General features: G+C 39.2%; 2 protein-coding genes across 5 annotated transcripts; both read right to left on the bottom strand.

Annotated features, from left to right (window-relative positions):
- Nucleotides 1-3,027: 3,027 nt before the first annotated feature.
- Nucleotides 3,028-35,195, bottom strand: BVES (blood vessel epicardial substance). 4 transcript variants are annotated; one of them, XM_063311631.1, is made up of 8 exons: nt 34,980-35,189; nt 31,316-31,549; nt 30,753-30,877; nt 22,920-23,107; nt 17,602-17,710; nt 14,257-14,424; nt 8,958-9,099; nt 3,028-4,507 (listed from the first exon to the last, which is right to left on the bottom strand). In XM_063311631.1, exons 2-8 carry the CDS (start codon nt 31,536-31,538, stop codon nt 4,395-4,397), a joined length of 1,068 nt encoding a protein of 355 aa, XP_063167701.1. In that variant the 5' UTR covers nt 31,539-31,549; nt 34,980-35,189; the 3' UTR covers nt 3,028-4,394. The 4 variants fall into 4 exon arrangements, with proteins under 4 accessions (XP_063167701.1, XP_063167710.1, XP_063167719.1 ...); XM_063311640.1 differs by lacking the exon at nt 3,028-4,507 and adding an exon at nt 6,683-7,266 and having other exon boundaries at nt 34,980-35,195; XM_063311649.1 differs by lacking the exon at nt 3,028-4,507 and adding an exon at nt 7,277-7,870 and having other exon boundaries at nt 34,980-35,194.
- An 8,784-nt stretch (nt 35,196-43,979) lies between these two features.
- On the bottom strand, nt 43,980-50,183 carry POPDC3 (popeye domain containing 3). Its single transcript, XM_063311662.1, has 3 exons — nt 49,536-50,183; nt 47,208-47,316; nt 43,980-44,394 (listed from the first exon to the last, which is right to left on the bottom strand). Exons 1-3 carry the CDS (start codon nt 50,024-50,026, stop codon nt 44,089-44,091), a joined length of 906 nt encoding a protein of 301 aa, XP_063167732.1. The 5' UTR covers nt 50,027-50,183; the 3' UTR covers nt 43,980-44,088.
- Between the last annotated feature and the right edge of the window lie 4,053 nt (nt 50,184-54,236).

Below are 54,236 nucleotides of genomic sequence, written 5' to 3'. Positions count from 1 at the left end.
AGGCGAAGTGAGAACTTGATGAGAACATCCAATCAAAATGATAAAAAATCATTAAGAACAAAAGATTTAAGAAAGATATATCTACAGATACCCAGAGACGTAAAAATGCACTAAGTCTATATGTGCTCCAAAAGTTCTTCTAAATTATATTAATAAACTATGTATTTCAGGACTTGGTAATAATCCAGAAAAGAGAGCTGTGGGGATTAAATTACCTAACAAATTAAAACAGCTGTAGCTGGCTCTTCTATGTTTTAAAACAGGGTAGCCCCCGATTTTGACTGAACAGGCTAGCTAGTAATATTCCAAGCATCCCCCATCTCATATCTGCTGGGTAATGCCCCTGTTCACAGGAAGCAGAAAGGCACCAGACGAGAAACCAGGAGACGGTGAGTTCTAGTCCCGCTTTAGGCATGAAAGCCGGCTGGATGACCTTGGGCCAGTCACTCCCTCAGCCCAACTCACCTCACAGGGTTGCTGTTGTGGGGAAAAGAGGAGGGAGTAGTATTAGGTATGTTCCTTGCCTTGAGTTATTTATTAAAAAAAATAATAAAGGTGGGATAAAAAAAATCTAAAAAAAAATGGGAAACAGTTATGACAAACATTGCAATAAATAAAAAGATTTGATTCAACAGATGCCTCTTATAAGCATCAGTTTTGAGGCTGACTTACTGTAGGTGATCATTATTCAGTTACCTTTTTTTCTTAAAAGAAACCAAAAACACACACAGCTCAAATGAAGATCCGCTTTATTAATGAAACCGTTGTCACCAAGAAATGCAGATATTCCAATCCTTTTTGGAATCTGCAACTGATAACTTATTAAACTAGAAGACTGGTTTTACTATTTGTGCTAAATGAAAATGTGGATGACTGATTTGTGATTCAGTGGTTGTGTGATTCCAGCCCATGTGATTGGGCATCCTGTGTGGTTTAAGAAAACTGAGAAAAACCATGGGTAACTTACCCATGGTTACATGTTGTATGCAAACACAGCTACTGAATTTTAGGGACAAGTTTTTTGTTTGTTTGTTTTTTTGGCAGTTGCTTATGGGAGAGAAATTTCCAACTGTGAAAATGAAGACTATAAAGCTGGTAGAAGTTGCTTGGTTTATACTGGTATCAGGCAGACAAAAAAATGCACTTTGGAAAAGTCAGCATAATTGCTTGACCACTGAAAGTTCAGTTACCATTAGAAAGGGCCTTGCAAGAGGTTGGCCCACGTTCTACCAGGAGAGAAACAACATTCAGTTGCCAGCAGTCATTGAAGTATGGTAGAAAGAAGATCTGAAGATCATGGGAACTTGTTAAAAGCCATTAGCAGGAAGGAAACTTGAGGCACAGGGAAGCTGCTGTAAAGCACTGTTTCTGCTGTGATTGATTGGTTAGGATGAAGATTCAGAAAATTTGGTCCGAGAGAAATACTATTATTTGGGATGTAGTCATGAACTGTAACTACATAGGCTAACTAAAGCAGTATGAGTAAGAGATGCGTGCAACACAGAGGTTGCATTAGTACTGCGTGATAAGCCAAAGTATAATTTGTAAACCAGGTTTTATGGCTTAGTGTCTTGTATGAGCCCAAACCTTGGTTAAGCAAACAATGATTTTGTATGCTATAGAAATACAACCGTAGTTAAAACATAGACTTTACTAAAAGGTAATGCTAGCCATCAACTAGAATGGCTTTAAAAAGAGATTAAATGAATTCAGGAAGGATGGCACCAGCAGTAACTACTAGAGTTGTTGCAAACTTATTTTTATGGATTTCGGCTGATTGGTCCTGGTCTGAACAGAATCAGGAATAGGCTTTTGATCTGCACTAAAAGGGCTTTTCTTAAATTCTAAACTTATCTTTAAGCAATTTTGTCCCATCTTTTGAAAAATACCACCTTATGCCACACAAATATTTCCCTGAAGGAGGACCAAATTTTCAACATAAATTAACACAACACAAAATAAATTTGTCTCTAACATCAGTATCATTTCCATGACTTTGGTACAAGAACTCAGCTACAATAAGATTGATTTTAAGATTCATTTTGATGACAACAGTTGAAAGTTTTACAATTAATGAAGTAATCAGTATGAGGCTTATTGAAAAACTTTATTACACACTGTTGCAGGGAAATCCACAGATTCAGCCACCAAAATTTAAAAAGGAAGTAGGCAAAATAGCTATATTGTTACTTTATAACTAGCAAAATAGCTATGTTGTTACTTTATAACTAATCAATTATGTGCAGGACTTAACATTTAATTTGGTAATGTTAATGGAAAACCTGTCAACAACAGAATGTAACTTCTAGTGTTGGATTGAATTCGCTGAAAAAATCCATGATTGCCACAAAGGTTTCTTCCACTGGATGGTTAAAAATATGGCTGGGGCACCATGAGAATCATACTTGCTGGCCATGATGTGTGTTGCTTGGCTATTAAAAGAGAAGCTTATATAGAGAAATGCTTTCTTTTGAAATCACATGCTTATGTCTTAGTTTTATTGTACCGAAAAGTTAAATGCATCTTTCTCCTATCTCCAGGTTTAAAAAATCCAATCCAGTTCAGGCTGATTAGAAGTGATGCAACATAAAAGTGAATTATAATGGCACCATAATAAATTCACAGTTGTTTTTAGAAACTGCTTTGGTTCATCCAGTCTAGCACAATCACTTATTAAATCTGAATTGTATAATTGTATAGTTTTTCCATAAATAATTATTCTATTAGAGATGCAACTCTGGCAGCATCTTATAAAAAGAGTTAGATACCTAGAAAAATAAACTTGCTCCTGAAGTCCATGTCACAACCTGACCACTGAATTTTTAACACTAAACTTCAGTTTTCAAAAGCTGTGCAGTATACAAAGATCTTCAAAGATGCCTATCATATAAATTAGTAATTGCTGATTTTAGAGCCGTCAGTAATGACAAATGTATTTCCTTTCATCTTACAGCTTGTCAGTACAAGCCCCATAGATGACAATTTCCAGTTATTTCAGATCAGTTACAATCACAGTTACAATAAAATTAAAAACTGTTGTCTGTCACCAATTTCAGTGAGAAAATTAAGCAGAAGCATAACATTGTCCAGTTTTAAAAAAATGGGAACAGAAGTATTTATCACTGCTCACAGTATTCCTTTAATCATCTTCCCAATATGTTGCAGATGAACTGGGACCATCTCAATCTATTAGTTTTATGCCATGTAACTCAATTTATCTTGGTTGCCAATACTCCTACATTAATCTAAACTTTAAAAGAACAGTAAGCCTGTTTTTAGGAAGGATGCTTGCTTGTTTATATATAAGCTAAGTTTAGTCTATATCTCAGTGATGACAGTGTCAAATTTCCACTGATTTAATAAATAGAAATAATCCCCAATAAATTCAGTAAATAGATGACACTGAAAGTTGCCTACTGCAAAGTTACTAATAATTTAGGCTTCAAATTTAATTACAGTAGACACCTTTTATTTGAATATCCACACAACTGTGCCACTCCTAAAGGCTATATATACATGAATTGACCAAAAAGAACTATAGTCAATGCTCACTGTAAAATTCCAGTCCACCAAGAGAGAGTTATGTGTAAAAGATGCCTTGAATCAATCCTACTGACACCATAATAAGGAATTGAGGTGGGATGAGAACTGCTCAATTGCACACATGCCAGAATGTGAGTGGCATACTACACAATACCTAATCAGAACTTTTGTCTTTGACAGTAGTAATCATTTTCCAATTCAAGATGGGGAGAGATGCTAGAAACTACCCTCTCCATTACCAATTTAACAAGTGACTTAGCGCTGCCAGAATTTTGATATTCAGGACATACCTGTCAATACTGCAGTGAACCTACATTTTTCATATTGTGCAGATGGAATACTGTATCACTGCTAAGTCTCTTTATGAATCACATGCTACTTATTGCCTAAAAACCTAAATTAAACATATATTTTAATGGGAATACTTTCCATATAATCCATGTGGTTCATTACAATGTAATTGAATGCCAAGGTCATTATGTGTATATGCTAATGCAGATGTGGAACTCCAGATGCTATGGAAGCTGCCATTTACTTTAGAACAGGGGCCAAATATGTGCACAAATGCCGTATGCATATAAAGTTCCTCCATTCCTCATATTGACATAGATGGGATATTTCATTCATCCAGCATGAAAAGGCCCCAAATGGGTCTTTTAGTTCTACTGAAACAAACAAGATCTTTATGGATGGGGGTTAATACAGTTTGAGTGATCAGTAAAGGTTTGCTCATAGATATTTTAAGATCCAAAAGACAGACAAAATTAAAACACAAATAACAATGCCACCATTTTGAAAATCTCATCTACAGTTGCAATTCTTCGGTGCAATTCAGTGCATTTCCTGTGAAGTCACTCATGGCCTTTAAATGGTGTGGCAGATGGAGCTTCAAAGACATCGTCTTCCACACTTTCTTCAATAGGTTTCATTTTTGGTGAAGTTCTTAAATAAGGAGATGGTTGGCCTGCCAACATTTTCAAAAGGCAATATTTAAAAACAACATGATATTTCAAACAGTGTACAGCAGTAATGAGATATTCCAAATATTTTTTAAGAATCCTGAAGTAATTGAATGATTTGGGCTTGACAGTATATTGAATGCCAGAAATAGAAAAATAAAATTAAAAAATAAAATTAATTTCACCTATAATAGATTTTGAACAGCTTTTCTTGTGTTCCAGAGTATTATATAGACCATCCTTCCACAATCTAGTGACATCCAGATGTACTGGAACTACAGAATTCCAACCCAACATGACATCAAGCTGAGGAAGGTTGAAAACTGATGTTCTAAATTATTTTTGAACTTATTTAAAATGTATGAAGTAGAAGATTTAATTTAAACAATGGTATTCTGCTACATGGCCTAGGGCTAGCTTGGGAGTGTTAATTGTTAACATTTAATTTTATTTTATAAAATAAAAAGCATCATAAAAAGGCAAATCTATAGCAAACATCCCAACTCCCATTCCCCTTGGCATTTAAAAGAAAAATACTGTTTTCAACATTTCCTGCACAGATCAGCATTTGGTAATTGTTACAAATACATATCAAGAAGCAGTAAAATAGAATAAGATATTGCCCTGGATTAGTAAACAAAATGGTGCACTGTACTTTCTGATACATTTTTCAGAAGCAAAGATTCATGCAAAACAGATAGGAAATGTAGTAGATTAACTTTTATTTTCATTTAAACTGCTTGCACAATACATGCTCAGAATCAGTTGTTATTAACTCTTTTTTCTTTTGTAACTTTGAACTTTAGTTGTTAGTTACTGGAAACATTCAATATTAATAGAAACACAGGATATAAAATTGAATGAATGAATGAATGAATGAATGAATGAATGAATAAATAAATAAATAAATAAATACATCATTTGATAAAATACTGTCCCATCATAATCCTATGCCTGTTTACTCAAAAGTAAATTCAACTGAGTTCAGCTGAACTTACTCTCAGGTAAACGCATATAGGATTGCAGCTTTAGACATAATATTGTTAGAACATTATGTGTTATTGGTTAATCATTGAAAAGTTCCATGACAAATTGAAACAATTCACTCTGTTATTTAAATTGCACTTCTAAAGCCATTTACCTTAAAGCAAACTCGAATGAGATTACTGGAATGAGTTTTAAAATTATAGACACAGTTTGGTCACTTCCTTCAGATTTGGGTACTGTATGGATCTACTGATGTCAGAAAAAAACATTTTTTTTGTCAAAGAGTCCCCCGATGGGAGGAAATGGGCGGGGACTAAATGAATGAATGAATGAATGTTGAAATGCCTCCTCAGTTTGTAGTGGAAGAAAGCCTTGCCTACTCTCCTTGTGGAGTCCTAGTTCCTCTAGGCTTTCTGCACACAATTGCCTTCCACAGTGCTTGCAAAGAGCATGCAATGTCTGGGCATTGTGACCCTGGAGCCGCATAGGGTTGAGAAGGAACACACGTTCACAGTAATTATACAAAGTGCATCTGTTTGATGGAAGGGAAGGTTCAACCGTTCCCCCATGGGGATAACTTCACATGCAGATAACTGCATAGCTGTGCATGAAGAAGGTCTGTACATGATGCACTTCCTTGCTTCCTGCAAAAACTGGAGTCAGCCACATTAAGATGTTTCCTGCCTTGCTAGCCAGATACGACCCTTCGTTAATATTGTCTGAAGCACCACCGTCTGGAAAAAAAATTCTCCCCCTCCCTCCCATGAGGAGGTCATGAAGCACACAATGAGGAAAGTACAATGAGCAGATAGATTATACCATATGGAGTGGATGCAGTAAGTAACAGGAGTGGCTTGGCGGTTATGTGTAAAAGATACAAGCGCAGGACTCTATGTGCCTCCACAGCACGCAAAACAAAATACCGTATTCTGCTTCTTTCTAGCCTCAACTAGAGCAGGGCTGCCCAGCTTCTTCTTGGGTGCTGATCCAGCCTTTGCATGTTATGCCAAAGACCTCACTCACAAAATCAGCTGGGTCACTTTTTCTTGTAATTTTTTTTAATGTTTGCTATTTTAATATTTTAAGCTTCATTTTTTTCCCATCATCATAAGAGTTAGCAAAAACCTGGCAACCTTGAGTGTTGCAGGTCCTTCCACTAACATGTCTATCTACTAACTCTGGATGTATAAGTAGATATGGGATAACTTTTTTTAAACGGAAGATGGAAGATGCCAGAGTAGATTAAGCCAAGTAATAAAAAGTGAAGAAAATTGGCCCAATTTTTTGGAGAAGCTAGATTTTTTTCAAGGAGTATAATTTGGGGATGTGCTGCAGTTTCAATTTATGCTCAAAGGGTGCTTTGGAGTGGGCGTGTGTGTCACACCTATCAGTGCTTCCTTAAGGAAGCTGCATATTTTCCTAGTCTGGCACAGAGTAGCTATATGATCCCAGAAAAAATATACATGTCTTGAGTTCAGGAAGTGCCAGCAAAGTGTGACAAGCTGCAGGAGGCACCAACAGTTGCAGAGTTTGTGCCCATACCCCCTCTGAAGCAGCTTTTCAGCCTTGAATCAAAACTTCAGCATGTTTGCAGTGCAATGGGTGGGTTCCTCAAGCTTCATTTCACCCCTTAAAATCCTTCAAAATTCCAAAAATGGAAAAATTTTTTCAAAAGCTTAAAAATCAGTCATCCTGTGAAACACCAGCTGCCACCAAAGGGGTGCTAGTGGGCTACATGCCACCCATGGGTCACAGTTTTGGGGCCTCTGAAGTACAGCTTAAGCAGCAGCAGAAAAAAAAAGCGTTCTATTTTAGGTGGTCTAGTAAGGCATGGACAACATGTTCTAAGATACTTCTCCAATACTTTCCTGTCTGGAAATTTTGGGACTTGCAGTCCCCAGATGGGAAAAAAACTGCTGTAAGTAGTTACATCATTCCTACTAATCTAGAATTAACATTGCGAATGAACATGACATTGTGACCATGAAACCATGTATGGAAACAGCATAAATTATTCTATGAACCTCTACAGTTGAACACAAGTATACATATAGCTTTTGTATACTGATATAGTCTTTAAGTCTGCAAAACCAAAACCATTATTTCTCTCAAGTATGTGACCTTAAGTCCATTTCATACCATTTTTGAAAATGTTGGTGAACATGTCATGCTGTTGACAGAAAACATACTGTAAATTCAGTTCATAAGGATTCACTCCATAAGCATGATAGAATCCTTGTTGGTTTATTTTTTTAAAACAAGAGTCAGATTTGCATCAATAAATATTAAATATACACATGCTTTTATTAATAGTAGTTTTCGTCCTATGCACTTTTAGTGTAGAATTAGCTCCTTAGTGCAGAAAATAGTGAAACCAACTTCTGAAAAAAAAAACTTGCATAAGATCATATTGTATATAATAACTATACTTTGCTTCTTTTGCAAAGTATAGTTATTATACCACTATAACCACTGACTGGTTTGAAGAAAAGTGGTCTAATTTCCCTAAGAGAGGGGCCCAACTTTTTTCTGGTCAAAGACCATCCTAGCTTTTCAGAGATTTGCTAGGGATTGCACTCCAGAACAACCCAGGTGGGATCTCATTTTATCTCATTGGCTGTTACATTTAATTAAAACTGAACAGAGTTATGGTTGTCCTCCATTTATATATTTAGTCTCCTCTCTTCTGTCACATTAAAAATTGGTAACAAATTTGGAGCTTTCTAGGAGCCCTCCCCAAGGCTTTGTGGGGGAGGGGGGGAGGTGTTTCAGGCTCATCCCCAACGCCTAAGATTATGCACTTCTGATTTACAATGAGAATATTGGATGAGGTTTAATTTCCATAAAAATCTATGAAGTACTGAAACTCACACTCTCATAGATGAATGCAGAGAGCAATTCTTGCTTCATAAGCAGGTCCCAGCGTTTAGCAGATATCCAAACTCTCAGATCTTACTAGTGCAAAACACTCACACCTGCTATAGTTTTTCTTGATAGAAAATTTCCAAATAATCTGATAGTATATTCATTCTCTCTTACCATGAAAAGGCTGGTTTCTCTGAACTAGCATTTTCAGTAGAAAGGGGACACAAAGGCTTGAGCACCATCTTTGAAAACTAACAGCTAAGTGCAGAAACTACCTCACATTAAGATAGATAGATAGACAGACAGACAGACAGACAGACAGATATATGAGAAGAGATATATAAATGAGAAATTGGTCTGTAATGTTTGGTTTATGATAATTAGTCACACATGGAAAAGTAATTGTTTGGCTGCAGCCACTGAGTGATAGTTAGGAATGTAAATACTGGCCCTAATATAAGCTGCAGTGCATTCAGATGAACGTTGTTACATAATTCCCTTTCCTCCTTCCCAACTCTTCTCCCCAAAGGCAACATGATTTTGGCCACTGACTACAATGTTCAGTGATGCTTGGAAATGTTGACTGGCTGGTTAATGACTCACGAAGGGAGGATGCAGTAGAAGTCCCACGGAGAAAATGTTGTAAACCATCTTCACCATCACTTGAACTAGCCATGCTGTTTCTCATTTGCATCACAGACAGTTGAGAACACAGACTGGGCTGGCGATCTATTTTTTGGGATGTCTGTACAGAAAAAAAAAAAATACACTGAATTCTCCATCAATCATACACACTAACAGATATTCATCTCTATGTTTATATCCTGCTGTCATTTCTTCCAAGTTGCTCAGAGCATGTTTCCTCAGCTACCATTTTATCACAACAACCCCATGAGAGGTAGAACAGGATGAAATAATGTCTGCAAAGTATAACTTAGACAACTAAATTATAAGGAAAAAAAGAGCTGTGTGGCAACTTACATGTAGCAGGGTGGAAATGTGTGGGTCTCCAAATGAACTACAACTGACAGCTTCCCTCACTATTGGTCATGCTCAGCAAAAACTAGAAAGACGGATATTGATGCTGTGCATCAGAGGTGAAAAAACTAGCTTTATTCATAAAGGCTCCTTTGCCTGATTAGGATGCTTTCAACCACGAGAAAGCACTTCCAGGAATAAGGGGTTTCTCCCAATGGAGCTTATGCTCCTCTACCAATATGGGAGAGATCAGCAAAAATCAGGATCCATTAATTTGTATAGATGTATATATTTATTAATATTAATTCATAACTCAAGAGTCCTGGGCATCAATCAATCAATGTTTGGAAGGTTTTTTTTTTTTAATGAAAAAGTAGATTTTAGCAATCCAACAGTTCCTGTTCCCTACTGTGATCTTATTTATTTATTTATTTATTTATTTATCAAATTTGTCACCACCCATCTCCTCTCACCAGAGGAACTCTGGGTGGTTTACAATAAAATAATCAATAAAACAATAAACATACTATATAATTAGAATATATAAAAATACAGTATATAAACAAACAATAAATATAGGTAAGAAAAAAATACAGATGGCAAATGATCTAATTCAGTCCTTGTGTGTGACAAGTGACTTAGGGCACTAGCCACCCCCAAGCGTGACTATTCCCCTCCCTGCCCCAGGCCAAGTGGCAAAGCCAGGTCTTCAGATTCCTCCAGAAGGCCAGGAATGATGGGGCTAACCTCATCTCTGGTGGTAGGATGTTCCAGAGGGACGGAGCTACTGCAGAGAAGGCCTGCCTCCTGGACCCTGCCAGATGGAATTCTCTTACTGACGAGGTCCATAACATGCCCTCTCTGCATGATCGGGTGGGACGGGTTGATGTAACGGGGGTGAGACTGTCCCTCAGGTAGCCTGGCCCCATGCCATGTAAAGCTTTAAAGGTGATGACCAACACCTTGAATTGGACCCAGAAGCAAACTGGTACCCAGTGCAGCTCACGTAGTAGAGGTGTTATGTGCGCCCTTCTTGGGGTGCCAAAGATAGCCTGTGCGGCCACATTCTGAACCAGCTGTAGCTTCTGGATACTCTTCAAGGGTAGCCCCATGTAGAGCGCATTGCAATAGTCTATACGGGAGATGACCAGGGCATGAGTGACTGACCGGAGAGCCTCTCGATCCAGGAAAGGGCATAACTGGTGCACAACACGAAGTTGAGCAAAGGCCCTCCTGGCCACAACTGCCACCTGCTCTTCAAGCAGGAGTCATGAGCCCAGGAGGATCCCCAGATTCCACACCAGGTCTGTCTAGGGCAGTGCGACCCCATCCAGAACCAAAGATGGTAAGCTCCTGGATACAGAGAAGCTTCCAACCCACAGCCACTCCATCTTACCAGGGTTCAGCTGAAACCTGTTGTTTCCCATTCAGACCCCCACAGCCTCTAGGCACTGAGAGAGGGCAGTCACAGCATCACTTACCTCACCCAGGACAGAGATGTATAATTGGGTATCACCAACATACTGATGATACCTCATCCCATGGTGACGGATGATCTCACCCAGAGGTTTCATGTAGATGTTGAAAAGGAGTGGAGAGAGAACCGAACCCTGCGGCACCCTACAAAGGAGGGGTCGAGGATCGGATCTCTCGCTCCGTATCACCATCGATTGGGAGCAGCCCTGGAGGAAGGAGGTGAACCAGCACAGAAGCACGCTGCCCACCCCCAACTCCCTGAGCTGACCCAAAAGGATACCATGATCGATGGTATTGAAAGCCTCTGAGAGGTCAAGAAGAGCAAGGATGGATGCACTGTCCCCATCCCACTCCCACCAGAGATCATCCATAAGCATAAGCATTCTTATTTTAGGCTGTGTGCAGAATTATTTTCAAATCAAACCAATTTAAAGGATGAATAACAAGCTATAGACTTGTTTATCTAGCAAGCAGGAAATGAAGCATGGAGTAGATCTCTTCCATCCCCATCTTTCATTCCACCAGGAGGTACCCCAGAATTTGATGAATGAAAGAAAATGCAAGCACTATCAAGACAGCCCGATTAGCTGATGGCACTTCTACTACTAACTCATGCCTCTACTTCAAGTAGAGCTAGTATAGTAAAGGTAAAGGTTTCCCTTGACATTAAGTCCAGTAGTGTCCGACTCTAGGGGGCGGTGCTCATCTCCATTTCAAAGCCGAAGAGCCGGCGTTTGTCCATAGACACTTCCGTGGTCATGACTACACAGAACGCCATTACCTGCCCACTGAAGCAGTACCTATTAAACTACTCACATTTGCATGTTTTCAAACCGCTAGGTTGGCGGAAGCTGGGACTAGCAACAGGAGCTCACCCTGTCATGCGGATTTGAACCACCGACCTTCCGATCGGCAAGCTCAGTGGTTTAACCCGCAGCACCACCATGTCCCTTAGGCTACTATATCTGGCTGCAAAAATCAGGATGATCACTGGGTGACAGCAAAGAGTTGGAACTTTACTTTTCTTTTTGCAGACGTTAGATGACTGTCTGGATTTTTGCAACCCAGATATGGTAGCCCTAGTCAAGTCCACATGCAGGCACAATCAGCAGCAAACCTCGAAATTGTTTCCCACAATGCTGCTTGTGCTTCTGTTGGCAATCAGCCAGGACAGGCTCCTGGAAACTAGGACATATTGCTGATTTTGGGGCCTGCACCCAGTAGCTAAGATGCCTCACAAACCAGGACTGTCTGAACAAACCCAATGCCTGGACACACCTGGTCCCACTATCGTTTAATTGAATAGACCCTTTCACATGGACTAATGCCAGCAGATGTTGATATATTTACAAAAGCCTGCAATGGAGCCTATAAAATTCATGACTTTGTTCCCAAGTCTTTATGTCTGAAATGTATTAAAGATGAAATGGTAGATTACTTGCATTCTAATAAAGCAAGCAGTCAATAATTGGACATAATAAAAAAAGGAAAAGGAAAAAGAAAAAGAAAGAAAAGAATGAGTATATATAAGAAAGGCAAAATAGGCTGCTAGTCATTATGGCAATCATTCTGAAATTACTGTAAATCTCTGGAGGAATTTTATTGAATTATCTCTAAATACAAAAATGTATTTTTCATACTGGATATACATATAAAGTTTTTGTTAAAGTTTTAATAGTTCATAATCAACTGATATTTTGAGTAAATGAGAGATTATATAACCCCTCATGGCTAAGATACATCACTGGAAGAAGAATCAAAAAGTCAGGAAATCTTCAATAGAAGAACTCTACTTTTACCATTTTGAGGTGCTGGCAGTTGGAGTTTAATCACACTAATTATTGTACACTAATGACATCTGTGAAAATACCAGGATTTTAAAAAATCTTAAAAAGAAATTATGCCACTTCTAGTCAAATAATTCCAGTTTTGCCATAGACGTATAGGCCACAATAGGGGCATTTAGAGCAGGGAAGCCCTGTGAGCTGGATGTGACTGGATAAGGGCTCATCCTCATGTCTCTTGATGTGCAGCACAGAAGCGGTCCACTAACCATTGTCTCTGTCTTATCCCCAGACCCCTACCTGGTGGGGAACTTACATGCACAAGCAAGTGTTTGGGCATGTCACTACTGGGGAAAAAGAGAGAGAGAAAAAAAGTAGCTAATTAAATGGTGCTCAAGGAAAAATCTATGGGCAGGATCATTCCAATGGATAGTATTAAAAAAATCATATCAGAGGGAGAAGACTTAAAATATGCATCTTAAGTTTAGCCAGCCCATTAGCCTGTTTTATTCTTTAGGTAGCCTGCTGCCCTCTATTTAATTTTCTCCCCTTCATGCATAAATCAGGAATAGAAAACAAAAACAGCAAGTAGGCACTTATGTTAACAGAGTAGTTTAGAATGAGAAAAATTGCATATGGAGAGCCACAGAGTTTGATTAATTGTAACATTTATTTATTTTTTTATTTATTATTCCAATTTATATCACCGCCCATCTCCCCCTAAAAAGGGGGACTCTGGGCAGTTATATATAAATCTATATAAACATTATATATTTTATATATAATATATGTTTATATATTTATATTTATATAAATATCTATATAAATAAATCTATATAAACATTGTGTATCTTTGTATGGCCCAGTCAAGTATGACAAATCTGTCCCAGTGGAATGTTAATGGAGCTATAAAAGTAAAGAGCTTGGTTCCCTGTGACTTCAGGGATGTGCCCATGTAGCTTTCTTCACAATCATACAGGAGAGGTTTCTTTATACCTTTCCTTTGAAACATTGCTTAAAACTCCAGTTCCTGAATTCTCTGATCGCAAAGAAAGCCTTTATTTTCAAAACAGCATTATGCCTAAACAGAAATCCAAATGGAAGTATGGTGAAACTCATTCAATTCAGATTATGGAAAGGTAGTTCCAGTGCCATCCAGAACAGGAAATATATTCTGTATCTCTAAATTTCCTATGATGGAAAGGGCCATATAGATATTAATGAGCACAAGACAAAGGTGAAATGTCAAAACACTTGAAAATCCTCCAGAGTTTTGGTGAGTTCTTGAGCCAATCCCTGAAACCAAATGATACATGATAATTAAAGAGTTTTAATAATATGATAAGCGTTAAGTGTTGTTCTGCATGACAATAGAATTACATAAAGTTCAGCATTCCAACTATTAACAGTTGCTTATTTAGCTCCCTCAAACCACTAAAGCCCTTTTAACTGCCATCATCCAGCAGTAATATTTACCTTCTCTTGGATTTAAAGGTAATTGACAGAAACCACATTCAATACAAAGTTATAAATAGGCATCCTGAATGAATTGTGTTTTAAGAAGCTGTGTGGGAAAGGATATTGGGTGTTTCAGAAGGGAGCACTACATCGCTCATCTTTAAAACAGTTATATAATGCATGAAAGTCAAAAGGAAAGTCCTTACCTTATCACTTAGAGTTGGATCATTTAATGAGTATAACTTGTTTGTAATATCCTTTCCAATAAGATACTTAAATATTTCAAAAAGAAATGGCTCAGATTCTAGAAAATATGCAAGTCTCTCTCTGGACCAACATAAGAACTTGCAGTTATCATCAGCAGTAATGGATACCTATAAAGAAAGTGTAGTCAAATAATGAATACAGCGCTTTAATGGTCCCAATGACTACAGCATATTTAATTCAGATTTCAGCAAATGATTAAAACATGCTTTATTCTATGAACTCTGTTTCAGCAAGGATGAAAATGGTATTCTGACTAAACTGTAGAACCTTGCTTTCCATTTCATTTGGATTTTAAAAACCCTGTAAACAAAGATAGAGCCAGTTTGGGGTAGTGGTTAAAGCATCAGGCTGAAAACCAGGAGACCATGAGTTCTAGTCCTGCCTTAGGCATGAAGCCAGCTGGGGGACCTTGGGCCAATCACTCTCTCTCAGCCCTAGGAAGCAGGCAGTGGCAAACTACTTCTGAAAAACCTTGCTAAGAAAACTGCAGACTTGTTGGACATGATTGAATGGATAAAAAAAAAAGATATCGCAAAGGAGGAATTAGAGAAGCATTAGAGTCAGTATCAAGAATTAAAACAGCCACGTCTTAATAACAGAACATAGCATAACACAGTTCACCCAACACTTCAGTGCTGTAAATCTTATTTGCAAGTAGAGTTTAATTGGCTGTAGTCAAACTCAAAGAAAATGGAAAAGTTGAATCAGAAGCAGAATAATGAACACAGAGAGGGAAATTATTCTAAGTATATTATAAGGCAAGGATGCTAAACAATTTCCATTATCTCTTACTACTGGCCATGTTATTGAAGGACAAGAGGAGCTTAAGCCTCACAACAGCTGGAGAATAGTCCACCTCTATTACAAGGCCTTCATGCCAACATCACAGTTAGGAGCACTGTAAGTTTAAACAAAAAGATTTGGGGACAGCAAATACATATTACAAAAATGTCCCTTATTTCATGGTTCTGAAATAGGTCTACCATATCTGGACTGCCAAAATTCAGATGTATACCAGCTGTCAGCAGAGTGTTATGATTTGTGTATCTCTTTGCTGCCCTCTAGTGGTTGTCTAGATTTTTGCAGCCCAATTCTGGTATTCCCATTCTGAAATGACCATATGCTCAGATAATACACAACTCTGATCTTTTCTTCAAGAGGAATGTTGCTCTTCTGAGCATTGCTCCATTTCATCCAGCATTATAAGCTCTAATGATGTCACTAGAAGTAACAATATAATGGGATCAACAGACTATCTTCAGGGGCATGCTTCAAGGATTACAGCCTTACAATAAAGTTCAGTCAAAAAGCTGTTTATACATGCTAGCTAGCTACTACTGATTGTGTTCAGGGCATCTCTATAAATCTGAATCCAGCAGATGGCACCAGTGTACTGACGAGAACAAAAGGGAGCCAAATGCTCTCCTGCAATGATCCATAAACAAAACAAATTGTAAGTGTGCCCTTTCCAAAGAACAAAATGAAAGCAAGAGATTAATATTGAAGCATGTGGGGAGGTCCATAAACTATATGTAATGTTGTACGCATATCATTAAATTTATATTTATATTTTTAGAAAAATTTGAGAAATGTGAATTTAAAAAATAACATTTTCCATTTGTTTTTTTTAAAAAACACAAATGGTTTAAGTAAATATTAACTAACCAGAATGCTATAAACGTGTGGCCAAAGACGTACATGTTTAGCTCACAACAATGTGTGAATTTCAGTCCCCTTGGAAAATAAATTCGGTACTCCTATTCTTGCCTTGTTCTTGTTTTGACTGAATTTAAACTAACCTGCAGAATAGGAAGGCTGAGAGTTATTTCTTCAGCATTTGATAGAGGCGGTATTTTCTCCAGGTCTGAATAAATCAGTGCCCCAAACCCAAAAAAGAGAATGTGTTAGGAAGAGCATAAGTATCTAGCGTTTGCCTTCCAGTATGGAGATTACTATATCTTGACAGCTACCTTTCCATGGCATTAAGCCCAGTTCTTGAGTGGAACATATTACGCTAAGTCACTGTTTTTAGATTCCATACCAGGGTCCGTTTCGCTTTTACTACCAAGTAACTAACAGCTGCATAGTCATTCATGGTCACAAGTAGGGACAGGGCTTCAAGACAGAGTTCTCTTTTTACTATAGAAAGACACTGTGCAATGATTCCATCTTCTTCTCCCTCATACACTTTGAAAGAAAAATGAAAGCAGCTGTGGGCAACTGCACAAGAAAGATTTGGTTAATTTGCCCAAACTAATATCTGAAATGCACCTCGCTTGCTGGCATCACTTTGGGAATCTGGGATCTCTCACCAGTTTTCTACCCCAATGTATCTTTATTTCCAAGAGATCCCTTGCCGAGGTACCTGCTGGAGTAGAAGGCCTTATTTTTCCAGTCTCTTTAAGTCATACTAGAGACAAGCAATCATTTTCAACCATTTTCAGTTCTTTTTAAAAAGGACCTTAGAAATGTGACGGCTAATTACAGACCTGGAAATCATCATTTCCCTTGGAATATACACATACCCATATTTCCTTTATCGCTGTTATCAGTTGCCAAAAAGATCTGGCAGATTTTTGAAAGGATGCTAAAACTGCCATCTGTCACCATCTTAGATTCTTGTATTTTCTGAACTCTTTCCCACAGATCTTTTCATCCCTTAGTCTGTCTGCAACACAGGAAGGCTCTATTATAACTGATTTATTCCTCTCATAATTATTTTTTAACCTGTAGTGGAAAAAAGGGCTTCTTTCTCCTAGTTCCATTGTACTGAACAAAACATCTTTGAAGAAAGGGTCTGTCAGCTTTTTCTGTACTGTACTCCACATTGTCCTGTTTTCAGTTTATTACAGGTAACTTGAACTACTAATGGATCTTCTACCAACAGAAGGCAAAACTCTAGCTGAAAGTGATAGATTATCTTCAAAATATCATTCCAATAGTAAAATAGCATTAAATTCAAATATAATTTTGTTTTCTCAATAGACTAAAGTATTTTAAACTTGGGAGGTAGGGGTGGTAGCAGCAAAGTGATTATTAATCTTCAACCACTTATCTGGTGGTTGAAAAAAATAATCACTTTAAATCCCCCCAATAACACAACCTTGATATTTTGCATCTAGAATTATTTTATGTTCCAACAACATTTTAAAAAGCTATATAATGCATTAGATAAGACTGTCAATTCATAGCTTTTCAATTTTCTTGGAACACCTCATGCTTTCTTCACTGAGGAATCTTCTTTATAATTATATTCATTACTAAAGAAATTGTTTATTCCATACCTGGAATTTCTCACCCCGATTCATCTGAGTTGATCGATATTCAGGAGAATCTATAAAGGCACATGGGTAAATATTATGCAGAAAATGTCCTCGATAGGAGACCTTCATTCTGATGATGAAAATAAGTATTACAAGAATTGATAATATAGGCAGTACAACAGTTTAATTTCTAATAGAGTACAATGGAATTAGAGGCTCTGGGGGATTTAGGGCGGGCTATGGTATTCAGGTGGTGACGGGGTGGGAATGTCATGATGGGAGACAGAGGGCGGGCCATCTTCAGGGAAGACTGCCCCACCTCCCTGGTGTTTGATACCAGTGGTGTGTTACAGCCCTCTGTACTCAGACCCAGGTCCTGGACAGCAGATTTGTGGGGCCCTGGCTTCTGGCTGTTGCTCCTTAACGCCAAGTTGGTTAACAACAAGGCCCCCCTCATATGTTATCTGATCACTGAGGAGGGGGCAGACCTGGCATGCATTACCGAGACCTGACTGGGCCCCAAAGGGGGGGTGCCCCTTTCGGAGATGTGCCCGGCTGGGTTTATGGTATGGCACTAGCCAAGATCCCAGGGCAGAGGATGAGGGGTGGCTGTTGTCATCTGGGAATCTCTGTTGGCCTTCAGGGGTGCTGCTCCACAAGTGGCCAGGTGTGAGACCCTGTTTTTGAAGTTGGGCTCCTGAGAACAGTTGGGATTGTTGCTACTGTACCAGACTCCCTGCCGTGTAGCACCCTCCCTGCCTGAGCTGCTGGAGGCTATCTTGGGGTTGGTGGTAGAGTTCCCCAGACTTATGGTTCTGGGGGACTTCTATCTGCTGTCCCTGGGGCATGCCTTGGAGGCAGCTCAGGAGTTCATGTCTACCAGGGCGGCCAGGGGCCTGTCCCAGATTATTCGGGACCCAACTTGGGACAATGGCCTCACACTGGACTTGGTTTTCTTGTCAGAGCAGTGGCAAGCTGATCTGAAGGGAGAGTTACATCTGTCATGGTCAGATCACGCCCTGGTGGCCTTGAGTTTCTCCTATGTTGCCCCCCTCTGCAGGGAGGCAGAACCCATTCGATTGGTCTGCCCCTGGTGACTGATGGACCCAATGGGGTTCCAAAGGGAGCCGGGGCTATACCCAAGGATCTGCTGCACGGTCCAGCGGAGGCCCAGGCTGCTGCCTGGAATGAGGCGGCAGGGGCCTTGGACAAGATCGCACCTGTGCGACCTCTCTTGTCCCATTGAGCCTGACACTCCCCATGGTTTACGGAGGAGCTGAGGGTCTTGAAGAGGATTAAGAGACATCTGGAGCACTGCTGGAGGAACACAAGGACCGAACCCAACCGAACACAAGCTAGAGCCACCATTAGGGCCTATCTTGTGGCGGTAAGAGTGGAGAAACATCACCATATCTCTGCTTTTATTGCATCCACAGAATGCCACCCAGCGGCCCTGTTTAAGATCACTCAATCCCTTTTGGGAAAGGTGGGCTCAGCATCTGCAGAATAAAATCGCTCGGATCTGTTCCAAGTTGTATACCAAGCATGTGGCATGGCCTATGGAGAAGCCTGGGGAACGTACTTACCCGGTTATCTGGGAACAGTTTGATCCTGTTGGGCACGAGGAAGTGGACAGGGTCCTCCAAATTGTAAATGCCACCACCTGCCAATTAGATCCCTGTCCCTCCTGGCTGGTGAAAGCAGCACGGGAGGTGACATGTGGTTGGGTCCAGGCGATGGTGAATTCATCCTTGAGAGAGGGGGTGTTTCTGGCTGCCTTTAAGGAGGCGCTGGTACACCCCCTCTTCAAGAAACCATCACTGGACCCCACAGTAATGGACAATTTTTGTCCAGTCTCCCACCTCCCCTTTTTAGGAAAAGTGGTTGAGAAAGTGGTGGCATTGCAACTCCAGAGGATTCTGGATAAAACGGATTATCTAGACCCCTTCCAGTCAGGTTTCAGGTCCGGATATGGGATGGAAAGAGCATTGGGCACGCTCTTGGATGATCTCTGGTGGGAGTGGGATGGGGACAGTGCATCCATCCTTGCTCTTCTTGACCTCTCAGAGGCTTTCGATACCATCGACCATGGTATCCTTTTGGGTCGGCTCAGGGAGTTGGGGGTGAGCGGCATGGTTTTGCACTGGTTCACCTCCTTCCTCCAGGGCCAGTCCAAATCAGTGGTGATAGGGACTGAGAGATCTGGCCCATGGCCCCTCCTATGCGGGGCGCCGCAGGGTTTGGTACTCTACCCGCTCCTTTTTAACATCTACATGAAACCTCTGGGTGAGATCATCTGTCACCACGGGATGAGGTATCATCAGTATGCTGGTGATTCCCAACTATACATCTCCATGCCAGGTGATGTAAGTGATGCTGTGATTGCCCTCTCTCCGTGCCTGGAGGATGTGGGGGTCTGAATGGGAAACAACAGGCTTCAGCTGAACCCTGGTAAGATGGAGTGGCTGTGGGTTGGGAGCTTCTCTGTATCCAGGAGCTTACCATCTTTGGTTCTGGATGGGGTCGCACTGCCCTAGACAGACCTGGTGTGGAATCTGGGGATCCTCCTGGGCTCATGACTCCTGCTTGAAGAGCAGGTGGCAGTTGTGGCCAGGAGGGCCTTTGCTCAACTTCGTGTTGTGCACCAGTTATGCCCTTTCCTGGATCGAGAGGCTCTCCGGTCAGTCACTCATGCCCTGGTCATCTCCCGTATAGACTATTGCAATGCGCTCTACATGGGGCTACCCTTGAAGAGTATCCAGAAGCTACAGCTGGTTCAGAATGTGGCCGCACGGACTATCTTTGGCACCCCAATAAGGGCGCACATAACACCTCTACTACGTGAGCTGCACTGGGTACCAGTTTGCTTCTGGGTCCAATTCAAAGTGTTGGTTATCACCTTTAAAGCCCGCCATGGCATGGGGCCAGGTTACCCGAGGGGCAGTCTCTGTCATGAGTAAGGATGGCGAGCAGGGGGCTCCCATCCAGCCTGTCAAGCGCATGCGTAGCACTGAGGAATTGGTCAGCCATTCAAAGAGACACAGATCGGGACCGCCTTAACCTTTGGGGTTTATATGTCTGGGTTTTTCCCACGCTTCTTCAGTTTGTTAGGATTCCTGTTATGTATAAGCAATAAACATTAGAGACCAGTTCCTTGTCTCAGCATGTTTCCTGGCTGTTAGGACAGTCTCACCCCCATTACATCAACCATCCCACCCGGTCAGGCAGAGAAGGCATGTTACAAACCCCGTCCATGAGAGATTGTCAATTGGCGGGGCCCAGGAAGTGGGCCTTCTCTGCTGTGGCCCCCGCCCTGTGGAACACTCTTCCCCCAGAGGTGAGGCAGGCCTCCTCTCTCCTGGCCTTCTGGAAAGGGTTAAAGACCTGGCTCTGCCATCTTGCTTGGGGCGGGAAGGGGGGTAGTCAATCCTGGGGGCGGCTAGAGCTTTAAAGTGGTTTCCGTGTACTTATGAACTTAAATCAGAATTTTTAATATTGCCATCCTGGATGCTATTTTATATTTATATTTTTATTTAAGATATGTTTTTTTATTGTATTTTAATCTCTTTTTAGCTTTACCGTAAACTGTCCAGAGTCCCTCTTTTGAGGGAGATGGGCAGCGACGAAATTTGAAAAATAAATAAATAATTAAAAACAGGTCGATTCACACAATTTCTGTGATCTTGGACAAAACTTAACTGACTTTTGCCAGTTCAAATTCTGGCACCCCAATAGTGAAGCTGTTATCCAAGAGGCAGGATGCAAATGCAATCTGCTGCTGAATCATATCTTAGAATGAGATACCTCCTCCCCCTTCCCCCTTACTTGCATTAATACCCTCTTGGTGCATGGTACATTTACATGTCTATTGATTGCAACTATCATTCATCACTAATCATTACTAACCAATATTAAGCGAAGCATGGTTAAAATATAATTTGCAACTCCCTGTTGAAATTAATCATGCATTAGCATTAACATTAATGCATAATGTAGCATTACGATTAGCTGCATAGGGAGAAAGAGCAAGTGAGAGAGAAAGTAATAAATCTGCAGATCAAGAATAGAAGAAAGAACAAGGAATCAGTGTTGTCCTGCTTTCTTAACTTCAGTTAGGACTTTAAGAACCTTGCCAAGCTTCTGTTCAATTTTTAATTTGAGGTAGGGTTTATTTCTTATTCCTGCCAGAGGAAAAGACCTTGGGGTTGGGGTTGGGAGAAGTAGTGATGTTCACAAGATTAATTTCCCAGTCTTGATGTTGCCAACATTGATGGGATTAATTGAAGCTGTCTTGTTGCCTAATTGCTAAGGCAATTCCACTACATGAAGGGAGTAATAAATAAGCTACCAGGAATTCAGGAAAGCACAAGACAACGTTCTGTCCCACTATAACAAGAGGAGATGAGACATGAACCAAGTGACTTGAGCACTGCTGTATTAAACAAACATTGTTTTGGTTTTAAAGAAATGAACGTCTTGAACACACACTTCCCAAAAGTTTGGACATTTAACTGAGCATATATCAACAATCAGTTCTTCCTAGAACCCAACTTTGAAATAAGTAATAAGTATATGATAACTGAAAGATAAGAATAAAACTTCAAACAGAAGTCACAGTAGGCACCAGCTGAGCAGGGCTGATCTTCCAAAACCCTAAGGAGGGTCAGATCTGTTAGTATAGCAAATCACCAGCAAATCCCAGGGCTATAGGCCAGACTGGGAAATGGGGGGGAAAAAATCCCAGGAGGTGACAACAGCAAACTATTTCTGCCTTGCCAATAAAACTACACAGATGGGTTTACAGCATGAGGGAGTAAAAGAAAGTGCAGGACTATATCTAACTTCTTTTTCTCAGCAGAGACATGCCCTAAGCAGACTACTGTTCTACATATGTGTGCCAGAGAAACAGGGAAAGGGAAGAATCTTCACTAATTCTCTTTTTCTCCTTTAGCACCCAGTGTCGCTTCTGTAATTCATGGGATTCCCCATTTCTTTGGATTAGATTTTGGATGAGTCTAAAGGAAAGGAGAATTAGTGAAGCAACTTCTGCAGAAGAATTCTTCCACTGGGTAGAAGGAGCCTGCCTGTCCATGGGAGACAGATTTTTGATCTAACCAGCTTATCTTTAGGGCTATCAGATCTGAGCTGCAAAAATCCAGATGAGCACAAGTTGGCAGTAAAGCAATACTGAACATTCCTTGCTGCCATCTATTGTTTGCTTGGATTTGTGCAGGGCAGATCTGGTAGCCCTACCTATGTCTTTCAGGTTGAGTGTTAATTTTTCATACAGTCAAACAATATAAAGGGGAGATCCAGATCCAGCTATTTCAGGCACATACTTTCCTTTTAGCAGAATACTTAATCGATCATCCACTGATGTTTTATCTTCTGCAGCATATGCTTGACCTGTTTTTAGAGTCTGAATATTGCAGAACTGTCCTGTCAATCTTTGGAATAGCTCTGGAGGAACATGGAGTGGTTCAAACATTCTCTTGTACAGGCTATTGAGCTCTTTATTTATTTTTATCTGGAAGACAATAGTGAAGAAATATTACAAACATTAGAAATGCAGAGGAAGTGGTTTCAAGTCATGACCATTTCAGTTAAAAAGGCTCTCCAAAAATATCCTTGCTGGCAAAAATCAGTAAACGTTTACATTTAGTTTGTTGTTTATTTAATACTGCTTTCCATGTAGTCAAAAGTTAACGCTGTTTATGAGTAAAGCTGAAAAATCACTAAAATTCAGTGGTAAAATACAAAAATGAAAATGTTATAAAAACTTATTTAATAAAGAGTAGGTTGGAGAAGGAATGGAAAAACAACAAAACTAGCCAGCCATGACATTTTCATTCAGAGAAAACCCAGGGGAAGAATTAAGTCTTCAACAGGCATCCAAAAGACTCATTAACAGGTGTCACAGATTTTGGGGGGGTGAGTGGGAAGAGAGGGGAAGAAGAAGAAAAAGAGCTTTCTAGAGTGCAGCTGCCACTTGCATCTGTAACTACAAGATGACACTGTCAGTCACAATACATAGATCTTCTGATGATCTTAGTGATTGTTCAGATTTGTAACAGGGAAGAGGATCTATTAAATATCCTGGTGCTGATCTGTTTAGTGTACCTTGGCTTGATAAATTGACAGTCAATGTAGCTGCTTCAATACAAATGTGTGTATGACCAGATATCTCACTCAGAAGCTGGGTGCATTCTACAACACATTCTGCATTTTCTAGGCCAAGCACACAGGAGCTCCACATAGAATGTTACCTAATCTAAAAATGAGGTTATCAGGGTGTGTTCAATAATAGAACAGCTATTATTATGTCTCAGAGACTATGCAATTAGCGTTCCAACTAATTCTGATAATGGCTGTTCCAGCGCACAAGATTGCTTGGGCCTCCAAAATCTGTAATAACTCTGGAAGCATCCCGGAAGGACTTTCCTGTTCTTTCTGAAGCACTGCCACTCCATTCAGAACACAAAGATCCCCATGGAGTCCTTGGTGCTCTCTGAGCCTTGTTGTTTTCTTGCAGACGTTTCATTGCCAGACTAGGCAACATCTTCAGTGAGAAGAGGGAGTGGGCCTTGCTCTCAGTTTATATACCGTGGCTTGCCCTGCTTGTGTTGGTAGAGGTGTTGTTCTCTCCTTGGTTCTTTGATTGGGCTGTTGTTTGCTGCTTGGTGATTGCCTGAGTTAATAGTTCCTTGATTAGGGTGTATTGTGCTGTTTGATTTTTCATCTGCTGTTAATCCTAGTGTTGATTTTTGCATATCTGGGTGTTGATTGCTGGCGAGGAGGTGTTCTTTTGGCTTTTCTATTGTCCCTTTTGAATGGCATGTAAATGTTCTTTACCTCTATGTGTCTGTTGATGGCTGCTTTGTCTGAGTGCCAGGCTTCCAGGAGTTCTCTGGTGTTTTTGGATTTGGCTTGGTTTAGGATGCTCAGTTTCCCAGTTGAAACTATGGTTGAGTCTGTCCATGTGTTGTGAGATTAAGGAGTTCTTGCTGTGTCTTCTGACTGCTAGTTGGTGTTCGTGGATGCGCTCTGCTAGTCTTCTGCCTGTCTGTCCTACATAGTGGCTGTTACAGTCTTTGCATTGCATGTTGTAAATAACTCCTGTTTTTTCTTCTTGGGCTATTGGGTCTTTCGGCTTGCTTCATATGTTTTGAAGAGTTTTAGTTGGTTTATGTGCTACAGTGATGCCATGTGGTTTTAACAGTCTGTTGGTGGTTCCTGAGATGTTTCTGATGTATGGCAGTGTTATCCTTTTCATAGTTTCTATTGGTTGGGTTGTAGTGGGTTGGGTGGTGAGGCACTTTTTGATAAAATTGAGCGGGTATCAATTTTGTTGGAAGATGCTGTGCAGATATTCTTTTTCTTTTTTCTGGTGTTCTGGGTTGCTGCAGTGTGTAAGTGCTCGTCTGAATAATGTTCTTACACAGCTTCTCTTGTGGGAGGTATGGGCAGTGCTATCAAAAGTAGCTGAGAGATCAAGCAATACAAACAGTTGTCCTTCTTATTTTTCCCTCACAAAATTATCATACCATCACTGCCATATGTCACTGGCGCCCAAAGAATAATCAAGTTGCAATAAATCTGCCCCTCTTCCATGGTAACATGTATCCCAGGTCTATAGAAGACAGCAGTTACACACTTTCATCTGACAACTTTGAGTTCGCTATTCATTCAAAGTTTATTCTGATCAGTTATCCAGTTACCAATTTATGGCCATTCAGTTTTTACAAATTATTTACAACATAGCTGATGATAATCCCGTTTTTTCAGGATAGAGGATTACATCACTCCTCCCCTCTTCTCCTGAAATATTATCCTTCCTTAATCTGCCCTTTGCAAATAAAGTTAAGCTTATTTATTTTCATGCCAGAATAACAAAATCTGTAGAAAAGGAAAGAAAAAAGACAAAAGACTATACTAGAGAGTCCAAAATTGTTGAAATTGTTAAAAATAATTTATTTCTCCCATATGTGTATATTCTAAGCTATATGGTGTCAGACTCCACAATCGAACGATTGCTGAATCGTCTGATCGTGTTTGTCTGCATCGATGAGGCAACCAGGTCAAGCAGGAAGAGGGGAGGGGGAATTGCAAAGAGTGTGAATTGCTGGTGTTTGGGCTAGAAGGAGGGAGTCAAGGTCTTCCTGCCGGAGACATCTGTGGCTGGCATTGCTGATTAGAAATGTTAGAAACAGTGTGAGAAAAGACAGGAAGGGGGGGTGTGGGGCTTCGGAATGTTTTAATGAGTGAGTTTAGGCAGGAATCTTTTAATTGCAGCTTTCTTCTGCTCTGTGCACTTGTCTTCATTAAACTTGAATTCTGCAGATACCAAATGTGCATGAGTTGGGTCAATACTGGGACTGACAGTGCCAGTTCTTACATATGGACTTTAATGACAAAGGGGAGAAATGCCAGCTTCTTTCTCAACCAATGTTGTTGCTGAAAGTTGCAGTTCTGTTTTGGTTAACTGGGTGGGGTTATGGGTCGAAAATTATTCAAAACAATTATATTTTCAAAGCTAAATGTTCCAGTTTAATATTGCAGCCACAACTGTAAGCAGAAAATATCAATATACTTAAGCAGATACAAATACACACTGAATTCCTCTCTAATAATACAGATTGTCAAAAGCTTTCCAGAAATATGGATGACAAAGTACAGTGTCAAAAAAGTCTGAGCTACAAATCAGGAGATATTCAGCTCAAATCTTGCCTTTGCTGTGAATTCAAACATGACCTTAAGCATTCTACATTATCTAATTAGCTTCAGCACCTTCCCATCTGTAATATGGGAATAATAAAACTACCTTTTGAATTGTCATAAAACAACAGTATGCATGACACACATGCTAGTTCTACATAAGTATTATGTATTATTACCCCATTCTTTTTTGTCCTTTAGTTAAAAGTAACCTAAAATCCCTGAAAACCATTAAAGACACCAAACTGTTGTCTAGTCCAACACTTGGCTTCTACAATGATCAACCAGATGCTTTGGGAAGTCCACAAGTAGGACATGAGTATCTTAGCATCTTCCCACTCATGTTCTCTAGTAACTGGTGCTAAAACACACATCACCCTTGAAAGTAAATGCAGTGTATCACCACCATTACCAGCCATTGATAGCTCCATCCTCCGTAACTTTGTATAATCTTTGTTTTTAATTTCCAAGATGTTCTCTGCATCTTGTAGTAACACATTCCATAGATTCATTATTCACTACTTGAAGTAGTATTTCATGCATCATCCAGCCCCAAACTTTGGATGACCCCAAGTTCTAATTATCTACTTTCTCCACTCAGGCATGATTTTTATACCTCTCTGTCATATATACCCCTCTTAATCAGCCTTTTTTTGCAAACCAATGAAAACTTGGCCCATGCAAACTGGGTTCAAATAATATGCTTAACCTGGATACTAGATGAGTTCATTTTGTGATTTCACACAATGCACCAAACTGTAAAGTAACCAAATGGCTGGGTTTATACTACTGAAAGCAGAAACCAAGGCAAGATTAAAACAAACAAAGCTTCAGATATTGTACAAATGCAGCTACTTGGCGGGGGTGGGGTGGGGTGGGGTGGGGAACCACGTTTACAGCTCCACAGCATCCTTTGGGAAGTTCACTATCAGAATTACACAGTATACCAGCACAGAGAAATGATTACAGTGATGGACTAGAACTGGGGAGACCCGTGTGCAAATCCATTCTCAACCACAGAAGCTCTACTCTGTGACTTTGGGGCACTTTCTCTCCCTCAGCCCAACCTACCTCACAGTGTTGTTGCTGTGAGGGAAAACCATGTATGTCACCCTAAACTCCTAAAGGAAAGGTGGAATAGAAATCTAAGAAACAAATAAATACATTCCAAGTGGGCTGGATAGCTTGGGGCTGATATTTTTATTGAGCTATTCCCTCAAATTTACACCTCAGCAAAGAACTTAGGAAGTTTTGTCTCAAACGTGTATTATTTTATACCTCCCTGCACTGAACCACATTGGCTTCTTTAATACCTATAAATTTGCAGAAATCCTTTTCAGGCTCTGGTGCTCTGGTTTGGCCCATGCCAGCTAAAATCTACATAATTAAAATAATGTTCTTAAAAAGGCAGGTGAGACAGCTAGTCTGGTGGGCACCTAGAAGATCCCTATGGGCACACTGAAACTTCCCAGACTGCCTGCCCCACTTGAAGGCCCCATTTGCCTCAGTCATACAACAGCCTGTATCACAAAATGCAGTAGTGACAGAATGTGAAGGGAGTGTCTGATTCACATAGTATGCCAAAACATGGAAGTGAGTGAGAGGAAGGCCAAACTGACAACCCGGACTCCTAATTCAATAGAGTCAATAGCCAGAACTCTCTGTCTTATCTGAAAACATAGGCAGATGGAACAGAGATCAATTGAGTTTTCAGAGGAGAAAATGGGTGCAAAGGAGAACAAAACCAATATAGCATTTAGCCAGATAAATAACAATTGATGCTTTAATGGAGGCACAGCTGTTCCTAATTAGCTTACTTCTATATCACCAAGAAATAATCTGAATTTAAGTAACAAAACTGGCAGGAAACTAAGTGAAATGCAGATGCGTGCTCTGTAGGGAAAAAGAGAGCTTTGTCCTTGGGCTTAAAGAGAAATGTGAGGCTACTCAGTTTTTCACCAATATAAGATCTTTCAGGCAGCCCCCTGACAATAGGATTTGTCTGGGAGATTGAAATAAACCCCGCGGCAGATAACTGTGGTTTGTATTGTGTACTCGCTCCTCCAAGAACAGGTGCCTCAGAGCAGCTGTGCTTAGAAAGCAGCGATGTAAAAGGACAGCTCTGCCAACCAAAGAGGAAATCTGTGACAAATGGAGCAAATATCATGCATCTCCGCTTATGATAAACCAGGCATATGCCTTAATCAACCACAAAGGCATCTGCACCTTTTCTGATAGCAGCATTCCTTCTGCAGTGCCTGATAAGCAAATCTCTGGGGGTGACAAGAACAGGATTACTTCTTTCAACCCAACAAGCTGTCAGGGTCACACATCACCAGCCAGTAAAACATGATATCTCCCCCTCCATTTCTAAGATTCTGATGATGTAGCTTCCAATATATTACTAGGCAAATGGACAGCTTCCCTTTCAACCCTCTTTATTACACTGATGTTATTTTAATAGCAGATTCACCTAGGAGGAAGAGAAAAGCTGGAGGATGTTGTATGACAGCCCATTTGTGTAGCTTGCTCTTCTGTTCTTTAATTCTACATCAATCAAGCTGCACTGAATTAAAAGATAACATTGTAACACTTCTGGTTGGATGCTTTGTATTGATAATGAAAAGCACTATTACAAAGGATGCTGGAATGCAGATGAACCACTGAGTCATACAAACACATACTATACACACATGGGTTGCTATAGGTAGAAGAAAGGCTGATAGCCAGAGAAGTTTTCAGTCAGTTCAAATGTCAAATGTTTACATCAGGAGGCAAAGAATTGCACTCATGTCTACCTTCAGGGTTTACCTGTCTACTTCAAGAAAAAAGAGTAGTTGGATTGCATAGTGCAAAATGGCCCTGGCAAGTTGTGAATGATCAGTGTCTCTGCTGACAGGAGAATTCTTAATGCAGTAAAAACTTCTGTCAGAGAACAGGGATAGAAGGAATGTTGGCATATGATTCCTCCTCCCTTAACAGTTGAATAGAGAGTGGTCCAAGAACCTAAATATCATTTTTTAAAACATTGTGTTCCTTTCTGTTTCACTGATGGAAACTTCAGCTAAGGCTACGAGCCTCCTTTTACTCCCTGGATACAACTCATCATCCTGTGAAATTTTATTATATGTCACTATATATGAAGGTATGTCCTCATTCTTTCCATTAAAAAAACAAGAACACCTTCTCCAGTGGATAAGGGAAAAGGAAGGAAAACTTTTTCCCTCCATTTCCCCCCCACCCAGCCTTCAAAATGTGTTGCTCTTGCAGGCGAGTGTATGACCTGAATGGAGCAACATGTTCTTGGAAAAAACATTTTGGAAATTTCAGATCAATAGCAGGGAAAAGGTTAAGCATATATTTGTCCAATGAAAGGCAATTATATATTTTAAAAATGTATTACTTTAACCCTAGATATGATGAAAGATTCTAAATGCAAAACAAAATAAAGAATATTTTCCACTTATAAATCAATATATACAAGACAATCTGGTAAAGTAGACTGTGATGAACTTTTGCTGGAGATATGTGAAATATACTAGAGAAATGTGTAAAGTTACTTCTCCTAAAACTAATCTATTTCCCATTTTTATGAAAATGTAATAAAATGACCTTCAATGTGTCATGCAAACCTCCCAGTGGGAGAAGAGCTACAGGTATTATAAATAATGACAAAGAAAACTTCACTGTGGTGAAGACACTGTGAGGAAAAAGAGGAAGAGGAGGAGCAAATTCTACCCTACTGAGAATCAGGAATGGTACTGAAATTAAAAACTATGTATCATAATGCTCTTGTAAATATTATTATTATTGGAGATATTACAATACTATTATTACTATTAGTAGTAGTAGTATTTACTAGGAATGTTTATTGAGGCACAGTACAGACCAAACAACACCATAATTACAAAATGTTGTCCAATAGAAGAAGTTCAAAACTTAACAACCAACCCTAAAAACAAATATTTAGAGCAAATAATACATAACAACCATAAAACAACACTATATAACAAGTACTCCCATGAAAGCCTGAATATTTATATTTATTTACTTAGTTATTGGGATTTATATGCTGCTCCAATCCTAAAGAACTCTAAGTGGCTTAGACCCCTCAAGAAGGTTAAAAACAAACAAAACAACATAATATAATTTAAGTACAAAAGCAAAAATCTTGGCACTTGGTATTTCCTCGATATTTATATTCATCTTACACCATGACTATGGGCAAAGTAAATGAAAATTTGGTGGCATAAGAACACAGTACACTAAAAACACACTTACCTCTTACACTTGATTTTTTAAAGTGACAAAAAATTGAAAGCAAAAATAGGTCATGGTATAGTAAGTATATACATCAATAGATTAGCTGAACAAGCCCATTTATTAGAAAGAAGACCTGATTCTTTTAAAGAACTTTCTTAGGCAATCTATCATTGATTTAGTGCTAGTGAACGTACCGGCCTCCTCTTGTACAGCAAGTATATAAAATGCAGAAGATTGACAACAAGGAATACCACATTCCAGATCACCATATCCACAGCACAACGGAAAAGCGTTGCCCAGATGATAAAAAGTACACATCCTGCCAAAAATAAAAATGTGCCAAATTATTAGGCATACAACTCTGCCATCCCTAATCCAGAAAACTAAGTACAGCAGAATGTTGTGATTGAATTTGTTTATCTTCCATAGGACATCTACCAAAAAAAGACTTAACGATGATGGTAGTGAGAACAATAAAGACTATGCCTGGGAAAGAATGCAAGTTAAAGCTATACAGAAGAACACCACCCACATTTGACTGGAAGCACAGTCAGAAAATGAAATTGTTCATTTATTTTTTTTAAAGTATTTATAGATTGTTTTTCTACACATATCCAAAGCACCTTATAAAAAAACAAACAAAATCAAACAGCAGAAATAGAGAAATAATTTTTAGAAATTTAATATATTCTAGTAGATTCTCAATTACAGTGGATTCTAAGAGTATACTGTTTGAGTCTTATATTGCTTTGCTTACCTATTGTCAGCATAGCTCGTAAAACAATCATATGGAGATTGAAAGTAGTTGGAATAACCAACGCAACTGCAAAACAAATATTGGCCATATGAAAGACCAGATGATGGATCTCTCTCCAATTTTCACATACAGTTTCATTCAAAGGCACAGAGGTAGCATTTCTGAAGTCCAGGCTGAAGTTCAAAGGGGTTGCAGAAATTGAACTGGCTTCTGTGGAGTTCATCTTGAAGCAGCCTGTTAAAAAAGAAATATTGCTAGGTTGCACTTGCAGTGTGACTCAATGGCCCTCTTTTTGCAAGACAGATGAAAGGGGACATATCCTGAGAGCTTGAAATGTTATATACAGAACATATTGAAAAATGTCTGTGTCTTCACTTAATTTTTTTTTAAATAAAACCAGTCCTTGTATTTATCAGAGCTAGCTCAATATTGACATGTGCTCTTATCTATGTCATTCTGCATACGTGAAGTGTGTTCAGCAAAGCAATGGGTATAGCTTTGGCACTCAAGTAACTGTTAGCACAGAATACTTAAAATAAAGTTAGAGTTCTGCTTATCTCTCCCACACCTATCCAACCGCCATGTAGCTGTGACATTAAGCAGCAGTACTAAATATAGTAGCTATTGCAATGCTGAATAGCAGATAAGAAGCAAAAGAGTACACAATTTTTTGACAGCCAAGTTTTAAGGGCAACAAAAAAAATCACTTAATTTTCAAACGTAACATAGCTAAGGGTAATACATCTGACTCTTCAGAAAACTGTCTGCTTATGAATATCAGCAAAGGGGATTCAATAAACATCTAGTCTGTGATATATGTCAAAAATTAGATATTTATCTATATTCAATAAATTTGATAGTGATTCTCTCAACAATTCTGTAGTTTGTGCATCCACACATGCATATGTAACTTGTATTCAACTTATGCTAAATATTTAGGTAATATTCTAATAGAATGCAGAATTCACTACTGTCTGCATTTTGTCTTGCGTTAATTTTTTGATACACAATGCAGATTTGTTTTTGATGGACAACTTCAGTTGGAAAAAAAGTATTTCTGAACTTCACAGCAATTCCTTGAATGTTTGAAAATATTCTGAAGTTGAGTGGGAAATAACCATAGGCTGGGGGTAGGAGATAATATAGTTAACCTTTCTCTACATAAAGGCGAAGGCAGAGGTTTCCCCTGCACAGTTGTGTCTGACTCTAGGGGGCGGTGCTCATCTCCATTTTGTAGCCGAAGAGCCGGCGCTCTTCCAAAGACACTTCCATAGGATGCTATTTTCAAACAGAAACTGAAAAAAGGTAATTCAAATCAGGAAAATGGCTTACAGAAGAAAGTTATGCAATGAAAGCAGCCATGAAGTTGCTAGACAACTGCAAAACTCCCTGAGACTGTTCTAAAGAAAGAACCAGCAACCTCAGAAGTCATTCCACACATATACTGTGCAGTTCTACTTCGACCCTCATGTCCAGACAAAAATAAATACAACATGACCTACTTCACACTATGCCTGAATTCATGATACTGAGCCATAATGTGGCATCATGCAATGGTTGAACCACATCTATGTCTCCAGACAGTAATATTTTTACGTTAAGTGCCTTAGATATATTTGTACTATGCAAATAGATGTTTTATTTTAAGGTGTTTCTCTGGAAGTGAAGCAAAAAGAAGAGATAACAAGTGAACTTTCCGCATCATGAAGTATTGATTCCCAACCTCACAGATATACAGGCAGTTAGAAAAAATTCCCACTGGACACCATAGTGTGTTTTATATCAGTGGGGTCTTGGTTGTTCAAAGCAAATGTCCTTGTGAATAACTGAATAATTCTATACAAAAAGGTAATCTGCATTTTTTTTCTTGGTATGACGCAACATTGTCCAAGATTTTGTTAAAATTGTATAATATATGTGTATGCATTTGTGTGTGGGCATATATATTTAAATGTGCATTTTAATGTATTCTAATGTATGTTTGTTTTTTAATGTCATGTATGTTTGGCAAAAAAGACTTTATGTGTGTGTGTGCACCTGTGCATTTTCAAGTCAGTCTTGCAGTTTTCATGGCAACATTTTCAAAGGGGGGTTGCCACTGCTTTGTGGCCCAAAATCACCCACCTACTTACATGCCTAAATAAAGCAGGGCTACAACTCACAGTCTCAGCCTGGTGCCTTAACTACTAAACCAAACCGGTTCTCTCTCTCAAAAAAAATTATTTCACAATATTCATTCTAAACGTATGGGAGAAGAATATTACTTAAAATATATACATTCATAAATATAGTGTGCATGTCTGTGTGTGAGTGAAAATAAGTAAATAAGTAAATAAATATTTCTAATCGTGTCTGATTCTCAGAGACTGCCTGGGCAAGTCCCTGCAGTTTTCTTGGCAAGGTCTTTCAGAAGTGGCTTGCCATTGCCTGCTTCCTAGGGCTGAGAGAGAGGGACTGGCCCAAGGTCACCCAGCTGTCTTGGTGTCTAAGGCAGGACTAGAACTCCCAGTCTCCCAGTTTCTAGCCTGATGCCTTAACCGCTACACCAGACTGGCTCATAGTATACTTATAAGCTAATAAATCTGGTATTTAGAACATATTGCCCACATGAGCGATGAAACAGGATAACAGGGAAGGGCATCACATTCCTCTTAGATAGCAACTGCAGGAATCTTGGGGAGGGCATAATTGGAAGGGAGTTAATAAGGCCATATCTGGGCTGCCAATTTATTGCAAGCTTTTATCATACACACACACACACAATATTCAAACCAACCTGGATGCTGATTGTAAAAGGCTGCACTTTTTCTTCCTCTCAGAAAATTGCTTGTTTCATGGTAATAAGCCTAGATGATGAGGGTGGTATGGCTTGTGCATATGGCTGAACAATGACAGCTAGTTATCTGCACATCCTGCACAGGCCTGGGCAAGGCTTTCAACAGCCTTCCCTTCTGTTTCAGGCATCAATACACATTCAAAGGGTCCTGTGTGGTGGCACAGGGATGATTGAGTACCTGGGCATGCTCACACCCCCTCTGAGTTAAGGCTCAGCTCTCAGAAGAACAGAAAAGGACAGTATTATTATACTGCTTTTTGCGTTTTGACTTCAGCACTCTGGATGACAAGAAGTTAGGACATTTCTAGTATAAAAGGAGGTGGGTCTGGAAAGAATCCTCTGTAATCTGCTTTGGGGTCTTTTGAATTAAGGAGCGGTCTCTGAGCTCCTGCAAACGGAACTCAACTCTACTCGCCCCGCGGGTCCTTGGCGTGAGTCTCTGCAGCTTTTCCTCAGGTCACGACGTGACTCCAATGAGGGCGGTACAGAGGGCATGTACCGAGGGTAGGCGAAACGGGAGATAGGCAGCAGGCGAGGCTAACAAAGTAACAGCTCTGGGAAGCAGCGCGCCCGCGTTAAAGGCTGTAACTAGCCCAAACTCCGCGAGCTCCACACACACACCCCGCCCAGAGTTGCACGGGAGTCTTCCCTCCCCCACCGCCTAAAGGCGGCTCGTGAGTAGCGCGGGTTGCGGAAAACGTCGCCGAGCCCTGCGCGCCCTCCCGGCTGCCTCAATTCTGTGCACCAAAGCTGGCCGGCCCCGCAGCTCGATCTGGCTGCTCCGGGATCCTCTCCTCCTGCTTCGCCCCTCCTGGCTTACAGCCTTACCTGTCCGGGCCACCGCTGTCCAGGCACCTTCTCCAGAGTTTCTGAGCCCGAAGGTGGCTGCCAGCACCGGCGCGCTCCTTCGCGAGCGCCCTGTCGCTCCGCTGCGCCTGCTAGAGGAGCCTGCGGGAAGCACTTGCCATCCGCGGAACGGAGGTTTTGACTAAAATAGGCATCAAGCAGCCGCCACCAGTAAGTTGCGGGCGGCGCCAGCTCCCTCCCAACGCCTGCAGCCCTCTGAAACGAACGGCGTGGGGGAGCGCGCAGGCGCTTCCTTGGTACAGGGCTCTTCCCGTCCCACCGGCGTAAAAGTTCGGCTGCTGGACGGTGGCACTTGGCTGTCCGTCGGGGGGGGGGGCGGTTAAAAACAGCGCTTGGTGCTCGCCAGCCTCCGCTGAAGGTCACGATTAAGTGCCTAAAGAGCAACATTAGGGCTCTGCAAGCTTTCTTCCAAATTATTGGAAGAAACGCTTCTGGCAATCTGGAGAGGACCACAGCACCCCTCTGTTGCTCATTGAAGCAGCCGGCCAGAATTAAGAGCCTAAAGCATGCTGGCTGGGGAATTCTGGGAGTTGAAGTCCACACGTCTTAAAGTTGCCAAGTTGAGAAATACTGGCCTACAGTTTGGGGCTACACAGTCTGAAGGAACCTCTCCAATTTTCAGGATTTTTTATTTGTTACAGGTTTATTGTGATTTCATACATGACAGTCTCTTAAATTAAGCCTGCACATGTGAAGCCATTTGGTGGCCTGCTAGAAGAACTGAAATGGAGCAGAGCTTAACAGAGCTGAGAAGCTGGCGCAGAAAAAGAATATTATCTTAAATAGCTTGAGTGAGCATGTCAGAGAAACACAGGTTATTGATCTTACATACTCAGCCCTCCCAAGCATAAAGAATCATATGCTTAGACAGATTAGGTTAAGATAAGTAAAAGAATTCTTACTGACTTTATTGTTGGTTCTGTTACATCCAACTTGGTGGAAAAGATGAAGTTCCTTTGTTCTTCTTTTCTTTCTAAATACTTAGTTTGCCCTAAACCCTCAGCCCTATTTGCTGCCAAGGGCTGCGTGAAAGAAAGGGGCAGAATCCTTCATCATTCATCATGGCCCTGATGAATGGAGAGCAGAGCAGCATGCTTGCTTCTCCCTGGGTGGAAGAAGGAGGAAGAGAGAGAGAAGAAGTGGAATTGGCAACAGCTTCCTCAACAGCAGGAGAGTTGCATCCTGGGATGAACTCAATTTACATGTTAATGCACATGCTAATGAGGCATGCTGGATTTGCCAGGACTTCCAACAACATGATCCTCATTAACTGAAACTTGGTTTGTTTCTGCATCTGTTGTTCAAAGAGGGCCCTTCTTCACCCCATCATGGCTTTGTAATGCATCTTGGTGGCATTCTTGCCAAGTTCAGTTGTAACAGTCTGATGTTCTGTTAACACTTTCCAAATAGAGCCTCTACAGCTTCCCATGCTTTAGGGCCTCACCATGTCTAAATCCAGCCCTGCTTTCACAGGCTTCTGCGAGAAAAAATGCTGCAACTGCTTTAAAGAGTAATTCACGTTTAAATGAATGAGACTTGGAAATCAGCTGCATCTGTTTGGGCAGGTTGGCTGGGAAGTCTGAGAAAAGATTGGCAGCTGCTTTCATGAATAATAGTGTCTTGCTGTGCTCCTGCAGGTCTGAAGCACTTCATCCGAATCAGAGCAAGTGCACAGTCCTAGTAACAGGATTTTTTTTCTTCCCATGCACAGGCACACGCACACACACCGGGAAGACTGAACACCAGAGGGAGCCCATTCCGAGTACACCTGGGTACTCCAGATAAATGAATGAATACAATTAACATGTTTACCAAGATTCAGGATATTCTGATCTAGAGACTAAAAATGCAGGAGGAGGAGGATTTGGTTAAGAAAAGGTTTGATGTAGCAGTAAAAGATCAAGAAGCATCTGACCCAAGACCTTTAGCTGTCTAAAATGAGCAAATGAAAATTCTCTCCTTCAACTCATACCTAAGAGTGCAAAGATCAGCTGATTGCTGGAGTTTTCTGTATCTCTTTGCTGCCACCTACCGTCATCCAAATATTTGCAGCCCAGAACTGGTAGCCCTCTCATACCCAAAGCCAAAAGGTAAACTACTTTGGCTTGAAAGATTTAAAAAATTACAATTTTTTGTCCCTTTATGACTCCACAGATCTGCTGACTGAGAAAGCTGCCTCACTTTACCCAATGTTAGGCCTTGCTAGTACAGTAAGAGTTGAAGTTCTCCTTAAAGGCTCAGTTAATGGTCTCCAGAAAGTCCTTGCCACTGACCGCGGTCTTATATCTCATTTAGCCATGGTTTGCTTAATGATGTTCAGCATTAGATGTTATGCTGAAGATGAGTATGTGCAACATGCTATAAACCATAAGTTTTGGTTTATAAAGCACAATGGCTTGGTACAGACCAATACTAAGCCATAAATCAAACCAACCACCGTTGACTTACCACTACTGATGACCAAGTTTCACATCTCTTACAATAGGTGATGCATCTTCTAACCCCTTTTTCTGAACCCTTTTCTAACATGGACTCCAGAGTTACCTCATATACAAAAAATACAGGTATTGTAATGCACGGGGGAATATGAAGAGGTAACTGCATCACTCCTTGCATATAGTTCATTTATCTTTTGAAAACAAGATATTGCGCATAATTTCCTGCAGCCTCAGCCTCCAGAAGATTGGGGGGCAGCCTTTCTCTCAAGTTAGCCTACTTCAAAGAATTGTTGTTAACTGAAAGTGGTGGAACTCATAGCTGTATATTTACTGAAAGAATGTGGAATGTTTAGAATCCACACAATCAAGTTCCAAAGCGCTCTTATTTATATGCATGTAGGCTTCCCAAATAAATTTAAACTATTTTTCTTCTTGTTCATGCTTCACAGTTGAGCCATATGGAAAGGATTGTCATGAAGATTTATGTGACAGAGCCTGAAGGCCCCATGCTTTTAATATACAAAATTATTATTTCCTGAAAGCATAAGGTAAGAGCTTTTAGTGCATTCTACAAGCAATAAATATTAATTTGGGTCTGTTAATTTACCTCCAACTTAAAATTCCTGTTTATATACTTCACAGTTTAAACAAGAATGGTTATCACTTGTCACAGTCTTAGGAACAATGGACACAATCCATTGGATGTCATCACTGATGATGTGAGAAATGAGTTGTTTTACTGTTGGGGTGGGGTATTTCCTGCTCCTGACAGGCCACTGGTAAGGTTGTATATTAAGTTCATTTATCATTTTCAAATTTCTCCCTTCAGTGTGAAAGCTAGCAAGGCTGTTTCATAATTATTCTAGAGAAATTACAAACTTTTCTTCAGATTACCATCTTAAATTCATCTGCAGAAAGCATGTGCCACCTTTCCAAATTCTCTTCAGCTTAAATGAACTCTCCTGCTTTTTTCCATTATGTGGAATGGAAGTATGCTCACCATAGAGCTCAAATCACACATAAATAGATCAGATTTCCTCAAAAGAAGGAAAGCTGTACACCAAATTGGCTAGTCTGCTTTGCTCCTGTTTTTAAACAGTATGAAGAGAGATTAATTCTCACCAAAGTAAACACACAAACAAACATAAACCCCACCCAAACTAGCTATGTGGGCCATGAGAACCCCCTCACCAAATTTCCTTCAAAAATAGAAGGAATATCTTTGTTGTGCCAACTGAGGTTTTCTAATAATTGCAAGCTTTTTGAGTTTTTTAGAACTCCAAATCATATAAGGCAGAGATAAAAGGATTTTACAGGCTAGAAAAAAGGGGTGGGAAAATGTGGTTGATCTCTGAACTATGCCCATACCCTACTATAGTAGTGCAGCCTATACAGCCTCCAGAAATGCCAGCTGGATTTCATTGATACAGGGCAACATTGGCTTGCACTAGGGGCTTTCTCAAAATGTGTTGTGAAGAAACAAAAGTCCTCTATTTTGGAAAATGCAAGTTCAGGGTAATGAAATAGAAATAATGTCCATCCTTTGTGAAATACATAAATCCAGTGACCAGTGTAAACAAGTCAGTTGCAGGTGATTTAAGTCAACGGTAAGCAACTTTCTGGGCCCAGGCACACTGAGATTCTGACAGTATGTCATGGGGACACTGTTGAAATTATAAATCATCTTTTGCCTCTGAAGTCTTCGGTGTCACACAAATATCAGAGTCTACAGATGTCTTTTCTATTGCTGTACAAAGCTTTGATGAGAAAACAGAACTGAAAGGCGATTCAATCAATTTATTTCTTTGCATAGATTTGATGTCTGGATCTAATCAAGTGCATTTGAATCGGTTCAGTCATTTGAAGGTGACTTAAGAGATTCAACAGACTTTCTGTCTTTGCAGGGTCCTAAACGCTGTTGCAGCTTTCTTTCTATATATGGACTTAGATGAATGGAGGTGTTGAATGGTGTGATTGGGTCTTATTAGCAGCTGGCCAGTGATTTTTATCACTTCTGCAAACCCTATCACAGCACTGAGGGAAGAAGGTGCTCTGCTGTTTGTATCTCTCCCTTTTGCTAGGGACAGATTGCTTGTTCATTGCCTGAACAAGTTTGAAATAGTGTGCTTGCTGCTGGACAATTATGTATATCATACAAAAGTTCCTTTACTGTATAGCATAATATATTAGGCACACAATAGTAGTGAATCTATCCAGTTGAAGCATTAATTTCCTTTAAGCTGGCCACCACCATCCTGCTACGTTCATCCTATTCTGCCTCAGAATGAACTAGCTGTAGACTTTCAATGTTACCCCTTATAGCCTGTCTTTACTGAATTGAAACTCTAATACATTAGATTCAAATCTGAGTTTGTTTGCTTGCAGACATTTCATTACCCAACTAAGTAACACCAGTGCGAGTGAGTGTGAGGTTTGCTCCCTGTTTATATACTGTACAAAAGCTTGCCTGGCCAGTTTTAGTGGGATTGTGGTTTTCCCCTTGGTAGTTCCCCCCCCCAAACTGGCAAGACAAGCTGCTGTATATAAACAGGGAGCAAACCTCGCACCCACTCGCACTGATGATGTTACCTAGCTGGGCAACGAAACATCTGCAAGCAGACAGCCAAGCTCAGAGGGCACCAAGGACTCCACAGTTCGACTGTGAGCTACGTACAATGTCTTCTATTAGATTCAGATCAAACAAAATCATGCTTTTCAAGTCCTGAATTCAGACCAGATCTTGGCTGACTGATGCACTCCTGGTTATTATCCATTTTTTCCATATCTCCCCAATTTGGTTATTTTAAAAATCTAGATTTTTCATACTCTTTCTGTAGATGTTTTCTAATATCTTAATATGTATATTACCATAGCTGCTTGTTTATATTTTCCATCAGTCCTTTTGTTTTAAAATATTAAACTTCAAAGGTTTTATATAAAAAAAGTAGGATGTATTTTAGAATAAACATTAATGAATAGTAATCTGTTATTCACACACATTTAGTAATTATTCCTATTTTTCCATTAATTATCACAGCTTATAAAGATAACAGCAGGGGATGAAACTATTAAAATGTTAATCTACGTCAGACAGAATACAATAAATATTCATTGCATACCATGAATAACAATTTGTCTACAGAAATGATCACTGTATTTCATTAATGCAAAGCCAACAAGTAACCATTTAAGAGTTCATAGTTATTGAAATGTTTATCGCTTTTATGAGCATGCTGCTTATCTTTTTTGTGCTGTCCTTTAATAAAAGATGAAAACATTAATTTACTTTATTGTAAATTATTATAAAACACCAAGTATGTAATTACACAGAATAAACAGTCTTTTCACCTAACTCCTTTGCCTCACTAATGTGTCTGAATGTTTCTCTCCCCCCACCTGCCGGACCTGTACATTGACAAGCACAATTGCTCCATTTTGCTGGAAACTATGCAAACAGCACTTCCTTGTCCACATGGCTCCATATCTATGCAGGATAGATCCTTCTGCAGACAGATGTCTCCTATATGCATTGCTAGATGGCAGTGACAGTACATTAGATGTTCTTCGCAAACCATATGAGTTTTATCTTGAAACTAAACAATTACATTTTAGAATCTTATATATGCATGGACAACAGAGTGGTTGCAGAACAAATATTGATAGGGTTGCTGAACATATATAGGCTTTTATGTGTAAATGTACTACTAAACATGCCTGCTGGTACCAATATGTTTAATATATTTTTTCAGATTGCTAAAAACTATTTCTAAAACCCTTGGCTATTCCATATTATTTCATATACTTAATGTCAAACTATTCTGAAATGCTAAGAAAATATGCATTTCTACTAAAATTTAGTATTTAAGTATTTGTAAAGTATCTCTCTGTACAACACTGGATAAATAAATTTAGAATAGAAAATATAAATTGTTTCAATTCTTTTAAAGCTTTTACATATAAGTCACAATTATCATTTTCTAAGCTTCCCCTGAGTATAAGCAACAAAAATATAAGACATCAGTGCTACTAATAGTTCACTCCAAATTCATCATGTTTCTTTATGTTATCAATATTGCAATTACAATATAATCTATTTGGTTTGATTTGAATTAATTGTCCTAGAATTTCAGTTTCTAGAAAGGAACAGTGTAGTGACAGTCCAGATGTTAATCCAAACTGGAATGGTAAAGCATCATTACTAATCTACTAAATAAAATAAATGGGAAAATTTATGGTGGTTAGCCAAGAATCAGACAGATCAAGGAAAGTGCTATTTCATTTCCAGATAACTAGATTCTGGGCTCAATATGCTTTCATAGCATTAGAGTTCAAAATCTATTCCTCAAATCTCTCTGGGTTTTGAACATGATTTTAAAAATAATGGCATTTGTCTTAGTTATTCCCTCCATAGAAACAATAGCATTATTCTAGAACCAGTAGCCAACAGTGAATCACAGACCATTTCATCACATTTTCATCACATTTCAATACTGGTGGTACACTGAGGAGCAGGGAAGCATATATTCTGCTTCACTATTCCTAAAAATACAGAATTCTGTATCAGTGAGATAAGAAAGAATATACACCTTTCTTCCTCTAAAGAGAAGTTAACCTGTGTAACCTTACAGTACAGCTGAAGAATATCACAGTATTCAATCCTGAAACATGGATAAGATTAAGCCATCTCCTATATAATCATTACGTGTTTGCAATTGATTGCATTTTATTATAAAGTTAAAGTATTATTTTTCTAGTTGATTTTGCATGTAAAATGGCACAATAAACTAGTATTGCTATCTAAAAAGAAATCAAGTGGCCAAGTTATGAAAAATGAGGGACTTTTCAATATTCCCAAAGCGTGAATATTGAATCTATGAGTGAATCTAAAATCTCAGCTGGTGTTCTTGGTCCCAGTTGAGGCAATATGATTAAGATGTACACAATTATGCATGGTGTGGATAAAGTGGACAAGGAGAAGCTATTTTCCCCTTCCCAAAATACTAGAACCAGAGGTCACTCAATGAAACTGAATCCTGGAAGAATCAGGACATTTTTTTTTAAACATAGAGAATTTGGAATTTGCTACCATGAGATTTGGTGCTGGCTACAACCTTGGCTGGCTTCAAAGGAGTTGGACCGATTCATGGAAGTCATGGGATCAATGGCTATTAGCCTTGGTAGCCTCTGAGGCCATCTATAGGAAGACTAGTGGGCTTTCTTGTGCAGTTGGTTGGCCACTGTGAAAACAGACTGCTGGACTAGATGGGCTAGCAGTCTGATCCAGCAGGGCACTGTTTATGTTTTTATGTATCCTTCAAGTTCTTATCTCCTGTGCTTCCTATCTCTTTCTTGTTGTACCAGTAGGTTTCTATAAAGCACAGAACCTAAGTTATGAGGAGGAATATTTTAAAGCATCTACCATAAGCTTTCAACTCACAATACCTGGCATTAGGAACACTTAACCTTTCTAAAGTAACATCCAGCATTTCATTATTATGGGTTAACCTCTCAAAGCGTTATGGATGCTTTGTCTAGATTCAGAACCTGAGATGAAAAACATGCTTGATTCCTGTTATAAATCTCAAACTCTCCCTCAAAGTGGTTGCAGATATGAGTAATACTGTGATTTGTGGGGATTCCTACATAGTTTTACATGTTCCCGGGGTTGGCTCTGATATACTGTATTAGAGCAAAGGAAAGGAGACTGGTTTGTTTGTATGCATGTGGGTTCTGGAATTTTTATAATATGGTTGGTGCTTTATTGCCCTTGTTTCAGTTCACTGGATTGGCAGTAGTTTAAGAGTGCTTGAAAACTCCCCATTTTTTATTTTACTTTTTGACTAGGGGACCCCCCCCCCCGCAAATATTTGCCCTATGGGAAACAGTTCCTTTCCCATAACATTTCCACCTTTCTCAAAATATAGTGTCTTCTCCATCAAGGCACTATAGCTGCCTTGTGTGCTATAAGAATAATGGAAGTTTTTTCTGCTACATAAATTGCAACATTTAAAGTGACTGATGCACTTTTTGAATTCAAATAATATTTATGTATTTCGTTGTTGTACATCCAAAATCATCATTTTATGATAGAAAGGATGAAAGTGTTAAGTCTTCTTTCACACTTTACAGGTTGTTCAGTTCTGTCTGTCACACGTGTCATCTTCTGTAAATCTGAAGGCCGAGTTTATGCATTGTAATTATGAGCAAGCAAATCAAGATTCTCTTGAAAAGATGGCTTGCTTGTTGCTCTTCTCTACGATAAAATGGCTTGCATAATTCATGATGACAAGGAGGTCTTAATAAGCGGGAAGAAAAGCTCTATGCAAATGATGTTTTTGAAAACACAATAAAGAAAGTACAATTACAAGTTGTATCAAATAATGATTCATATCTGTCCCTGTTCTACTCCCAAAGTAATAGGATGAGCAGAACAAGTCAACAGAAATGAATCATAATGCACAATCTATGTGTACAGTCTGCTGGTTCTAAACAGTGTGAAGAGTCACACTAGATTGTCTGCTAGGACAGAAAAATAATTTTTATTTTTAAAGTTGCCTTTATGAGAATCTTCACATGACACCACCACAGTATGTTTCACCATTTAATCCTGGCAGCAACAAGGCAAAATTCTGTCATTTTGTAGTAAGAGGTACATTGTTTTTAATGTTGTTGTCTTGAATTGTTCTGAAAGTGGTCTGCGGGGTGTTTTTTGGTGTATTAGGTACTGACACATGAAAGAAATTTGGTAGCCGAATATCGTATCGAAATCCTTTCCCTAGGCTCACTCTGTCATTCAATGCATACAGTTTATCAGCAATATCATTTCCAATCAGGACTGAAAACAGACGTGAGATGAATCGGTGTTTTGCAAAGAGTAAATACAATTTTTTTCTCCTCCAGGCCACATAATGACAGTCTGTTTCGGCAGTAAGGGTCACCTGAAAGACATATTCCCGAGGGTGGGGAAAGGGAAAAAGAGAAAGCAAGGTGATTTTTTTTTCTCATTATGATTGCTAAAAAAACACCCCAAAACAAAAACAAAACCCTTCCTTTTCTCTTACCCTACCCTTATAAATTGAAATTACAAAATGGTTTTTTCCTGACTTTCATTCTAACTCTTCTTTTACTAGCATTTTCTTACTGTGATCTAAGTATATGTCTCTTACTGGATAAGTCATCCAAGTGTAGAAGCTATCTATCTGTACTGTATTTCTTTCAAAGACAAGATTATCCAGAGGAGGCATATCCTTAATTTTGGCATTCTGATAAAACAACAGCAGTTCTGGTAAACACAAAATTCATGCTGGATTTTGCAGACATTTGGATTTAATGGACACCCCTTCCCATCAAATGATCCATTAAAATGAGGTTTTATCGTGTTTGCTCTACATATATGCTACCAGAGAGTAAGTGTCTTGACTAAGGAGCTAAAAATCCAAAATGTGAAAACAAAAGAGAAAGGGGAAGGAAAAGCAAGTAAGGAAGAGTAAGGAAGAAAGATGCAATTTTTCCAGTTTCACATCATGGATCTAGTTACTTGGTCAATCACTATAGAAATCTCCTGTGATCATATACCAAAATTTGGCAGCAAAATACTGGGAAAAAAAAGTTCATTTTTAGATTTTTATTCTATGCTTCACGTTTTTTCATTGGTAAATGTTTTAATTTTTCCTTGGCTCCCTTTACCTTTGCCTCATGTCCAATAACAAGGGCTACCTGTAGTCAGTGGACATTTCCCACCCTCTGCAGAATGGCATGGAACTGAGCCATGTGCCAAGGTCTTCACAAACCAGGTAGCTTTTGAGTCTGAATCTAAAGGAACATTCTCAGGAAGCTTTTCTGGAAGGCAGATTGAAGCATATGGTACAACAAAGGGCAGATGGAGCCTTTCTAGCTTTCTTAAGCAGCAAAAATGAGTATCTGGTTCACCCATGTGAAAGGCTAATTTTCACACAGATCTTTCTAGTTATATACTACTTCCTTCAGCATATCAAGAAAAAATATAAGCAAAAAAATTAAACATTTCTTTTAAAAAATCAGCAATTAAACATAAAAACTGTAACCATTTTAATCCCCCTGAAGGATGTCTGTATGCAAGTACACATATGTGTTTATGAGAAAATATATTCAGACTCGCCCAGAGAAAACCTAGGTGAATACACTGAAGTTTAAAACATTACCACAGTTAGCATCTGGAGAAGAGGATTCCAAAAAGTAGGTGCCGCCCAAGAGAAGGCCCCCTTCCATGTAATTCCTGTATGTCCATCTATAGGTCATGGTACAACTGATAAGGTCTCCCCTAATAGTCTTAGCCTTCTCCCAAATCAATATTAGGAATGGTGGTCTGCCAGCTAGCGTAATGACCACCTCGGATGGCTTCATGCACCTGTTAAATGGCATTGGGACAAAGTACTACTGTTGCACCACAGAACGTAACTGAGAGGGAAGAGAGGTATGATCTCTTGATCCCCATTTTGAATTACTGGAAACATTCCTACACATAGGAATGGAACCACTATATAACAATGACCCCATACCCTCCATTCCTGGAGCTGATTCATCATTTTACAAACTTTTGAATTAGACACTCCTATTCAAACCAGAAAGCCAGATTGGTATAGTGGTTAAGGCACCCAGCTAGAAACTGAGAGTTCTACTGCTGCTTTAGGCACGAAGCTAGCTGAGTGACCTCAAGCCAGTCACTCTCTCTCAGCCCTAGGAAAAAGGCAATGGGAAACCCCTTCTGAAAAACCTTGCCAAGAAAACTACAGGGACTTTTCCAGGAAGCCACCAGGAGTCAACACTGACTCGAAGGTGCACACATACATATATAGAAATTCAAACCAGGAAATATCTGACATTTCCCATCTCCTCTTGCAGTCTTATAAACTGAAATATGCCGTTCATCCCCACAATCTAAAGGATGCTATGTATGGGCTAGTGGTGGTGAGAAGAATGTGTTCTATAGAAACAGCAAATCAATAAAGCCATTTCCATTTATATCAGATTAGGAAATAGCATCAGAAGAATAAGTAAGAAGGAAAGCTTTCAAAACATTCCTTTTGGAATCAGAGATGTTTATTTGTTTATTTTACTTTTATCCCGCCTTTATTATTTGTATAAATAACTCAAGGCGGCGAACATACCTCATACTCCTTCTTCCTCCTATTTTTCCCACAACAACAACTCTGTGAGGTGAGTTGGGCTGAGAGAGAGAGACTGGCCCAAGGTCACCCAGCCGGCTTTCATGCCTAAGGCGGGACTCACAGCCTCCTGGTTTCTAGCCCATGTGCCTTAACCACTAGACCAAAAGTTCTCATCAAAATATTTAAAAGGTCTTCCTCTGATCAGACAACCCTAATGCTGGACAACCTGATTTGCTGGCATTGCAAACCACTCTAGACTCTGGATGTTCCATCAACTCCAAAGTCATAGTTCTGTATGCCAGCAGCAGCTGCTCAATTCAAGTGGCATGTAGGGAAGAAAATGTTGGGTGATACATGAAAAAGACTACACAAAAAGTGTTTCTGAACCTGTATTTTGCTTAAACTTTCACAAACTTTACTCCAGTGGCATTTTCTTTAATTACCTGGACTAAATACAGCAATTGGCTCCTTCTTCAAAAAAGTGACATAAAGACAGATATTTAGAGAGACAGGTCTTAATCCTAAACTGGGCATTTCCTGGAGTCTCTGTGCTTCAGTTCTGGAAAAGCAGAATTTTATCTAATAGATTCACAAAGTTTCCCTACCTGAAAAATGCCATCTTCTGTGGGTCTTAGTGAATCCCATTCAGGTGAATCCAGAAACTGAAGAGGGAAAATATAATGCAGAAATTCCCCATCCACCGTCACTCTAACTCTAACAAAACAGATCAGTTTGTTAATAACTGCCAGCACAAGAAAAGGAAAATAAAGCCTAGGTTTATGGCCAGGTGTGAAGAATGTTTAAATTTTGCATAATATATGCCCTGTCATTGGCATTAAAGAATGTCTTATTTTGGAGGGTCATCAACTTTAGGTCTACTATCCATATGCATTTAGTAATACACTACATACATTTATTAATAGATTTTCCATCCATACTAGCAAAAGAAATCATATGGAGAATGGCAATTGTTGATGCAAAAGCAGAAAATAATTCCAGGTCACATCTTCCTTAAAATTCTTGAATCTTCTTGGCAATTCTCCAGTAAGTATTCAAGAAAGGCATAAACCCAAAGAAAAACAACAACAAAGGTCTACAACAGAAATCCTGGCAAAAAAGGAAAAATAAGTAGGCTGTTTTCAAAGACATTCACTCTGCAAGATAAGCCTGGCTTGTAACTGCAGTGCCAGAAGGACAAGATACTGTAGATGGACAATGGAAATGGCTGGAAGCTGTCAAAGTTTTTCTATCTGAATGTGCTACATGGATTATAATATATCCATTATGCACAGTTCAAAGAATTTCTTAGAATAAGAAATGGGAGATTATAATAATTCAAATTCACATGGAATAATCTTATTAAGGGTTTTAGATATCATTCTAAATAAAATTATCAGTGTTTAGACCACATACCTGTATGTTGAGAATTATTATTATTATTATTAATCAAATTTATCACCTCCCATCTCCCAAAAGGGACTCTGGGCGGTTTACAATAAAACAATGAATCAGATTGCTACTGTTATACTTGTGGAGCTGCTAAACATTTCTGTCTGACTGACCACTATTGAAAACAGGTGGCTGGCTATATAGATTTTCTTTCAGAACTGAACCCAGACCCTGTTTGTTCATACACACAGGGCACTATCTGAAAATGAAACTGCTAAGCTTTACACAGGACTGAGTTTTACCTACTGAGCCATCAAACTCAAATCTATTTTAAAAATTAAGATCTATCTTAATTTAAAAATTAAGATAATGTTCACTTTCATTATAGGTTTCAATGTTCCATTATCCTAGGCATGGGCAGATTATAACCCTGCAGGATCTATGTCACAGCTTAATATCCTTAGATCCACCACTTTGATACAAAAAAAAGTGAAGCTGGGGGCTATCAATTTGCTTTGAATATCAGAACTGAATTACGTACACTGTTCACCATCCCAAACTTTTCTTTTTCATTTTTAATGATGTATTTGGAAAGGTGAGGGTTTTTTTTAAATCATTGCCATAGTTAAGCAATTCTGAATCAGAAAACCTTGGAGATGTATTTCAGATCATCCAACACTGTATTGATCTATCTTCTATACTACTTTGTGTTTTTATGAACAAATTAAAAACAAAAAGATTGCTTGAAAAGACTTCAGTACTTAGCAATGACAAAGATTTCCCCCATTTCTGATTTTGGTACAAGACAAGGTGACAAGAAACTCAGCTTTTATATTCAACCTGCAGTTTCTCCAATGTTACAGAACAGGGATGGAAGAAAGAAGTGAAATTGGAATAAATGGAATGTTGTAGGAACTGATTTGAGAATGTGGCACTCTTTAATGAAAATTGGGACGTTAAAATGAATACAGCCTTCACATGAAACATACTGAATATGTTCCAAGGGTAAGTGCAGGTCTCAAAGTGCCAGATATAAGAAACTGTCAAGAAATCCAATTTTTTTTGTGTTCATAATTATACAAATTAAACAAATCCTGTTACACAATTCAAAACATAGAGAAGCAGAAATAGGGGTTGGGGGCCAGATACAACAATTTTAAAAAGGATTAGCCATGGAAAAATGAAAAATACTGAATATACAATATTCTAAGTACCAGGAAACCTATCCAAACTTTCATCTTTCAATTTTCTGTGTTGTCGGTATTCTTAAGCTTTTCCAATGCTAAAGGAAAAAGTAGTTTTCCTCAAGAAGATAAATCCTGCCACATTTAATGCTTTCTCACACATCCACGGCCTGTTATTGTTTTAGGCTACTATGTCTTTGACCTAGGGCTGTTTTTTACACTTAGGATTGAAGTGTCAAAATACTGAACCTACTGTGTTCATTTTAAACAGGTTCAAAAAATGCAAAGGAAGCCAAAGATTTGGTATCCTTGGACTTTTTTGTTTTTAAAGGTAGAAGCACAGATAAACATGATACAAACCTTCCTGATAAAAGTAAGGAGAGCTTGTCAATTGGAGTTTTGCCTTGCATGGCATAACAATGTTCCTTCTCTAATGTAATAACTTCTCCATCACAGCAGAGGACAATTTTTCTAAAAACGGTCAAGGAGATCCCCAGGGGCTGGAACAAAGCACTGTAAAGCTCCTGAAATTCTTTGTCAAAAGCCACACTCCGTACTTGGTAGGTTACATAAATAAACTGTATGAAGCAGATCACAAACAGGATAAAATTCCATGAGAAAATGTCAGCTGCACAGACATCCAGCCATGACCACACCGATGAGCAGAGAAAACCCAGCCCCAGCAGAAAGAAAATATAAAGCAGGCCAAAAAAGCCACTTCCACCCATAAAGCCGACCACAGACAAAATGCTAGCTAAATGATAGATTGATCCTTCTGTTTCTGACTTCCAGTTCATGCAGATTGGGTGTACAGTTATCAAGCTGTCCCAAAAGCTTGAGTTGTCTCCCATGGCTGCAGTATTAGATTAATCACTGTCTCTGTAGTTAGAGTATCGCATTGTCTGTCCTGAAGAGCTGCTATGACAAACATTCAGCCACTAGGATAATTGACTCTTTAGAAATCCATACTCTTCCACATTGATTCTCGTGACTTCCAATCTTGTTTTATCTGCCTAGGAAAAAGAAAGAGGAAGGTGAGAGAAGTACAAGACTGTAAAGGTGCACGGGGAGACAATATCAGCAATGTATATGCTTGCTTAAAGTGAAAGGTTTAAACCCAGGTTGTTTAGCATTCACAGGTGTGCCTCTGTGCAGCATTCTACTCAGAACAATCCTGATAATGGAAAAAGGGGTGGAAACTTCTTTTTCCCGAAGTTCACCTCCTTCTAGAGCTATGGCACCATGTTCTCCACTATTCCAAAGGGTAACCAACTATCTAGAACAGATTTTGAAGAGCACAGAAGACTGCAAGGAAAGGAGGTACTGACAAATACTGTGGCATTGCACTAGAGAGATTCCTCCGTTAGATCAGGGCCTCATATATACCAAAACATCACTTCTGTTCTAGGAGACAGTTTGTAGATCTAACCCCCTATTTCCAAGAACAAAGCAGACCAGAGGTGAGTAGGCAATTTAATTTATATTCATATTATTATGGTCCATAATTTAATTTTTCTAATATTTTCACAGTTCTGCCCTAAATATGATTACCCATAAGGAAGGCATGTCAAGCTGAATCACTCTTTCAAATAAAGTCATAAAAGTGGAACATAAGTGTAAAAGTCTTTTAGAATGCAGTACTGTATCCAAATGACTTATGCAGATCATTGTTCTATAGATCTGTAAGGTTGTGGGCTTATATTCCTCTAACTGAATAGCAAAACAGTTTTTGAAACTGAGTAGAATTTCCAGCACAATTTGTGATATAGCGGTTGAGCATTCAAAATAAATACAACTGCCATAATTATAAATAAATAATCTGCTGAGCACCTCATTTCTTGGATAAGCCTAAAATAGCTTTTCCTGAATCTCAGCTTTATGTTATATCTGGTGGTCCCTGTATGCATTTTTTAAAAAATCGATGCATCAAATTTAGAGTGAACCACATGACATTTGCCATCATGTGACATGCAGATCTTGCTTGCTGGTTAGGGGCAAGTTCAATACTAGATGTCTGAGTTCCTTCAAATTATTACAATAACAAAACAGAATTTTGAACTACAGTGAATACAGAGATCAGAAATGACCAAACAACAGAGCATGTACTCAGAAGAATTAGAACAGCCACTGAGATCTTTCTGGATGTTACCTTTATTTCTAACCCATCAAAATCAATAGTTGTGATGGAATGTGTTTCTGGGGGGGAAGGTGATGTTATGGAGATCGCTGGTGAGAAAGGAGGGGGCCCCTTCCAGGGGGAAAAATGCATGCGTAGTGTAGAAAGCCTTGGGCACCCGGCCAAGAGGATCATGTAGGACCCACCTTAGAGTTTCTGGAGTTTTTCCCTTAGAGTTTGCTAGTTCTCCTCAGTTTTGGCAAGTTTCTGTTTATACGGTAAAACAATAAAGACTAGACCTTCATTCCTGATACAGCATTGTTTCTTTGCCTCATTCCTGACAATACTTTATACAAAGAAGTGATCGATTTCTAACTTGCAGTGACAAGAACAGAATTAGCAACGTCTGCAGGGAATGAAGCTAAAAGTTGGTGTGAGATTATTTGGCAAAGTGCTTACCAAAACATCTGATCAATCAGTAACCAGCCTGTTAGTAAACATTTCTGAAATAACTTGGTTTCCTTTTATTTAATTTATAGCCATGAATTAAACAAGGTAGGGAAAGTATGCAGAGCATGGCTTCTAGAATTCTTTCCAACCCGATAATAGCAGTGCTACTCTGGATCATGTGATCAGAAGGAAGAGCAGGTAGAATGGAGTGGGTAGCAACGTTCCGAGCCATTGCCCACTGTCTCTCCCACTGGGATGAATTGGGGTTTTTTAAAAAGTGTTTTTCTCCAGAGCTCCTAGAATGTTTTTCTCCTAGCTCCTAAAATCTGACCCATTTTAAAACTCAGTTTTTGTTTGTTGGCTTCTGCCATTCCAAATTTGGTCTTGTTCTGACAGGTTTTTGGAGTGTTATCCTGCTGATAGACAGATTCTTTTGAGTTCTTTACATAATTTCTTTCTGATGTTACATTGGAAAGACTAAAAAGAAGCCAGCTTTCCACTTTGATAGCTCAGGCCCCTTTCTGGATAGATTCTTTACCTAGCTAAGGGCAGAATTATGCATCTGTGAGGCTCTGATAATCAGGTTCTGAATTAGGTTGACAGCAGAAGTAGACTAGAAGAACTCAGCTTGATTTTCACTGAATGCTAATCATTCTTAAGTTCTTATGTATAGTTGCGTATTGTTATGTGATAATAAAATGCAAAATAATAAAATACATATATACTGAAAAAGTTAGCACTCACTTAAAAAAAATTAAACTAGCATTTAAAACTTCTCTCTTACATAAACGAAATAAAATCATCTAGGACAAATTTCTCCAAGGCAACTGTCTGGTCAAAACAATAATAGAAAAGTACACAGCCCGGCAAATGAACAATCCCCCCCAACACGAAATGTTCATCTGATTCTTTTAAAATGTATTTCCTAGATGTAATTGTTGAATTGTCAGGTTTTACACTTACACTGTGAAAAATGCAACAACCCACTAGCTTATCATTGTATCTCAATTCTGACAATAAAATAGCTGTATGCAAAGTGACACAAGACACAGCAGGGAAGAAAATTTCCAATTATTCTTGTGGAATAATTACCATTTTAAACCCCCCAGAGCCAGAGCAGATTTGTATGTCAATTCTTTTTTGCATTAAAAAAAAATCTAGTTAGTACATTTCATGGATACCCCATGAGGCTTATTTTCTGACAGCCACTCATGCCAATACTTGCTAACCAAATGCTGAGAGGTTTCAGCACTTCCGAGGTGTTATCACTAGAGTGCACAGAAACAGGAATTCAAAGAACGTGGAAAACGTCAGTTTCACATTTCTCAGGTGATATGTTCAAATTCTGTTATTGGTTTCTCAAAGCAATAGTTAAGAGCAGGAACTGAGAAAGTACTAGTATCGCCCTGCAGTGTAAATCCCTGTACAATGAAGAATTGAACTGTAGTCCAATCTGATTGTGAATTTCAGTACAACTGACAAAATGTGTTATCAGTGTAGCTTTTTAAAAATACTTCTAATTTCTGTTTATTTTCATTTTTAATATTCCTTGACAAAGGATCTTTATGTGACCCACATAATGAATAAAACCTGTCTCTTGGCCATATTAGCAGCTGTTTTGTTTTTCTTTTAGTAAATAATGACACAGAAACAATTAGAAATGCTGTACCAAATCGAAAAATATTTAATTAAAAAGACAACACACAAAATAAAAACACAACAATTTTTAAAGGCAGAATATGAAAAGGAACGCTATCAAAATTGTTTAGATTACCCAATAAGGTATTATAAAACATACATAACAAAAATGTACCCAATCATCCCTTAGAAGACGGATAGGCAACCTGTAACCCTCAAGTCCTCTTTCACAGCACTCAGAACCCCCTCTGACCATGATTACTGAAAAATGATGCTATGTTTTCCTGCCATTTTGAGGTGAGCAATAAATAAAAAATGTAAGCTCTAAAATAGGCAGATTAGGTTTAAAAAACAAAGATGAACCTCAAACTCCTCAAAAAAAACCACCCCTCCCCACCCCACTCATGTAGTATGGCCCAACTCACACTGAGGACCATAAGTTCTCAAAGTACTGTATATTAAGTATGGCCCTTGACTATGAAAAAGTTCCTAACTCTGCCTTAGAATTACAAGTGGAGTTCCTACTGTAGCACCATTAACCGGAAGGTTACCTCCCCATGGCACAGCCCTGTCATGTCATGGTCAATCAAGGAACCCACAGAAGCAGTGGATCTCTCTCTCTCTCTCTCTAGTTCTAAGGAAACCCAACTCTTTGACAACTCTGGATGGTGTACATAATTAAAAACAGATAACATCAAACACAACAGAAAAGGGAGATCATCTTGGTGGAACAATATCCACTAAAAACATATAAAATCCTTCACACCATAACCTGGAGAAAGGCATGGTTAAAAGAGAGACCATTAGAATATCTGGGGGAATGCTGTTCCAGAGGGCAGGCACCCCAACAGAGAAGG

The sequence above is a fragment of the Candoia aspera genome, chromosome 1 (assembly GCF_035149785.1).
Source record: "Candoia aspera isolate rCanAsp1 chromosome 1, rCanAsp1.hap2, whole genome shotgun sequence".
NCBI classification, from domain to species: Eukaryota; Metazoa; Chordata; class Lepidosauria; order Squamata; family Boidae; genus Candoia; species Candoia aspera.
This window is presented reverse-complemented; position numbering and strand designations above follow the sequence as displayed.

Coding starts and splice junctions, on each gene's coding strand:
- BVES (XM_063311622.1), bottom strand. CDS start 31,538: ATGAACTCCACAGAAGCCAGTTCAATTTCTGCAACCCCTTTGAACTTC. Junction 23,108..30,752: donor TGCTGTACAAGAGGAGGCCG/GTACGTTCACTA, acceptor ATTGTCTTCCAG/ATAAAAATAAATAAAGAGCT. Junction 17,711..22,919: donor AGTATTCTGCTAAAAGGAAA/GTATGTGCCTGA, acceptor TTTCATCATCAG/AATGAAGGTCTCCTATCGAG.
- POPDC3 (XM_063311662.1), bottom strand. CDS start 50,026: ATGGGAGACAACTCAAGCTTTTGGGACAGCTTGATAACTGTACACCCA. Junction 47,317..49,535: donor TCCTTACTTTTATCAGGAAG/GTTTGTATCATG, acceptor CTGTTTTGTTAG/AGTTAGAGTGACGGTGGATG. Junction 44,395..47,207: donor CAGAAGATGGCATTTTTCAG/GTAGGGAAACTT, acceptor TATGTCTTTCAG/GTGACCCTTACTGCCGAAAC.